Genomic DNA, 69,483 nt, shown 5'->3' with positions numbered 1-69,483 from the left:
CCTAATTCTTTCCCCACTGCAAATAAACAGACGGGGAGCCTGCACCATGCGGCTTGTACTGCCCTATTCATCACAGCATCCCGACTGTAGGTAGCGGTGATTACAGCTAATTATTGGCAATTACCACCGCTGAGCTGGTAGGTGTGTTTCCCCAATAACTTTCAGCAGCTCCCAAACCTCTTTGAGGGCTTCTCCATGCTGGAAGGAGGAAGGAAACGGCTCTCCCCTCTGCTTGGCAGCCAGACCCGCCTCCCAAAGCCTCTCATCATCAGGCATCACGGCGCGATCATTAAAAAAAGAACAGGAAAAAAAAACCCAACCCCGTAAGCCCCCAGCACCAGCGACGCACCGACAGGTTGACGGGGAACCTTTCTGCTTGGAATGACTCTTTCTGCCTTTTGCTCCTCAAAAGCTCCTGCAATCGAGCCCGGATCCCCTTGCCCCTCCTCAAGCATCTAATTCAATCCATACACAAAAAAAAACCCCACACCACAGAAAAGCGCATGTACAGTCGGCGCCTTTCCCGCATATAAAGTACCACGGCAGCGGGTGAGGGATGGACCCTTTGAGAAATTCGTATGCCAGCCTTCCCACTATAGTAATTTCATTCTGTCTTTGTAATTGTCTGATATTACATTGTTCCCTGCCGGAAGATTAATTAGCTAGTCTTACCCTCCAACATACCATCCCTCTGCAACCCTCAAGGAAGCTGGAGTGGTGCCAAGTCGCGCGGATTTGCTATTCTGGCTGGCAGCTGCTACTGTCGCTGCAAAAAAGCCTCCTTTTGTCCCCGAGCAGCAGTTGCTGTGCCAACTGACCCCCGCGGCCCCGGCCCGCCCGAAGCCACCGCCAAGGAGGTGGCCAAGGTTCAACGCCGCGGGCTGGGGGTGGGAAAAAAGGGCAGAGGGGGGAGAGAAGAGGAACGGGAAGGGGGAGAAAAAAATAGGAGAAAACGCAAAATAACAAAACAACACAGCCAACCCTGACCACCCCCCCACGCCCCAACCCTCCGCCTGGCATAATTACTCACGCTCGTTAAGCATGGCTGCATTGCGTATGCGAGTCACGCGGCACGGGCGCGCGTCGGGCTGCCGGAGCGGCGATGCCGCGGTCCCGTCTGGCGGTGGGCAGGGCGCCGTGGCACCCCGCGGCAGTGTGCGCCCTCAGGGGGGGACACCCGGCACCCCGTGCCCCCGGGGAGGGGGACACACGGCACCCCGAAGCCCTGGCACCGAGCCCGGCCCGGCGTCGCGGTGGGTTTGCAGCTTTTGTTCCCCCTCCGCCTTCACTCCCCGGGCACGGGTTGGGGAGTTCGGGCTTATGGTGCCCGGTGGATGGGATTTGTACGGGTATCTGTTCAAAGATGGGGGGAAACCCTAAAAAATAAGGTGTCCCTCTAACATCTAACACTACAAAGTGATGCTGACAAGCATGTCGGCTGTTGTTCCAGACCGCTCCAGAAGTGGTATTTGTTCTGTGCTCCACAGAGCGCACCCAGCCCCGTGTGCGCCTCCTGAAAGCGCCACGGCAGCTCATATTGCCGGATTGCTGCCTGGTTTGCCCCAGCCGTGCTGTGCAGCTGCCCCCGCTGGCTTTGCAGCCATCAAGGCCATGGGGCAAGGTCGGAAAGAGGCAGCAGGAGCGCCTACAGCTCATGGTTAAGGGAAAAATATAAAGGGAAGGGCAGCCCGGCAGTGGCAGCTATGAGCAGAGAAGGTTGGACCGGATCCTTCACACCCCGGCACGCAGCCTGCCCATCCCCTGCACCGACACCCCAAGGGCAACCCCACAGTGGCAGCACCTTGTGCTCTGCTTCCCTTCCATCACCACACAAAAATGACCGATTTGGGATGTTTTATCCCAGGCAGCCACAGATCACCTTTCCCCAAACGCTCACAGACCAGCCCCACAGGGACAGGGGCACATCTAAGCACAAGCTCTCCACCAGTGTGCACGAAACCAGTTTGAAACTGGGTTTTACAGGGCTGCAGAAAAACAACCCCACGCCATCCCAGGGGCTAATTAAGCTCCTTGACGAGGCCAGCAGCTCTGGACCACCTCAGCGCCCGCCTGCACCGCCAGCCCCCCTCCCCGGGTGCTACGGAAACAGGAATTAAGCGGTGATGAATGCGGCGTTAATTAATTAAGAGAAGACGCGCACGAAGGGGGGGCGGGAGGCGGGGGTCCTGGTGCCGCAGGCATCACCCGAGGAGGGGCCGCCACACGTTTGTTCCTCGCCAGAAGGCACCGTGGCGCCCGGCCGTCCGCCGGGACACAGGGAGCGGGAGCAGCGCCCGCGGCTCCACGCCGCCATCTTCTCTTGCCACGCAGGCCGAACACCACATGGAGTCCGCACAGCCCAAAATGGCCGCTCGGGAGGGGTTAGTGGTGGAGCTCGGAGTGGGTGATGCCAGGGGACCGGAGCGTTCTGCTTTGTGTGTGGAGGTTGTTGGCAGATAATTAGTTAAAAATGTGAAGCTTCTGAAGGAAAGGCAGCAAAGGGCGCTGCTGAGGTTTGGTTTGCATTCTGCACCCCCGTTCACCACACAGCACCCGGAGAAAAAGGACCTGGTCATTGTTACAGACAGCTGGGTCTCGGAAAAGGGGAAAAAATGGTTAAAACCCACAAGCGACAGTGGTAGTTGGTGCTATTTGTCACACGCAGCCTCCACACAAGGCTATCAGATCACACACCGGCTACAGCACCCCCACACAGCTCAGACATGAGCTCTGGGACCATGCTCAGCAGACCCAGTTGGCCAGACCCTGACCTGGGACATGATCTCGGTGAGGATCCCAATTTGCTAGGCCTTGCTCGGGTGGCAGCAGAGCCCACGTGTGATGGGGAGCACTCAGCCACGGCTCTCCCCACCGTAGGCCAGTCCCAAATGCCCCACACCAGAGATGCTCCGGGCATCACCAGGGCACCCTGCCAGGTATCTGGGAGCTGACTGCTTTCTTCCTCCTCCCATTTTACACACCTGGGGCTGTGACCCAAAGGTATGGCCATGCCTAAAGCCACTCCACGGATTCATCACTGGTTTTGGCACACTGCCTCCAAGTGTCTCTGGCCCCAGCTATGCCGTGCTGGTGTTCAGCTTCACCACCCTCTGGGCTTTGCTCAGAGCTTCTGCTCCAGACAGACTCCACCTGAGGGAGCTTAGTCCTGAGCCCAGCAGGGTCTCAGGGGTGACTTATGGGTTTATAGGATCCCCATTCAATACTGGGCTGCACATGTAGTACCTCAAGCTATTTCTCCAACCCAGAGTCTCCACTGCAGACTCCAGTCCTACATCACCTTCACAGGCCAGCTTTTTGAGATCCTCCAGAGACATAACTTCCCTGTGCATTTCCTAATATGCCAGCAAAAGCCTTTCAACTCCCACCACCCTTCCCTATGCCATGGTTTTAAAGCCACTCTTTCCTGTTATAGAAATAACCCCACCAGGGCACTGCTGCACCAGCAACCTGGTTGCTACTCCTCCTCCTGACTCTCACCCAGAGCACGTTATTTATATAACATCTTTTAACACTGACATTTTCAGCACACTTTTTCTTTAACCACTTGCATTTAAAGTAAAAATGCCAACTTATGAGTGACTGCCCTCATTACAGTTCCAGTCCTCCAGCTAATTAATGCCTGTTAGCTTTGGCTTATACGCCAGGATGCCTAATTCCAAAATACACAAGACTGCCAAGTTACTTTGCAAACAAATGCTTGCCTTGAAGAAAGAACCCAGCATTACTCACCTCGCTTCTGTGACCTTACAATAACCCTTACTTGCAAGGTGTCTTAGTCTGCAGAGAAGGAAAGCTACAGCTTGTCCTCCTCAAAAGGAGATTGTTAGCAAATCAAAGATAAAACGAGGAGGAAAGCAAAGAGAAAGACAGATCTCCAGAAGAAAGAGAAACAGCCAGAAGTCCCAGGACTGCTTATTTAGCAAGGTCACAAAGGGGACCAAGGGTGCTCAAAAGAAACAGCAGGATACGAAGGTGGGAGCGGTCCTCCCACCAGCCCTCCTGACAGCACCAGCACATCTGAAGGCAGCAGGTTTAAAACTGATTAAAAAAGGAAAAGCCTTATGCAAACTTAATGCATAATTAACCTGACACACGCACTCACAGAAGATATTATTGAGGTCATGACAGCATTAGAGCCACAAAAACAACTCCATAGTTATATGAAGAATGAGAACATCCACTGTTAAATTATTTGAATACTCATCTAATGAAAAGGATAAAACCTGCCGCATCCTAACCATGACAAGGCTCCTCTCCAGGAGGATTATAGATCTCTTACATCTTCCGCCACAGCATCTGATGGTCAGAAAGGAGAACGTGGCCTGGATGAGCCCCTCTCTAACCCCTGCAGTTTCCTCTGCCCCTTCCTTCAACACCACCCTCAAGGCCTCAGAATGCAAGCACCCTTCAGACCCACCCAGCCCTCCAGGCTGGCATTTGGGATCCCTGGCATTTGGGATCCAAGGCCCCAGAGATCTTCCTGATGCCAATTAAAAAGAAAAGTCTCCTGTTAGCCAACATCTGCAAGTGAAACACCCGCAGGCCTTGCCCTCCTCTCAGCTCCTGGCTGGCTTACAACCAGAGCAGCTGTTTCACATTCCCCAGTTTTAAAACCTCATGCTAAATCAGGGTCTCTCTTGCCAGAAATCCAGCAAGAGACAGACTTTGTGAAACATTTCTGTGACAAGAGCTGCCTCTCCCTAGATCTCTCTCAGGGGGATCATGACCCAAATGCCTGAGGCTCCCTTGGGAGAAAGCCAAGGACAGTCTCTGGTGGTCCCCAAAACCCAGTTCTGCTTTCACTGTACCCTGACACCTCAGGGCCCACCCTCCCAACCACCCCAACACCTCACCTCAGGGGCTGTGATGGACTCACCAAGGCTGAGCCTTCATGTCCTGCCTGCCCCCAGGCCACAGCTCTGGTATTTCCCCTGCACACAGGCCTGAGGCACTGCCAGCAGCCCTGAGGGGCCTGGCAGGGCAGTGCCAGGCTCTGCCTTGCTGCTCCAAGCACTCTGAAAACAAATAGTGTTTCCAAATACTTAATTTTACAGCTAATTTTATGGTATTTTGCTATTATAAGCTTGGGATACTGGTTACTTGCAGAAACAAATACCTTTGGGGGGCCTAGGCTCCACCCCCCCAAGGAGGGAGGCAGCCTCCCTGACTCTCCTCAAAGTCCCCAGAGGCAGGAACGTTTCAGCTATTGGTGTGCCTGAACCCCGGCTCCCACAGTAAGGCAAGCATGTAGGCAGTACTTACTATATATTATATAATATTATATATTACAGCCTTTTATATTTAAAGTAGGGAGGCAGCTGTCATTCATGTAGCATGGAAGAGCCCAGAGACAAACACAACATCCGACATTGGTCCATGTTACTGAAAGGGAAAACTGCTGGTGGTAGCCCCGTGCCTCTGAGATGCAGTTCCCCCATCTATTAGAAAACAAATTCAACCCTTCCTTAGCTCACAGAAGCATTTTAATTCACACAGAACCCCCGGCAAAGCCATTAGTGCTGGAGAGGATGAGGCCACTCTGCCCCCTTGTCCTGCCCCCTTGCAGTGAGTTACCGCCACCAGCTCCTCAAGGTGAGAGGCAAAAGAAGGTAGCTTGGGTTGGCATTATACTGCTTTTGAAGTGGCTTCTCACACGCATGCAGGACAGGGCAAACAATGCCATCACCAGGTCAGATCTAATTCCCTAGGGGAATGTGGAGCTTGTCCATCTTCTGTAGGCAATTCCCCAGAATCTGTTAATTCCTCACCTCAGTCAGAATTAAAACCTCACCTTATTCAAGCTGGAGGCATGACTAAATGCCAGTGACTGCCTGTATCGACAGCAGATCATTTGTGCTAAGTAATCCTGTAACACCAGCCCTACACCAAACTTCCTTCCAGTGCCAGCTCAGCACAGAAAATTCACAGCACATGGCTGCTAATCTTCCACAGGCATTTTACTACTGACTTTTGGCAAACTCCCCTGCTCAGTGCATCTTCCCTGGCTGTACCCCTTATCCAGCCACACAGCCAAGCATCCAGCAGGGAATGGGAAGGAGAACACGGCCAGGCTTTCTGTGCATCCAAGCACCACTAACACAGCCTCCCATCAAACCGGGATCTGCCAACACGACGCTCCTTGCCCCCTCATCAGAGGGACTTGAACTCACCAACATCAAGGTCCCTTTCCTGACTTGCTCGCAAGAGCCAGGAGGAAGCCGCAGATATACTGTGAGCACTTAGGAGGAAAAACATTACAGCATCTAAAGGCACTTTAAATGATTTAGATACAAACTTGCCTGTAATAAGACATCTATTTTGGTTAATCTCTTAGTTGCAAATCTTGAAACTCTTGAACCTGCCTCAGGCTACTGTCAGCAGCACTTCATTTAACACTGCTTATTGGGAATAACTGCTATTTCCCACTGTAACCTCCAAACCTCTTAAAGTCTTATTGCTTTGCCCAAATATACTTGCCTTGAGGATACAGCGGGTTTTTCTCACTAAGAACTGTTAAGATGATTTGAACACGCTGAATCAGAAGAGACCGTTTCCCAGGCAAAGCAGCCAAGGCTCAGAACACCTTTCCTACGACATTTAGGGAGCAATGCTTCTTTGAGTGCTTGCTGAGGTTACGAAGCTGAGTGTCTGCGGTTTGATCACTCATCACAAGCAGAGGATCACAGGAGACAGGCACATGTTTGATGACAGCTCCCTGCCCTCTCCATCCCACCCAAAGCACATTGTGGAGACACAGGGGCGCTTGGTGCCACCAGCTGGTGGCAGCTCAGCCACGTTCCTGCAGAGGATGCGGTGCTGCTCCCCTCCACCAGCCCTGCTGCTCACCTGGCCCAGCTTGGATCTGCTCAGCAGGCTTAGTTTAAGCACAACCATTCACACTGCAGGCAGCTGGACCCCAGAATAACTAGCAGGGACTATATGGGTAGACCACCACAGCTCCAACCCCAAGTAACTGATGGGAGACACAGGAACCCTGCAGCAGGGGTGGTGGCCATGCTGCCTGAAGACACAGGGAGCATTAAGTGACCAATTTGTCCCCAGCAGCAGTGTGCCACAGGCAAGAGTGACAGCAAACAGAGGTACAAGAGCCCTCCAAGCACATCATTTCAATACAGTACCTACATCTGTAATACAGGATTTTCCAGACCCATGCCCAGGGCATCCAGGCACCTCTGCAGATTTGCAGGCCCCCAGACACAGCGCTGCAGCCACAACTTCCCCCTCGCCCAGCAGGAAAGGCCTGGCCACTGCTGTTTTGGCCCACTCGGTGGAGGATGTGGGGACCACGGCCCCCCAGAAAAGAAAGGGCTCACACCATGCACATGGCCAATATGGGACCAGCTTCTGGTCCCAGCAACACACTCAGAAGTACAGGCTCACAGCTTGCATGACCCGAAGCACTTTATGACATCTCAGCGCCGCTCATCCCGCCAAAGGTCACGGCGCAGATACTCCACAGCTGACATTCATGCTCCAGCACCCTAGCTTCGCTGATGATAGGGAAAAACAAACTAACAAACTGTTTTAATCAGCTCTCTCCTGCAGCGAGGAGCAAAAAGCGTGTGCTGCACCCTGCTAAAAATAGAAGAGAAGCCGCACTGGGGCAGGTTGGTGGCAGGACCAGAGCCCCCAGAGCAGTGGGACGTGGGGCAGCACCTGCCCTCTGCTCCTGCGCTGCAGAGGTGCTCAGAAAAGGCACAGAGCATCCATCACCCGTCCCACATGTGATGGGGAAAGGAGCAGAGGAGATGTGCTTAAATAAAAGCGCTCATCCAGCTCCTCCTGTGCTCCGACTGCAGCCCCCTTGCTGGGAACGCTCCCCAGCACCCCTCACCCATGGGTGGGTGTCCCTGGGCAGCCCTGCTCAGTGTCCTGAAGGCATCGGAGCAGGGAGGAACACCATCAACGATGCCAGTTCCACCTCCTTCCCAGTGCTCCGCACCTTCATCCATCAGATGGCTTTCTCCTCTGCTAGCTGAGCTCCCTTCCCTTTTGGGGAGCTTCAGGAGTCATTTGCAGACATCTCAGCTTTCTCAGTGATTCTTTTCCTTATTAAATATTGCTAATGGAAGGTTTTTAGACTCTCTGCCATACATCCACTTTCTGTTCTAGTGTAAATCTTCATCAATCTTCCCTCTTCCTTCTGTTTGAGTCTTAAAAAAAAAAATAAATTACTGGAATAAAAAGAAAAGCACAAAATAATTGAAAGGAGCAGCTAAAAACAGAAGGGTAGGGAAGCCGAAGAAAGTTAACGTGATGGAAAGGTTCAATAAAATCAGAGGAAAGACGGAAAAATCCTGTTTTCTAACAAAATGGATGATGAAGAGGGCCTTTTTTCAGCTAAGTATTTTTACCATGAAAAATGTCACCGGGCTGTAACTGCCGTGCAGGCCCGGTGCAGTGCCCCACTCGGTTTCTGCTCTGTGCAGACACATTGGCAGCGCTGAGCACGGCGCACGTGAAGCCCCCGCAGTGGGGCTTCTCAGGGGGACATCACCTGTCCCTTCAGCCTTATCCGAAAGCTTTTCTGCTGCTGTTTTCCAAATGTAACCGGTAAAATCTTGGCAGATTGCTTGTGGGAAAAATGTTCCAGCTGAAGGCAGCCTGAAGGCTGGTGGCTTCAGAGAGCGCTGTGCAGAGACAGGGAGGTGGGTGTGCAGCCGGGGCTCTTACAGCCTGTTCTCGGCATCATTATGAGCACATACATGATTAATGAAAATGTTTATCCCTGTGACCTGCCGTAGTGAGCTAATATTTAATCCAAAGCCCATGTGAAACCCCAACCTGGCTCCTCATCTACCTCCTCGTCTTGCTGGAGCTCTCCGCGCTGCGAGCTGCCCTGAGGTTGGGCTCTCCGGGGCTGACCTGGGAGCCACCTGGGCTTTGTCTGGCTTCCCGCATAAGTCCCACACCTTTTGATCCTGTAACCGCTGCCACTCGGGACCTACAAGGTTCCTCAGATAATCCCGGAGAGCCGGTGCTTTGTAACTCCTCTCACTTTGATATTCAAGGCGAAGCCGGACAGCCCACACATGAAAAGGCAGGCTTCCCTTTCTTCCCAGCCTTAATTTCATCTGCAAATTAAACATATTGAGACAGTTATTTATAGAGGAGTGCCCTGATCCTCCCAAGAGGGCCGTGGAGCCTCCGGTGTGTAATTTGGCTTTAGGAACATGGTTTTAATCTGGGTTTTCTGCTGCAGCGGAGAGAAGGGCAGGGAGGGGCCAAGGGCTGAGCTGGTGCCTGGCGGGGCCAGAGCACATGAGGGGATGAAGGCTCCTTGAGCCCCCCGTCCTTGCCCTCAGCAAGGCTATTTCAGGTTGTAGTTCATCCAGGTACAGGTTTTACATCTAAAATAAGCTCCGCCAACTTTGTTAGCGAGGGTTTCCAGCTGTGATGGACAAAACGAAGCCACAAGAGTCCTGCTTGCTGTCGGTGCCACAGGCACGTACCCTGCTCCTGTGCAGGGGGGAGCTGCTGGGGGCTATGGGGGTGGTGCAGGGGAGTAAAACCCACAGGAAAAAAAATGACTCCAGTGGTTATCCGAAGGGGGAATTTGGTACACTACCATGTGCTGCGGGGTATGGCTTTAAGTTTCAGTAAAGTTTTGGAGTCTCTGGGAAGCTCATAATGTGCCTCTGATGGAAGCACCACTTCTGAAATCACAGTTTTTAGCTTAGCTGGGGAGTGTTAATGAGAAAATACTGCAGGCTGCAGGTGGAAGTCTCCCAAATCCCATAAGTTAGAAATAAATTATTCTGTTTTCCTAAATGAAGCAGCGCAGCGCTGCTCCTCCACCGGGCTGCCGGTGAGAATTAGCAATTTGTGCAGGACCAGCCAGAGCTCGGCCAGGTAAACACAGAGCAAAGAGCTACAGACTGGGATTTGCTGGCAGCAAGGAGGAAACCCTTCTGCTCTGGCTTTGAGAAGGAGCAGTGGTGGTGGGGTGGTGCGAGGGGGCAGCGGGGATGGATGGACAGGCAAATCCTTCCCACTGCAGCCAGAGCAGAGATGATCAAAAACTGCTCCCAACTGCAGAGCAGCAGCCTCACGGTAATTAAAGCTGGAGCGAGGCAGCTCTGCCTATGCCTGCTGCAGGCCGGCTTGCACATCAAACGGCGGAGCTTCCCATGAGGACAGGTCCCACGTCGCTGCGGTGGGGTTTTGATGAGCACCACGATCGGCGTGGAAGTTACCGGCCAGGAGAGCCCCTTGGCAGCAGCTCAGGCTGTGCGGGCGATGTGCAGCCGTGGGCAAAGGTGCCCGGCCTCTCAGGTACCAAAGGCTCATCCGAAAGGGCCTTGAGCACTGCTGGACTCCTTCCCAGAGAGGGTTTGTCCATCCCTGGGCAGGTCTCCAATGAGGATACTAACGAGGGAGATGGGTGAGTACAACGCCGGGTATTGAGTGCTGCGGGTGGGCGATAAATCTGGGTGCCGATGCCTGGGATCAGTCAGGAGCAGGTGAGAGCGAGGCAGGGCAGCACTGTGGTAAATCCATGCGCTTCTGGAGGTGATTACCCTCCGAGTAATTAGTTTTTAAATCAGGCAGGCATTTTGGGGAGTACTGGCTACGAGCTGCTTTAATTATTTATGCTCCCTTTCACTCTTTCACTCTGCAGGCAGCCTCTGCATGAGATACTCGCGGGGCTGGCTGGACAAGGAGCCCCCTGGCCATGTCCCTGTCCCCCCGGTGCCACCCGGCCATGCTCAGGTTCCCCCAGCTCTGCAAAGCAAATGGGAGCAAGCGCCCATCACTGCGGAAAGCCCTGCTCTGCTCAGTAATTAAAGCCTCACTCATCTTCACTTCCCTCGTTTGCTGAAGCGAGGCCACTCCACGAGGTGTTAGTGCAAGGCCCTCTGCCAGCCACGGCATCGTCAGGCGAACGTCCCCCCGGGACAGCCGGGGCCGTGCACGCAGCCCCTTACTGACTGCTCGGCCCCAAACCTCCCCAGCCGCCCCTCCTGGGACACCCTGGGGGAGAGGGGGCAATTTCACAGCAGCGAACCCTTCCCTGAGCTGGGGTTTTGCTGTGGCACCCCACAGCCCCCTGCTCCTGCAGCCCATCGGGGCGTCCTGGCTCTCCCCTGCTCCAGAGCCTCCAAGCACCTGGGAGCCATCCCCACAAACCCACCTCCGACCCCAAGAGCTCTTCCCTTGGGCTACACAAAGCTGCCCCTAGTGCTGAGCAGGGACTTTTGCCCGCCCGCCCCTCGCCATGGTGAGAAACCATTTCTTGGTCCCTAAAAGCGCCCATCCTGGTGCAGCCTCTGCCTCATCATGATTTTTCCCCACTAAGAGTTTTTGCTCAGGGTCTTGCTCTGGTTATAGCACCAAGAACGCCCCAGCCCCATCCCCATCCCGGAGGAGCAGGGGCTGCGAGGAGCCTGAGCCAAAGCCACCGCAAGCTGCAGGGCTTCACGTGGCAATACTTTAACACGGGCAGCACTTGGGCTAGGCTTAGCACTAGGGCTAGAGGAGCCCATCAACGTTGAACCTCCCTGGATGCCGTCCACGACGGTCCCATCTCCACTGCTCCAAATCCCAGCTGCCAGCAGAAAGAACAGGTCCATAAAGCCGGTCCTGCACCCTACAGCCCCCCAGGGAGCCCAACCCAGCCCAAAGCTGATGGAGATGAGCAATAAATGAAACCTTCCCCCCAAATTGGGCACAGTCCTTTCAGCCTCTGCCCTCACCCCCAGCCCCGCAGGATCCATGCAGGAGCGACCCCATCCTGGCTGGGGACGTCCCCAAAAACCAGACGTTTCCAAACAAGCCTCCTTCTATTTGCATTCGAAACATTTATTTTGGGAAATACATATTAAACACTATTATTTATACAAAAATGGACTAAATTTGTCATAATGCTTATAACCCCCAAAAGGTCATTTTAATAGATCTGGATGAAGTTTTTTTTTTTATTGTATTATTTTCTTTTTTTCTTCAAAAAAAAAAATCAGGTTACAAAGGAGAAAGCGGCGTGTCTTGCTTGGCCCAGCTTGAGATATCGACTAGAGGAAAAAAAAAAGTTGAAGATGACATTTGCAGAAGTGCCTCACACAAGAGATTTTTCTCCCCCTTAAAAGTCTTTTTAACACTTGAAATATATATACTTTTTTTTTTTTTTCAGTTAATACATTTTGTTTTGTTTTTGCTAAAATATAGCAAGTCAGCAAGTACATAACTGTTCCTCCCCAGCAGCCCAGCAGCCCTCCCAGTGCTGCTGCGGAGGGGAAAACACGAGGAGGGGGAGAGCGCAGCCTCCGTGCCATGCGCACCCTGCGCCACCGCCACAGCTTCCCCGGGGCAGCACGGAGCTGGGCACGGCCCGGGGAGAGCCCCGAGCACCCCTCTGGCTGCCCATGGGGGTGAGGTGTGGGGAAAATCTGCAAATCGCCCCCCAGCACAAGGTTTGGGCAGCCTGAGCAGGGCGAGCGCAGCCCCTCTCCTCTCCTCTCCTTCTGGCCACCTGTGATGAAGCCGCTGGGTGGGCTCTGCGGGTGTCCCCCGGTGCTGGGGACACGCTGCCCTCTTAGCACATGCCGAAAAAAGGGTGATTTGGGTAAAGTTTCGTCCCTTGGAGAGGGGAGCGGAGACTGATGGGGCTGACAGCAGAGAGGCAGGCGGGGCAGAAAGGTTGCAGAGCTCTGCGCCGAGCACCTGCTCACATGCCACGCGGTGTTGTTGAACACCCTTGCAGGGTCTTTTTTACTGCAGACCCACGGAAACACAAGGCACACGGGGAGGCAGAGCTGAAGGGAGAGTGCCCCAGGGCTGGGGGGGTCCCAGGAGCCCTCCCCAGGGCCGGGGCCGTGCACGCGGGCATGCGGGGCTCAGTCCGATACGGGCACGGTCTCCTTGCACGAGGGCTAGGCAGATGGAGGAGCGTGTTACGCACATACACATCACACAGGGGATGCAAAAACATCAAAAATAAAATAAAAAAAATACCTAACGGCCTCCTCTGTCTTATGGAAAAGCCTGATAATGACAAGGGTCAGACAGGACAAACTCCCCACCGCCGCTTTGCAGAGATGTTCCGCTCTCAGCCCCCTTCGGACAAAGAAACTTGGAGCCTTCGATGGCATACAACACCCCACCGAATTACAAATAAATATACAAGGCTTCCCAGGAGCTCAGCCACACCTGTGGTCCAAGCGAGAGGGGAAAAGGAGTCTCTGCAAAGCGCCGCAGCTCGGGGAAGCATTTTCCAGGCTGCGAAGACGGCCAGCGCGAGCCCCCCGCCCCCCGGTTCCACCGTTGCAAGGTACCAGTCCCAAAAGGCACTTCTCCCAGAGCGGGCAGCTCTGCCGGGCTGCAGGAAACCCCTAAAGGCTCCCAGGTTATTGCGTGTAGGCAGGGGGGGGTCGGGGTTGGGGCTGGCTGCTTCTGGAGGACTGCAGAGGGCTCGCGAGGAGGAGGAGGAGGAGGAGGAGGAGGCAGGAGACAAGGATGTCACCGTCTTGCTCTCTTCATACCACCGTACCTTGCTTCTGGAGGCTACATTCACACGGAGAAACCCTTGCCTTCAATGGACGGAGAAGAAAAAACGGCAAAGCCACGGGGCAGAGGTCCTCAGCCTTTGGCAAATGCCCCCTGGGGACAGCCACAGAGGGGGCAGGAGACCCCCGCCCGCTGCCCTACCCCTAAACCCCGCGGCTCTGGGGCAGCGGGAGGAGGCTGCCCCATTAGGCTGGAGGACGGCGAGAGCCCGACCCCAACGGGGGGACGGTCCCCAGCCCGGCCATCCCCTCCTGCCTGAACGGGGCCGAGACGGAAAGCCGTGCCACGAGGCGGGGGGACGAGCGGTCACCCCACTGCACGACAGCTGGTTATTTGGTCAGTTAACATGGGCGGGGGGCTGGGGGCAAGGAGGGACAGTGGCAGAGGATTTATATAAAAATAAAGGGTGGGGGGGAGAGGGGAGAAATAGCGAGCGTGAGCGAGCGAGGTCCTGGCTACAGAGCGAGACGGTTACATTTCGTTAGCCACCAGCTCCTTGTCGGTCACGCCGTTGGAGAGCGAGCTCTGGCCCTCGTTCAGCCTCTTCACCCTGTAGGCTTCGAAGTGGATGTTGCTGGTGATGTCCTTTATGTTCTGCATGTGTGTCCTGCACCAACACAGACAGGGGGTGGTTGCAGGGGGCCGGGGGCTCACCCAGCGCCAGCCCCAGCCACCACCTCGCACCCCTCACCCTCTGCTTTCCAGCCCCCTCCCAGCCCAAATGTCCCCAGCCCAAACGTCCCCAGCCCCTTCTCTGGTTCCTGACACATCCTCAGGGTGTGGGGTGGAAGCAAAGGCAACGATGGGAAACTGAGACCCGAAACCTTTGCACGTACTGACAGCCCGTGCTGTGGTACGTGGGGAGCCCTCGCTGCACGACACCCTCTTGGGAAGATCCCGGTCCTACAAATCCCTGGGGTGAGGCTTTGAAGCCCTGCACAGCTCTGCCAGCAGCAGCTCCACGTGCGGGGCAGCCAAATTGAGACCAACGTCCCCTCCAGCCAGCCAAGGGGCTCAGCACCCCGCTCCTCAGCAGGGACACCCAGACCTCACAACAGCACGATGCAAGAGGGTGACGCTTTGGGACTGGGAACGGTGGACCGGGCAGGATCTGGGGCTGGTGTGGGGTCAGCAGGGCAGGAATACCCCTCTGGTGCTCCAGGCAGGTGGGATGGAGGGGAGCAAAGCAGCGGCTGTGTCCCAGGGGGGCTCTCCCCTTTCCCTGGATGCCACCCGCTGAGCGCAGGCTACGGGGAGCAGCACGGCCCTACTGACCTGATGAGGAGGTCCCGCAGGTAGGCGAACTCACAGTGTGTCGTGTTCTCCACTGCGAGGGGGACAAAAGAGAGAGAAAAACCCATCAGCACGCAGCCAGGGCACAGACGGCAACCAGCCAGGGAGGGAGAGCGCGACCGGCTTCACCGGGGCGCAGGGAGCTGAGACAGGGACCCAGCCCCAGCGCCACCCGTGCAGGATGCTCAGGAGTCCTCCTTGCTGCCGTGAGGCCAGCGATTTCTCCACCCGCCCGCCCAGCTCAGCACGACCCCGTGCTAACGGGGCTTAGAGCAAGGAGCAAGGGCTGGGGAGAAAGCAAGGGGTGCTGCTCTGCCGCAAGTAATGACAGCCAGCACTTTGCCAGGCGTTTGAATTTAGAATCTCAGCTCCCCTTTTTGATTTTTTTTCCACCCAAAATGATTTCTGCATTCTGTTCATAAGAGAATAAGTAACATTGTTCTGCAAAGGCTGCCCACGGGCACGCTGGCTCCTTGTGTGGCACCTGCCTTTGGCACGGGGAGACCAACACGGAAGGCGATTCGTGTCTCTTAGCCCTCCCTGAGCCCCACAAACTCAGAACTTCCCAGGACACAGCACAAGAGGGCAGCAGAGATCTAAAATACACTGATTTTCCTGGCAGCTTTGTCAAGCAATCCTTCAACGCGGGATTCCTATAAAAGAGAATCATAAATGAGAGAAAGCTGTCAAATGAAGGGGAGGAAGGCAGGGGGGTGGCACCAGTCAGCCAGCTGCCCACAGCCAGGGACCAGGTAACGTGCTGATGGGCTGCAGCCATAAGCCTTTGCCTAACCTTTAAACTCTGACTTAAAATGGTGGAAGGAGGAGAAAAAAATATTAAAAAAGAAGGAAGACATCGATGGGATGAAGACAGAAGGATGAGATCCCACCAGGGCACCATTAAATGCATGGAGGAGGGTGCGGAGACCTCTGGATGGTGGGGAAGGCTCCAAGCTGGGCTCGAGAAAGAGACCTCAGCACTGAGCTTGTCTGCCCTCAAACCCAGCCGGCAGGCAGGTCACAGTGTGAGAAGCAGGAGCCTGGCCAGAGGGGGAGACAAGACACCGAGAAGTGTCCCCTCACACCCTCAGCTGCCCCCTGAGCTGAAGGACCTCAGCACAGAAGTGGCTGAGTTATTTCCAGTCCCAGAGACGGGGGAGGTGGCTCTCCCGGAGGAGCAGGGAAGCTCTGGGTCCATCTCGATTTCCACTGCTGCTTTTGGAGCTCATCACCTTCTGCCAGGGCAGGGAGTCGGGCTCGGGAGGTGGGGAAACAAGGGCAAGCTACCTTCAATGGTGCCCCACTTGGTCTTCCTTCCAAGGATTCTTCTTCCATTAACCTGGTACTCCTGGTCGCTGCCCACCACTGCAAACGGGATCATTTCCTGAGGAACGAGAAAAACAAGGTCACGTTTTCCTCCCGAGAAACCAGTCAGGAAACCGAGCTGGTGAGCAAAGCCCTGGGCCAGGCTGTTTTCAGAAGAGACCTTCACGGGACGGGCCAGCCTGCCCCTGATGCCAGGGACCTGGGCAGCACCCAGCCAGAGGAAGGCAGCAACCCAGGGCTTGGTCACCCCCTGGCCCCAGGTGCTGTCTTGGTACTTTGGAGTCCCTAATTTTTATTTTTCTTCCTTGATTTTGCCCGATCCAATTTTCCAAGTTAGAAACTCGTTCGCTATTTCCTGCAGCAGGCAATTCACCTCCACAGAAGGAGCAGGCTGCGGGCAGATCCCCTGCAGCCGCCAGGAAGGGGGCTCCCCGTGCTGCAGGGGGCATTCCCTGCACCTGGGGGGGGGGCACGAAGCCCCCAGACCTCCCTGCCTGCTGCTTCCTGAGGGCACGTTAAGATACAGAGCTGGGGGAAGGAGCAGCAACAGAGAGGCAGCCTTCCCCAGCTGCCTTTTTTGTACTCTTTCTGTCCCTGCTCTGAGCTCTGCCATGAGCCCAGGCAGGCTGCTGTGGGGCTCAGCACCTTCAGAAAGAAACCACAGACCCTGGTGAGGACCCTGCGGCATCCCAGGCGCTCGGAGCCGCAGACCCCCCACCCGAGCACATTTAACGGCGACGCCAGGCACTAACCCTGAATTTCTCGTTCACTAGCCGATCTTCAGAGTCTTCATCAAACTCCTTCTGCGGGTACACGTCGATCCCATTGGCGAGAAGATCGGCCGTGATCTGGGAGGGGAGGAGCAGGGGACACGTGAAGATTCGGGCAGAGGAGCTCGCCCCCACCACAGCGCTGCCCCAGCCCCTGCAGGAGGATTCAGGAGCAAGCCCGCAGGGCACAGCAGTGCCCAGGCACCATCACCTTCCCTCTCTCCCCCAAATATCGCCCACCTGGGGGACAGGGACCTATGTTTAGGTGCCACACACCTCCAAGAGCCTGCCCTGTAAGATCTGCAGGAACCTGGTGCCAAGCCAGGCTGAGAGGGAGCTGCAGTTGGATGAGCTGGGCTTTGTGTTGGCATTTAAGAGTACAAAGACACAGGGTGCACCCAGCGATGGGAACACAGCTGCCAGGCACGCGGTGCTGGCCCTCACATTGTTTTTTGGCACTTGCTGCCCTGCCTGGAAAGGTTTCACAGCACTGCCTGCTCTGAGCAGCCAGGGACACAACTGCCTGGAGCGGTCTCCAGGACACTGCCTCTGTGCAGGGCAAAGGGGCACCAAAATCCGAGTCCTGGGAGGTTAGGGTTAGGGTTAGGGTTAGGGTTGGGGTTAGGGTGAGGCTCAGCTCAGGTCAGCACCAGGAGCACACAGGTTCAGCCTTGAGCAAAGCTGCAAACCCAAACCCACACCTGTGCGCCTGCTCCTGTTGCTTGCTATGGCCACCTACGCCCCCACATCAGCCTGCACTGCAGGCTGGCAAAGGAATCAGACCAGAAAAACCCCAAACCAGTCCCCACACACATACCTGCTGGGGATGACCGCTATTTTATGGGAACAACCCAGCAGAGCCAGCTCCACGGGGCACTGGACCCCATTTGACCAACTCAGTGCCATGCAGGCACCAACCTGACGCAGTGCCCGCAGCCCCAGGCAGCTCCTCACCTCCTGCACTCCCCATCCTAAATCCCCGTCCCTAAAGCCGTCCTTTTGGCAAGGCCACGCCGCCCCTTTCCCTTCGCTCCACTCCGTGCCCGGAGGGGAGATGTGCTGCACCCCGGCAAGCACTGAGAAGCGGAGGCTGCTCAGGCTGACCCTGTCCCGTTCTGGGTCTGCGTGTCGGTACCAGGCTGCAGGACCCAATTCCTGCCCATCTCCTCCCTGCCCTACAGCACCCGGTGCCCGAACCATCTGCATTGCAGCGGGGTGTTTGGGGAATGCTGGCTGAGTGACCAGTTTTGGCAAAACCTGGCCGGTTCCTGCTCAAAAATGCAATTCTGGCTCAGAGCAACGAGCCACGCGGTGGCCAGGGGCTCGCTGCTTTGTGCAGTGAGTGCCGGGGCCGGCACGGCCGCAGCCACGCCGCGGCTTTCAGCGTTGTGTGAGCAGCCCCCAGCTCCCAGCAGCACGGGGCCCGCAGGGAGGGAAGCGAGCACACACCAAGCACACACCTTCGGTGGGCTCAGCCGCCGCTCCTCAGCTCCCCACCAACGCGATCAAGGGAATTTCGTGGCTCGCTTCCCCATAAATCTTGCCCGGCTGAGCTCAGCAACCCCTCCAGTTTTTGCCTGGTTACCGTGTGGCACAGGGACGGTTCTCCAGGCTGTGCGTGCAGCGCCGCCCGCCTCCCGAAATAACCCAACCCAGCCCCAAAACAACAACAACAACAACAAAGGAGGCAGGAGGAACAGGCCCCGAGACCACGAGCTCCAAACGTACTCCGCGCTGACAGCGATCCAAGAGAAACACAAGGAAGCGTTTGGAGCGAGGGCCTTCCCTCCTGCCACATGGGATCGCTCAGGGCTGCAGCCCGAGGAATGCGCCGGGCTCCCAGCCAGGCGCTCGGCTTCCCAAAGCTGCCTGGGGAGAGGGGCAGGGGGAGCTGCGGAGCCCCCACAAGCACCCCCAGCCCCTTCCTTACCCTCTGCTTGAAGTAATCCCTCTCCTCCAGCGTTAACGTGTCGGCTTTGGCGATCACCGGGACGATGTTGACCACCTTGCTCAGGCGCTTCATGAACTCGATGTCCAGCGGTCGGAGGCTGCAAAACACGGCAGGAGAAAAAAAAAGGGCTCAGCCTCTTTGCTTTCCGAGAGGAAAAGGAGAGACATTTTCTTAGAAGCTCAGCGGCATGTGGCAGCAAGGTGCCCAAAGCCAAGTGTGTCCTCGGCAAAGCCGGGATGCGAGCACGGCGCCGCAGCCTGCCCGCGGCACACATCAAGCTGGGGAGAGACCACGGTGCAAAACCTCCAGCTGTGCCCACGAGGACACGCTGGCAAGGGCCAGGGCCAGGCCAGCACGATGGGGACGTGGCCACGGGTCCCTGCTCTGATTCACCCTTGCTCTGTCACACGCGAGCCAAGATTTCATCCCTCACCCACTGGCTCGGATGAAAAAAAGGCTCTGCCCATTCTCACGTGGCACAGAAGAGATGCTGCTTGTTCCAGAGGGCAAAAACGTTGGGAAACTTCTACAACCAAAGTCTCGGCAGAGCAAAGCTGCAGCGATTGCACAGCCGAGCCATCAGCCCCTGGGGAAATCCCTCGCTGCTGTGCGCTCCTGCTGACAGCGCGGCCGTGACCCCCGGTGCCACGCTGCGCCTGGCCCTGACCCTTCCCTCTGCCCCTCCGTCCTCTCTGCTCCCTGGAGGTATTTTTATCACCAGAGGATCCCAAGCTGGCCAGATAAAAGCCTGCCTGGGGATGCCTCTGCCCGCTGCAGGTCCCCATCGGTGGCTCTGGAGGTGACGGGGACACAGTGGCCACGTGAGAGCTGAGCAAACGCTGCTCAGCACCTGGGGAGAAACCCAAATAAACGGGGCTGTGGCTTAGGGTGCTCGGGTGCTCCCGGTGTGGGGGAGCACAGAGCAGAGCCCAGTGCCCAGGGAAGCCAAAAACGTGCTTAGAAGCAGGGAGGAGAGGGCCAAGAGAGCACCTGCTGCCAGCATGCTCAAGCCAAACCCCACCGGGGTGGTCCCCTCAGGCCCTACAAAGGGCTCAGAGGCTCCCACAGACCCCACAAAGCTCCCATGAACCTGGTGAGAGCCTTGTGAGCCCAAAGGGAAGGGGCTGATGCTGCTCCTTGGCAGTCCCCAGGTGGCATCTCCACCCCACAAGGAGAGACCCGGCACGGCGCTCCTGCTGATCCTAAAACCGCAGCTCGAGGCTATTCCAGTGCAGACATCAGAGCCCGTCCCTGGCCAAACCCCATCTCCTCCTTGGGGCTGGGCACACCCTGCACCACAAGGACGTGCCCCGAGCCCCCCGTGCTGTTTGCACGCACGGCCCCGGGCGCTGGGCAGGCAGCGTGAGGACAACCAAGTTCCTACCACGAGCTCAGGAGCCACAGCTCACCCTGGGCCCCAGGAAAGAAAAGGAGTTTGGCTATTTAAAAAAATTAAAAAATAAAAAAGACTGAAAAAAGTACAAGGAAACCCCCACGGACACATCTAAGCAGAGTGCTGCTGGCAAGCATTGTTCGGAGCTCTGCAGAATGTATTTCCCAGACCTCCAAGGAAGCCATGCACTCATGTTCCTTTCCCAGCAGATTTCTTTCCCCTCCTTTCTCTTTACCATTTTTCAAACAGTTTTTCCCCTTTAAAAGCCTCTTCCCCACCGAGACTGTGCTGCTGCCTCCTCCTCCAGCTCTCCTTTCGGGATGCCCACGTAGCACAGTTTCAGGCCGGGATGCACCGAGCCCACCCGCCCCGCCACCAAGCCCCCCGCCACCTGCTGAGGACGTGAGGGTGGCGAAGCAGCACCACGAAGCTGCTCCCAGGACACACGAGGACTGGGTGGGACAGGAGGGGATGAGCACAGGAGCCTCGTGAGCCAGCAGCACCAGGGGGCAGCTCCCTACATGTAATTCCTCTGAAATTCCTGCTGCTTGGCACCACCCGGGAGAGCAGGGACAGTTCTGGTGCTCCGCCACCACCGTCCTGCCACCAGGATGCCCCCAGCACCGCCGTCATCCCCTGGGAGCCCAAACCAGGTTCAAAGCATCGACACCAGAGCTCCAAGAGCATCAGCAATGAAATCACTAAATGTACCAACGAGCAAAACAGCAAGAGAAAGTGAGTTATTTCTTTTCAGGTCCGTGAGATCTGCTCTTTTCACAAGCACATCATGAAACAGATGCTCAGGAAGAAGCAGCACGTGTTTTCTTCCCCTTCTCCAGGTGCTCCGTAACTGTGCAAGCTTGCAACTAGACACACGCACGCTTTGGACTGTGCTGGGAGGGGCTGGAGGAACAAAAAGGGAGCAGGCGAGCTGGAGCAGGGGCTGCAGGAGGGGCTCCAGCCCACCCCAGCGGGTGCTGGTTGCTCCCGGGTCCCCTCTCGCTATGGGGCTGGGGAGAGCAGCGCACCCGGGCACGCGTCCCGTTGGCTGGGCACACACCGTGCCTGCACAGCCCGCAGCCACGTGCACAGCACAGGTCCCCTTGAACTGCCATTAGAGGAATAAAAATTCCCCACAAACTGCAGTTATTTCCTTCGGGTTGTGCCAAGGAGCTCAGCAAGACGCTGAGCCGTGCTTCCAGCCGACACCAGCGAGCACCCAGCGGCCACCCAGCCCCGCCAGCACCCTCGGGGCACCCAACCGAGGCTGTGAGAGGAGGAAAGCGGCCGTGAGGTGTCCGTACGTCAGCCAGCACCTCCGGCACACGCAGCAAAGGGGGCTGCCGAGCCCAGGGCAGTATTTCAGAGTCACGTTTCGCAGCCTGGCGGTGCTTCACAGGGGTCAGAGCTGAGAAATTTATTGGGTGGCAAAGAGCTCGGCTTGCGCAGCTACAGCCAAAAGCCCCTGCCAGCAGGTTACTTAGCCTTTGCAAACATGGTTTTACGGGAGTGTTACAAGAAGGACTGGGTGTGTGCAAGCTAGATGGGTTGCAAATCCTACCCTGACCTCCCTGCGAGGGGAGAGACAGCGGCAGCAGAGAGGAAATCTCTCCCTGGATTAACCCTTGAGCAGCACGGCGGGGAGGCACCAGCCTGCACTGAACGCTGCAGTACCCCTGTGGAGCTGCAAAAATGAGCACAGAGCCCTGTCCCTGCTGCAGGACGGGCCCCACGGCTCATGGGCAGTGCAGGAGGAGCACGTCAGGGTGATGAGCACCGTAAGGGGGCTTCACAAGGGGCAGAAGGGGAGCCACTGCCTCGAGCTTTCAGAGAAGCACCACTTCCCACGGATTTCTCGCACCCTGTGGGGTTTGCCCCCCTTTCTGCAACCAGCTTCACTCTCACTCTGTTCCCATCCCCTTCCAGGAGGGGATGCGTGAGCCAGCTGCAGGTGGGGACCCCTGGGCAGGGCAGGAGGGTCCCCGAGCAGTGGCCACAGCGAGCGCTGGCCCCAGGCGGGCCACCAGGACCCGCCCGGCCGAGGCTGCAGCAGGGGGAGCAGGGTCTGTGCACGGCTCAGCAACAACGTCCTCCAACCGCCAGGCTAGCTCGGATATTGGAAACACATGTTGAGTGCAGAGAAAGAAAAAAAGCAGCTGAACTTCCCCGCAATTACTGCTAGCCGGCGGGTGAGAGAAACCAGAACGCGCCGCTGGAGAGGCTCCGGCAGGGGACGGGCTCTGCACCGCTGCTCCCCGACCTGCAAACTGCGCCCCGTGGGGGGCTGCACATCCCGGGGGAGCTGAGGGAAGCAGTGCCTGTGCTCCTTCACCACAGCACACCCAAATCTGCCACCTCTGCCTGCTGCAGCACAGCGCTCCGTGCCCGCAGCGCACACGCTGGTAAGGGTTAAACGCCTGAAGCCAGGAGAAAAAGCCAGAGCGTGGCTCCTGCTGCAACACCCCGACCTGCAGGACCTGGTCTGCAGATGGTTTGCAGATCGGTCCCGAGATGAGCAGGACCGGCGAGCCAGACTGGCCCAAAACATTGTCCCCTCTTAAAGGGTTTTTGCTTCACCGGGTTCTCTCACATGTCAGCACGGCCCCCGCTCCTGCTCAGCTGCCCCAAGCAGAGGGGGGCGTAAAGGAAAAGTCCTGACCGGCCCGGTGGTGAGGCTCCTGCTCCCTCCTCGGAGGCTTTCCAGCCTCATCCGCACACGCAAGCCGTGCCTGTTACACAAGCAGAACATAACTGGCCCATGCAGTCATTCTATTCCAGCGAAGAATGCATTTTTGGTCTACCCACTGACAGAAGCAAAACAAAATCTTTTCTATTGGAATAAATCTCTACATGGGGAAGAGGAAAGGGCTGGCATTAATACAGCTCTGGCAGTCCGAATCTAACTTTTGAAAACAGAAAAAAAAAAAATTCCCCGGGCAGACAAAGCCAGAAGTGGAAGGAATTGACACAAATCAAAAGGAAACTTCAGTCTCAGTTCGTGTCGCGGTGCTTTACGTTGCAGCTTTCAAAACACTAAAGTTCCCAAGATTTCCACTAGAGGCTGTGTCTTTAAAAAAAAAAAAAAAAAAAAAAAAAAAAAAAGAGGGGGTGGGGTAACGAAAAGCACCAGGTTTAGCCCTTTGATGCTGTCACTTGAGAAATGCCAGAGCCAGGAAGGCGCTGCGCAGAATAAACGGCATCCCACTCGCAGACTAATCAAACAACCTACAAAATGCCCTAAAAGGGTTAGGGTGTTTGCTCCCTCCGTATGGCAGCACTTCGCCCCTTACACAGGCAGGGGAGCTGGGGAAAAAAAATAAATAAAATTCTCCTGTTTGCAGAGGCAGCCCCAGCAAATCTGAGAGCTCGCTGACTGACTGATGCCCATCGGCTGGGCAGGCAAGGTGGCCAGGGCAAAGCGATCAACTGAAGCCCTGAGAGGCCGTAAGGGCCCTTGGGGAGAAGAGGAAACACCACATTTTTCTTGGCTAAAGCAGCTCTGTGGTGTCGTAAGGAGTGCAGATGCTACAGCCTTAGGAAAAACAGCTTCGTGCGGGCTGCCTGAGGGGCTGCAGCAGCCTCGCACAGGAGCCCTACCTGACCTGCCCCGACTGCCTGCAGCCAGACGCTCGTGAAGGGCCCCGAGCTCCTCCGAGTCCCCTCAGAGATCCCGAGGGACCCGAAGGACGTCCCCGAGCAGCTGAGCTGCGAGACTGGAGGCAGAAAGGGAAAGGCCGAGGGGCTGAGGGCGGGCGGTGGGTACGTACGAGTGGCCGGTGGCGGGGATGAAGTATATACAGCAGTGCACCCGCGTGTCGGGGATCCGCTTCTTGCGGTTGATGTTGATCTCCTCCTGCAGGTATTTCTCGTACTGGTCGTTGATGAACTTCATGATGGGCTGCCAGCTGCAGAGAGCCACAGACACGAGGTTGGGTTCGGGGGAGGGACCGGGACCACCCTCAGCCTCCCCCCCCGGCCTCTGAGCAGGGGATGCCTCGTAGCCCAGGAGCAGGAGCATCCACCCCAGCTCGGTATGGGTAGGAGCTCCTGAAGTTGTCCGGTCCTTTCCAACACCAAAAGGGCCCAGGAAGCCCTAGCAGGCACGGCCACGTCCCCATCTTCCCAATCCCATCCCCGCACCCCACTGTGGGGCCTCCTGGTTTGTGCTTTGGGGCAGCACTGCAGCAGAGCAGGTCCTCGGGGGCGTTTTTGGACAGCCCCCAGTGCCCAGAGCAGGACAAGGCGGCTTCCAGGGCGTCCTGGAAATGCCAGCTACATGGGGAGCGAATATGGGACAGGAGAGGGAAGCTGAATGCAGCCAGGGTCCAAAAACCCCCCGTTCCTCCCTGCCCCGGAGATGTGTGCACACACACAGGGGCTCGTGTTCGGCACATCCTGCAGCCACCCAGCACAGAGAGCCACTGTCCCGGGGCCATGTGGCAGGGCCCAGCCTCGGGGCCACATGAGCGAGGCCCAGGGACGAGCCCTGCTGGCACACAGCTGCTCCCGGCCCCGAACAAAGGGCATCTCACGGCACGGACAGCACGATGTTTGTGGGTCCACAGCAGGGCCAGGGAACGCGGCACCGCGCTGCCACCCGCACCAGCCCTGCTGCTCTGCAGGGACAGCACAGGGACAGCACAGGGACAGCACAGGGACACAGCCCGGCCCCCAGGACCAGCTCTGGGGCAGGGTGTCCCAGGGATCAGACGCTTTCCCCCCAGCCCCTACAGGCACGGCTGCCCAGGCAGCTCACCAGTTCTCGTTGTTGATGTGGTCCCCAAAGCCCGGGGTGTCGATGACGGTCAGCTTCATGCGAACCCCCTTCTCTTCGATCTCTGCAATGAGAAGGAAGCAGCTGTGTGAGGCAGCTCCCGAAAACACCTGGCGGTCCGGACCAGCCCCCCCCAGGGAAGAAAAGCGCCTTTACAGCTTCTCACAGGCACAAATCAGCCCTCCAAGGAGCTCAGCACCACCTCTGCCCTGAAACTCAGCCCCCCACCACCAATCCCCCTTGTTCCCTTCCATCATCATTAGGTCAGTGCTGGATGGTAAAAAGAAGAGAGACGTCTTCCCAGCCCTGTGAGCACCTCTGGATGGCCAAAGCCCCCTCGTGCAGATGGGAGCAGAGGTTTGGGGGGCCCCCAACCCCCCCAGGCCTGCCGGGCCACGAGGCAGAGCAGGACCGAAAGCCAAAGTGCCAGCCGGGCTCTGCGGGGTCTCACCGTGAGTGATGGATTTGATTTCAATGGTCTTGGGGATCCGCTCCTCAGCAGTTGGCTGCACAGATTTCCGGCTGATTTTGGACTTGAAGAGGGTGTTGATTAACGTGGATTTCCCCAGGCCGCTCTGACCTGGAAAGCAGCAGGACAAGGCACAGTCAGCACCGTCCCTTTCATGAACAAACTCGCCTTGTTCATGCTGCCACCCAATTCCCCAGGCTGCAAACAGCCCGCCCGGAGCCTGCCAGGGGAAGAACGAGGTTTTGCAGGCTCTTGGGATCGTTTCTCCCAACAAGGAGCCTCTGCTCAGCAGGGAGGGAGCACGGGGAAGCCTGGAGCTATCGCCCAGGACATTCCTGGAGCAGCAGACAGGTGGGTGGGTGCCTCTTCTGGCAGGGGAGCGGGGGCTCAGCCCTCGGGATCTCGTGTGCAGGCTCTCGGGATCAGTGCTGTGATCCCTCTGCCCTGGGAGTGCTGCTCAACTGGCTGCAAAGAGCATTTTTTACATTAAAAATGTCACGGGAGCCTGCACAAACTGGTCCTGCAGTGAACGGGTTCACAGTGACCTCCCAGCCCACATCCCAGGACGCCCTCCTCTCCCAGACCCATTTCTGTAGGAAAAAAAAAAAACAAAAAGAGGAAATGCTTGGCATCAAAAGAGCCCGCTGGGAAGCTACAGGGCAGCTGCAGGCTTCAGAGAATTAATAAACTCCTTGGGTCAGGCCCTCCTGCATCCCCAGGATGCTCCCCAGGGCTCCTGGAGGAGTTTCCCAGCACATGAGCATCCCTACCCGAGGCTGCAGCCCCACACAGCTCCTCGCAGGAGGAAATGATGGGAAGGCCCCCATCACACCACGGCCACAGCCTTCCCCCTCTCCCAGGAGCCCCCCAAACTCTTTTATCAAGTTTCACACCCCCAGAAGAGCCACCAGCACCCAGCTGTGAGCCGAACAAGCCCAGCCACCCAAACCTCTTCTGGATCTGCACCGCCAAACACCCGCAGCGTTTCCTCCCTGGCTTCCCGAGCCCGTCCTTCCCCTGCCCTGCTGCCCTCCCAGCCCTCTCTCCTTGGGGATGTGCCTACAGGGGACGCACTGCAGGAAGGTGCACGGGACCACAGCCAGCTCCAGGCCGCGTCCCAGCCCTCTGCAAGCAGGATTTGCTGGCTCCTGCAGCAGAGCCACCGCCACGGAGCTGAACTGCTGCGCCCGGGGAGGGCACGGAGAGGACAAACCCTGTCCCAGCAGCAAACAAACAGCTCGCCGAGCACGCGGCCGGCAGCTGGCCCGGGGGGAGCGCTCACCCACGACCATGATGTTGAACTCGAAGCCCTGCTTCATGGCTTTCCGTCTCATCTGCTCCAGGATGGCATCTATCCCCACGTAGCCGAAGTCTGCCGCCGGTTTCTCCGGCCGCGCCGGCGCCGCCTGCTTGGGGCCGGCATCCCGCGGGGCGTCCGTCATGCCGGGTGCGTGGCTGGGAACGGCCTCGGGACCTGGGGAGGCAGAGAGAGAACGGTCAGGGGTGGAAAAGGGCCGAGCACACCGCGGTGCTCCTCCAGGAGGAGATGCCTGCCCTGTGCCAAGAAGGAACGAGGCGCACGCGGCATCTCCGCACCAAGCGGGGATTTGGGGCATCTGGAGGCTGGGAGCAGGCACCCAGCATCGTCCTTCGCCTGTAATTACCTCGAATCTGGGATTTCACTTCTTAACACGTGCACCTTGATCCCTGCCCCCATTACCGAGACTACTGGAGCACAGCAAAAGGACGCGGTCCTGCAGCCGGGTGTGCAGGGGGAGCACCCCGGGGTGCCCCGCTCCCGGCAGCAGGGAAGCCCTCAGCACGAGCCTGGAGTTCATGCCATGAGGGTGACGAGGGCTTTCAGCAGAACAGCCCTGTGCCAGGACACTGCCATTAAAAACTTGCATTCCTACATCATCCTACGGCTGTAATTACAGCAGTACACTGGCTGCCGGCATAAATGCCTCACGGGCACGTTTTGGGGAGCCGGCTGGCTCTCTGTCACACAATGAAGGTCTCCAAGTCCCATGCCCACTCTGAGCTGCCTCTGACACGGTGCCCGCAGGCCCCAGCTCGCCCCTCACCGCCCTACCCCAGCGCACACCGCCGAGAACCAAAAACTAACACATCTGCCCCAAAATGGGCTGCAGCAGAAAGCGCCCACGCAGTAATGGAGCCGTCACGATGCTGCCCCAGTTCTGCCGCCACCCGTCAGGGGGAAAGCAAAAAGCCTTCAGCTTCCTGGAGAAACGGGGCGCTTGTCCCACCCGCAGGGTGGCTACGGGGCATGCAGCTCACCAACGTGCTTTGGGGCTCCGGCTATAAAGGAGGCAGAGGTCTCTGGAGGATGAGAGAGAAAAACGTGCACCGATCTGCTGCCTCCTTTCATCTCCTCGCCAGAAAAGGTGGTGGCACCATCCTCTCCCGCGGGCAGGACCACCACTGGCAGGCAGGCAGGCGGCCGTGGGGGTCACAAGGCGACGCACTCTGCTCGCAGCCCAAGCACGGAGCGTGCACAAGCTTGGCCCCGACATTTGCAGGCTCCTGGTGGAGCCGTGAGCCACGGTGAGGATGCTCCTGGAACGCAGGCGTGGAGAGGGAAGCAGCCGAGGGGTCAGGAGACACAGCGAGAACCTCCCCTAGCCCGGGCTGCTGCTGCTCGATGCCCAGCTCCCTGCATGGCCAGCCAAAGCCTTTCATTTCCTTGTAGCTTTTTGCCAAGCTCTCTGTTCTTGTATCCTAAAGCACCACTACGGACTTCAGCTCTTCTCCCAGCTTGTTGGCCTCAGATGAGGCGCTGCGTGCCCTCCTCTCCCTGCCTCCCAAGGGATCTGAGCGCAGGGTGCAGGCGGTGCCGAGGGGCTCCCTCCTGGCACAACTCCCCCCGTCCCTTCCCCCTCCGGTGACCGGCACAGCCCGGGGCCCAGCACCAGCCCAGAGCCAGCTGCGAGGCAGAAGCCCTCACATCCTGCGAGCACAGCGCGCTTTGAGTCAAGCAGGAAAAAAACAAACCAAACCAGAACTGATCACCCAGACCGATACGGGTGGCTCTGAGTGCTTTTTTCCACCCCCCAGCCCCGGGCTGTGCAGAGCAGCGTTACTCACGGGGCCGCTGGGGAGCAAACACGCAGGTCTGGCCCACGCAGCAGCAATCTGCTCCTCCCGGCTCTGCACCAGGCGCACACACACAGATTTGGGCTGTAGCACAGCTGGCAGCACGCTGCCGGCTGCTCCCTGAACAGATCACAGGCCTGGCACGCCAGAGGCCCTTCCACAGGCCCTGGGTTAGCGCTGCTTCAAAGTGGCAAGGCCAGAAGTGGAAAAAAACACCAACATACCGCTAGAAAAATGATAAATCACGTGGGAAGTGTGCTGCCACCAGAAGCACAAGGTTATGAAACGCTTCAGCTGCTGCCAGCAGCGGGAGGGCTGCAGGTAGGGCACCCACGTGTGAGAGCCCGAAGCACGCTGGCCCTGTAGGACAGGGCAACGGCTACAGGTGAGGAAAATTAAACAAATGGAGTGGGAAATCAGCCTCTGGCGGTGGGGCCAAAAGCCACGGGAGGCGAGGGGTTCCCACGCACCACGGTTTGTGGCCGCGGAGCGCGCAGGCGCACGGCCCCCAAGGTGCACCCGCGCGGCACGGCCAGCAGCACGGCCCCCGCTGCTGCAGCTGGCCCGCAGGAAGAAGGGAGTTAAAGGACAAAGAGTCCCAGCATCTGGCCGCGGCTTGGGGAAATAATAAATAAATATGTCACAACGAGGAGGGATCTGCGGGCCAACAGGGATGCACAGACACCAACTGCCCGGCAGGCTCCCCAAGGAAATGTTGCAACCCACACATTCGCTCTTCCCTTTGAGCTTCCCATCGAGGCAGCAGCCAGGAAGGAGCCGAGCCTCTGCTAGCAAGCACGGACCCGAGCATCCCGCTCGGCTGCAAGAGATTTGTGCCAGCTTTAGAGGCAGGATGCGGCCGAGCCACGGGACCTCTGCGGCACACGGCACAGGCACAGGGGGCTGCGCTGATGGGTGCCAGGGAGCGCTCTCGGAAGGCGTTTGGCTGAAGTAAGAAGATCCCGGAATGAAACTGGAGCAGAAGTGGTGGCTGCCCACTCGTCTGAAGTAGAAAGACCCCGGAATGAAGTTGGAACAGGAGCAGTGGCTGCCCCAGAGAGCTGGATCCAACCCTCGTGTTCTCCACGGGGACGGCGCCAAAACGGCGGCACTCGGTGTGCCAGCACCGCCCGCCTGGCCACAGCGCAGTGGGAAGGGATGGATTAACACACACAGCGCTGTGAGAAACGGCCTGCTTGGTGCTGAGCCCTGGCAGCAGCAGGATCAGGCCTCAAACAGCGCTGCCTTTCCGTGCCACCAGGACCCCGCTGCTCCGGGCCTCCCCCGCGGGGGCAGCCGGGAAGCGCGGGGGCTGCTCGGGTCGCCCATGGGACTGGGAGCCCTGCGCTCCCTCCAGCTCCCCTGCACGTGTCCCTGGACAAACAGGAGCTGTGCAGCAACTTGTGCACAGCCGTTCCCAGGTGTCCTCAGCCAGGGAAAGCCCTCCACGCAGGCACTGGAGACCGCAGGGCAGCACCGAGCACAAGGAAACGCGCGGCTGCGGCATGGGCTGCGGGGTGACTTCGGCCAGCTGCTCCCCAGTTTGTTTTGCCAAGGGCTCGGGGCTGTTGCACTGTAATTAATACACGTGAGATGGGAGCCAAGGCCAACAGCCGCCAAAAGGCACCCCCAGAGCGGGGAGCCCCAAGGGGACACAGCGAGAGGGTCCCCGTGGGGTGGGTTTCATAAAAAGACTTTGGGGAACCGCTGCACCGACAACAGGCTGCAGGCAGGGTTGCAAACACCAGGGTGGGCTCCCTGCTCCCCCAAAACAGCCCACCTCGTGGAATCCTCACGGAAAATTTGGGAGAGGGGCCAGTGGGAGACCAGAACTTGCATTGCGGGCACACAAAGCTGGACAACCTTCGCAGAGGCTGAAGCAGGAACGTCTCGGGCAGCCCCACGACCAGCCCGCAGAAGACGAGGATGCTGCACAGAGCTTTCTGGGGTGGGGATAACTCGCCTCAGTGCTAGACTGGGAACACATCAGGCTTCCAGGTCTGCTGGACGGGTTTGTGCTATCACGGAGAGCAGATTCCTAGCAGGGAACAACAGCGTGTATCAGTCAGCTGAGGGCAGGAAAACATAACAGCTTCCCAGGCAGCTGAGCATCCACAGATGTTTTCAAGAGAGCAGCGCAGACCAACTAACCTTCCAGTGATTGGGAGAAACAACCCTCCAAAATTATGACTGTTGGGTGTAACGGAGACATTTTTAGAAGCAAAGAGTGAATTTATAGCTCCCAGCTAGCTCAGAGCAGACTGGCAGGGCTGCAGAGCACGCCGCTTCCAGGGCTTTTCTACCTTGCACGCCAAACTCGCAAGCTGTCGGCTCTGAAGGCTTTGGCACCGTTTGAGCATCGGGGAAGGGCTGTTCTCCAGGAGCCCCGGAGAAGGGCACAACTTTCCCCTGATCTTCCAAATCAGCACCAAGCTCTCTCGAGCTGAGCACAGCTGCTCGGCCATGCCCCAAGTGATGATGATGAGGATGGAGGGGAAGGCTGAGCCCTTGTGGGCAGCCCCTCTGCGGGTCCCCCCTCTGCTTCCCCAGCACGAGCTGCAGAAACGGATCCAGCCCACGCAGCAGGTTGCAAAGCCACAGCTCTCCCCTCCGAGAGGACGGCAGGAGGCAGGCAGCAGAGCCAGGGCTGGATGCAAACCCTGCGTGGCCCAGGAGCTGCCCGCAGCTCACCCTCGGAGCCATTGCGGGGTCCCCCAGCCCCAACTGCAGCCCACCCGTGCTGGCCCCGATACGGGGGTGCAGGAGCACGAGGCAGCCCCCCGAAATGTCAGTGTCCTGGCAGAGGGCCCAGCCTGGTGTCCCGAAGCCAGGCAGCAGCAGCCGAGGGTACCTAAGGGACGTTGCTGTTGTGTGCGTGCAGTCAGCCGAGCCCAGCTGGCACAGCCAGGCCCCGAGCTGGAGCCGTCTGCTCCCGTCCCTGGGCACCAGGCTACGGTTTTGGGCTGGCCGCCAGCCCGGGCCCATCTACCCACTGGTTACGCTTCCTCCTCGGCTTGCATTTCCAGCGGGCTGACAACAGCCGTGACCCAGAAATAGCAGGGGACGCTCAGCTACACCTCACCAGACCAAATCCTCCCGAGAGCCGGCGGAGCGGCGGCCAGGTGGCCTGCAAGATAAGAGCAAACCCCTTCCCTTTACACCCTCGTGGGGCAGCCTGGGTGGAAACAGAGGCACAGCCAGGTCCTGCTCTCCCCATTGGGGCAGGGGGGGCGGTCAGCCCGCAGTGTGAATTCATCCGAAGCAGATGAATTCAGGAGGCAGAACCCCCCCCGCAGCATTAACACTGCCCTACAAAACACGGCTGCACGGGATGCTCTGGAGCAGCTCTGGGTGCAAAGCCTTCTGACTCACGTGAGGGGGAAATACATTTTCATAGCGAACTCTGGGGAAAAAAATAAAACAAAACAAAACAAAGCAAAGCAAAGCAAAGCAAAGCAAGCAGTGATTCCTGCTTTGGGACAAGCACCCCCAGGGGGACGTGGTGCCGAGCCCTGGGCACACGCCATGTGCGTGCACAGAGGCGCAGCCGTCCCCATGGGTGCGCTTCCCCCTTTTGGGCTCCGAAAGCAGCCCCCCACAGCCCAGCCCCACTTTTTCCCCATTTTACACCAGACTGGGACCCCGCAGCGCCGCTTCCCTTTCAGGATTAACCCTCCGGCTGCCGCAGGGGCTGCAGGGCTGGGAAGCAGAGCGCTGGTGCCGGGACCCACCGCGCGGTGCCAGCGCCGGCCACGTGCTCGCCCTCCCTCCCGCCGCAGACAGCGGCCGCACGGCCTCGTTTCTGCGACCACGTGAGGCCAACGCTGGGCTGACAGACAGGAAACCGCTCACCGAGACCTGCAAGGAGGAGTTGTTGTTGCTGTCGGCCTTTTCCGTTTGCTGGGAGAAACTTGAAAGAGAAGAGGAGGTCAGAGCCGACCGCCAGGCTCGCCACACCGGCTGAGCACCGAGCGCTGCGCACGCACGTGGGGGTCTCCGGGCACCCAGCCCAAACAAATGCCCTGCTCCATCAGAGAGCCCCCCCCTCTTGCTGGGGGCTCTCCTGTACTCCTGTACCCACACCGTGCAACCCCACGCAGTGAAACACCCAAGCCCGTGAAGCCCGGTATAATTTCTGCCCCGCTTTCTGCCCCGCTGCAGGAGGGGACGCGGTGCCAGCCCCCCGCTGGGTGAGGATGCTCGGCACGGGAGGGACAGCGAGGCCCCGGGGGAGGGAGGGGGGGCAGAAAGCACCTCTGCCCCCGCTGCTGCTCATCTGCAGAGCTTTGTGCTTTTGTGCAAGGGGAACACAAAGCTGCTGAAGCGCTGCGGGATGCTCCCACTGCACGCACCCGGGGCTGGGGCTCCCTGCCTGCGCCCCCCCCCCCAGCTGCAGCCCCAGGCGAGGAGGGGGCACCCCGGGACCGAGTTGTGCAGGAGCAATGTACGCCCAGGGCTGCTTCTTTTTTTTTATTTTTTTTCCTTGCCTTTTTCCTTCTCCTGTTCACAAAGGCCAATTGTGTCCGGGTGCCCCGGAACACCACGCTGCAGGGCCAGGCTCAGGCCGGGGGGGGGGCTCCCCAGATGCAGGCTCCCCAGCATCTCGCCCCCTTGCTCCAAGCCCCCATCCCCGCCCCCCCAGCCCCAAACAGTCCCAGCATCCCCCCGGGGGGCCGGGGGAACAGCAGTCCCCCCTTGGGGAGCCCACAGCCCGCAAGGAAGGTCCGGGGGGGGGGGTCAGCAGGGGGGGGTAAGAGTGGAGAGCACCCAGCCCAAGCCGGGGTGCCCCCCTTCCCTTCCAGGCGAACTCGGGGAGTTTGCACCCCCGCCGGCAGCAGCGAGCCCCTTTGGGGTGCCCCAGAGCATGGCACCCCAAATGCGCCCCCCCCAAAAAAAATCCCCCCAACCCCCCCCGCCCTCTCCTCCTGCCCCGGGCACCGGCGACTCACCCGCGGTGGCGGCGGCTCCGGCAGCTCCCCGCCTCCTGCTGCTGCCCTGCCTCCTCCTCCTCCTCCTCCTCCCCCTGCCCTCCTGCTGCCTCCTCCTCCCCCATCACCCCTCCTCCTCCTCCTCCCCCTCCATCACCCTTCCTCCTCCCCCTCCTCTCACCCCATCACCCTCCTCTTCCCCCACCACCCTTCCTCTCCCTCCATCCCCTTCCCTCCCCCACCCCCCTTCCCCTCCCCCAGCTCTGTTCCGCTCCCTTCCCCCCCCCTCCCCAATTCCCCCCCCTCCATCCCGGCCGCTGCAGCCCGGGACAAAGGGGTTGATGCAGGGACACTGCGGGGACAAGGACGCGAGGTGCCCTGCCCTGGGCGCTGCCCACCCCACAAGCTGGCTGCTTCCTAAAATCCAGCCCCTGGAGCTGAATACAGACGTTATGGGGCCCCACATGTCCCCCCTGCCCTACACCCGCACCACCGGGGCTTCTCCTCCTCCTCTGGTTGTGGGGAGAGGGAAGGGGGCGGCTGGAGGGGGGAGGCTGCGAGGTGCACGGAGCCGGACCCCTTCCCTAATCCCCTACCCCAGACCCTACAGTTCTCGGAGGTCCCATTACCAGGAGAGGGCCTGAGGATGATGGAAGGGTGAAGAAGGATCACATCTGTGGCCCTCCAGACCCCAAAAGGCTCCCTTTCACACGCACAGCCTCTGGGGGGGACATGTACTGCCTGCAGGCACCAGGCACGTCCTTGGCCCTGCAGCTCCCTGCAAAACTGCACGGGACCAGGAGCAGGAGAAGAAGCAGGACGAGGAGAAGCAGGAGCAGGGCACCCAGGAGCAGGGCACCCAGGAGCAGGAGCAGGGCACCCAGGAGCTCCCCACGCTCAGCAGCCGGTGGAGCAGGGCCCCCCCGGTGAGCACCCCGCCGCCAGCAGCAGTGCCGCCCCCCGTCTCCCCTTCCCGACCACTTCCAGCCGCCGCCGTGGCCGAGCCTGCCCCGAAAACGCCGGCTGCAGCCCGTGGGCGAGCCTGGCGCTCCCCCACTTCAGCAAGTGCCACAAATTGCAGTTTCTGAGAAACCTCCACCCCAGCGCCGAGGCAGGAAATCCAGCCTCGGTCTGCTTACGCTGCAGCTGTGCGCAGCTTTCTGCTAGATTACGCCGCGTTTTATGACTTAAAAAAAAAAAAGCCTTAACCCCTATCAATGGGCATTAGTGCTTTAATCTCCCTAATCTCCGGGAAAATCCAGCGCTCGATGCCAGAGCGGGCTTGCCCAAGCAGCAGCGGGGGCTGCTTGCGGGACGCTCCAGCCTTGCGAGAGCTCGGCACGAGGCAGGAGCGGGACGTGGAGCTGGGGAGCGGCGCTGCCCGGCTCCATCGGGAGCTTCCCAGGGGAACCAGGGGAGCGAGAGCCCGGCTGCACCCCGCTTTGCAGCTGGGACCCTCTGCTCCTGCCCACACCGCCGGCTCGCCGCCACGCAGCGGCACGTCTGCAGCTCCACGCAGGTGGAAGCACCCAGACCCAACCTACCGCCTGGGTCCTCCCCGCGGTCGCCGCAGCTCTGCAAAGACATTTTGGGGCAGGAGGCGAGCTGCCGCGGCGCACAGGCTGCTCTCCAAGTCAACTCGTGCAAAATGTTTTGTTTCGACTCAGCGCTTTGCCTCCGCGCGCCTCCTCCTCCCGAGGAGAGCCAGAGGTGGGGGGGGAGCGAGCAGCAGCGAAGGTCAGCGCTGCGGCATCCTTGGGCTCGGAGAAATAAAACCATGGGGCTTTCGTATGCGTGCCTTTCCTCCCGGCGGTTTGGGGGCTGTCTGCATGGAGGAGGAACCCACGCAGGGATGGCAGCAGCCTCCGGGATTTGTTTTCCCCGGGGCATCTCTCTGTTCCCAAAGCAGGAGCCCTGCTGCGCTGCTTCTGCCCGTGCCCATTCCTGGCTCGGAGCTGGGAGCGAGCAGGGGGGAGGGAGGCAGCCTCATCCCTGCCTTAAAGTGAGGAGGAGAAGCATTAAGCGACTTGCCCAAGGTCACACACAACTTACAGCCGCATCCAAACCCCCGGCTCAGAGCTCCTAACCACAAAGTCATTGTTCTCCTCTTAAATAAAATCAAATAGAAGCACAGGGTTAGGAGCAATTCTGGCGAGGCCCTGCTGGTGTTGTAAGCACCAAGGGATTTGAACTGGCTGCAACGAGTTCTGGGGGAGATCCCAGCCATTGTCCTTTATCTTGCACCAGAGAGCTGCCCGGCAGCGGGGCCAGCCCTGGGCACAGCCGCCCGGCTCCACCGCTGCCCGGCGCTGGGGAAGACCCCGAACCTGCAGATGAAGGCAGCTTTACCAGGACTCACCGGCCTGCGAGGGGGACCTGCACCAAATCCCTGCAGCACAGGGAGCAGGGACGGCTTTCCCTGGGTGCACGATGCAATATCGGCGATATTCACCACGCTGCGCCCCGCCGAGCCCTGGCACGAAGTGCAGCGTTCGGGCTTCGCAAACATTTTTTATTTCCTAATGGTGCAGCCGTGCTGACCACCTGCACGGCCCCGCTGACTCCGGTGGATGCGCCAGGCGTTCAGCCACCCTGGCAGTGTATTGATGCATTTACCTTCCCAGCTGTATTTATCATAACCCCGGATCGATAGCAGAAGGAAAAGCACTGCCAGAGACCTGTGGGGAGCACCAGCAGATGCAGTCGAAGCAGCAGGACCGTGGAAAAGGACACGGCCTCGTGGATCAGAGATCCCAAAATTGAACACCAAAAGAAATCGTCCCTGCCAGCAAGAGCAGAACGTTCCTCATTGCCAGCAGCACCTAAAGCAAAGCAGCACTCCCCAGCAGCCCTGCTGCAGACAGGAAGCACTGGGGCTGATAAGCCCTCGGTGCCCTCTGCACACCCCAAGGGCCCCATGGTGCAGAGCCCGGCGCGGCCCCGGTGTCTCCTCCCTCCCACCAACACCCCCTCGTCCTTCCATGTCCCCCCCCGAGGGACACCGGGAGCAAGCGGCTCCTCTGGCCCCAGGAAGGCAGGAGGAGGGCAGGCAGGAATTATTTCGCACGCGTGCAGCTGGCACCGCGTCCTTGGCACGAGTCAGCGCCGCGCGGGGAGGCCGCACCTCAGCACCCTGCCCTCCCACAGCTCCTCGCCATGCTTGAGCAACCCGGCGTTTTCCAGCAGGGAAGGGACTCTGCTGGAAGCTGCTCCAGGGTCACACACGTTTGGAAAAAAAAAAAAAAAGCAGGAAAAAAAAAGTTTATCTCAACATCCTCCCGCTTGCAGGGGTAATATTGCCACCGGTATGACAGTTCAGACAGAGGCAGAGGGCACCTGGGATCTGCTCCCCCAACGTCGCAGATTTGGGCACAGATTTTGCTCGTTGGGGGCTGATCTGTCTTTGTGCATTGATGGCTGTGTCTGAGAGGGACCTGGGACAGACGGCACAGCCCAGAGGGAAGGAAACGCACCTCGCCCTTGTGGCCGGAGCGACGGGTGGGATGGAGACACAGGAGCATGAGAGGCGCGTTGCTCCCTGCCCGCAGCCCCCGGGGATGTCAGCCAGCCCCGCTCGGTCCCAGCTGTGCCGTGGCCGGTGGCCCTTGGGGTTGTGCCGGCCCCGAGGCCTCTCCCAAGCCCTGCGTGGGGCCGGGGTCAGCGGGATAATTGGGTGCAGCTGCGGGGTGCTGCAGAGCACGGCCACGGCCATTTGCCTCGGGGCGATCGCGTCTCTGCGTGTAAGGAGCGGAGGGGCGCGGGAGAATGCAGTGGGCATCCCTCAAAGTCCTAAAGGGCGGCTGTCGGGGGCCCTACCAACTGCTCCTGGTGTCGGTTTGATTCATCTGGGATCCCAGCGGGGAAATCCCTGCCCTGCCCTTACCGGGAGCTGCCCCGATAACCAGCATCGGGCACGGCCACCTTCACTCGTGCTCGGCCACGGCAGGTCAGAGCCAAGCAGCGGGCACCAAAACAAACCCAACCCAACCCAACCAAATCCAACCCAACCAACCCAAACCACCTCCTCGCACCCTGGGCAGGGGAGCTGGGAGCTTCCCAGGAGCCATACAGGCACTTTGGGTTTTTAACAGCCCTGCTACAGGCGGCGATCGAGCCCTCAGCTCCCCTGCCCCAAGGATGCCTCTGCCCCAGCCTGTGCCAGCGCATGGCTGGGCACCAGCCCCGCCTCACTCCTGCTGCCGGCCCCATAAGGGCTGTTTTAGGGTTTCTGGTGCTGGGGAAGGACCCTGAGTCCACCCTGCCCCCTGCTCACCTCCTGCAGCACCACTCGGGGAAGGTCCCGGCGCCCAGCACAGAGCCATTCAGCAGCAGCTCTGTGTCCCCCCCGGTCACAAGGGGTTAACGCGCTGCAGCTGGGCCAGCAATGCTGCAGGACAAAGGGAGGCTTCATGTCCTGCCATCCGCCAGCGCAGAAGAAGGGGCCCTAATCCGATTCCCAAAGAAAATGTGGCTTTTACAGCCCCGCGCAGCCGGCTGGGAACCCACGGCCAGTGGAACCCGCCGGGGGGAGACCAGAAAGCTGGACAGAAATCATTCTGCACCAGGAGGGAGAGCTGGATGAAGGCGACAGCCCCCGAGCAGTGCTAGGGGACAAGGGGGACACGTCCCCAGACCCCAGCATCATTTTTCTGCCATTTCCCCCAGGCTGGAGGCAGCGCTGCCCCCAAACTCCACCTGGGTGCCCCGCACACAGAGCCCCCTGCCAGCCCAGAGCCCCCCCCAGCCACAGCAGCTCCTCCACAGGGGGATTTCCAGCAGATTTGGGGAGAGAGGTTGTGACCCCGGGGCCACCACCCGGCCTGTGAGCTGGGGACAGCACCCACACATGCTATGGGGGCAGCTGGAGCATCCCCACACCCACGGGACACACGGGATTTGTGCCCCTCGTGCTTCTGTTACCCCGAGACACCGCCTGCCGTATGTCTGCTCCCAGCAGGATATGTCTGCTCCCCCAGCAGAACCTCTCTTCTAAAGGCTCTGAGGTTGGGTACATCCCCCTGGAGCTGCCCACGAGCCCCGTGACCCCACAGGTATTCTGCTCTCAGCACACAAAGTCATGCAGCGTAACCACAAAAGCAGCACAGGGGCCCCAGCTCCCCGAGCTCTTGGCTACGCAGCCTTCCACGTGCTCCACGCGTTTGTTTTGTTTCTTTTTTTTTTTTGGTCCCCGACGTCCTGAAGGGCCCTGAAATGGGGCTGTGAGCCGGGCACGCATCCTGGGTGCGTGATGGTGCTGTTCCCTACCACCTGCAGCCACGTCTGGACGGGGAAGCAGTCCGCAGGGGTTCACATGTACCCGCGGCGGAGGCCGAGCCCGACGGAGGCAGCTCGTGCTTTCACAAGGCGGTGCCCAAGTCATCGCTGGGCTCAAAACCACAAACTCCATCAAGCGTTGCCTGCGCATGCAAATCTCTCATCGCCCCACGCACCCTGCGGGGGAATTCAGGCAAACAAACGCCCGGCCCTAGTGCCGGGGAGCCCGGACCCTCCGGCAGCGGCACACGAGCTGGGGCTGCAGCGCCGCTCCCTCTCCGCCCCACGCAGCATCTGCACAGCCCAGCAGTGGGAACGCCAGAAAATAAAGCAGCTCGCTTACCACACGGGACAGTGGCCCCCAAAGGCGCCCGGTGCTGCAGTGAGATGCTCCTGAGCTCCTCTGATCCGTGCGGTCACACAAGTCCACCCCCAAAAGCGGCGAGCGTGAGCCCAGCTCGCGGTGCACGGCACAGAGCAGGCTCCAAAGAGGAGCAGGGACCTGGGATGTGCACGAGGGCAGCCACCACGACACTCCGTCAGTGCCCCCTGGCCCTAAACGATGAAAGCCACAGACAGACAGCTCAGTGTGCTGCAGCACGGCACCAACAATGGCCCTGTTGGCGCCCAGCTGCTCCCCAGCCCCGAGTGGGGCAGGCAGCGCCTTCACGGAGCCGGAGAGCTCTCGGCCCTGAGCGTGTCCAGCCAGACCCACCCCGAATGCTTCTGGTCTGGTTGCACAAGGGGTGGATTTAGCAAGCGAGGACTGAAGCTGTCCAGAACAAGCCCTTCCCAGGCAGGAGCCCCCCGCTGCACGTAAAGGTGCCGGGTGAGGACGCACGCCCCGGGGACAGCAGGGAAAGAAAGAACATTGCCTGCAGGCACGGGCCATGAAGCTTCAGCTGCACGGCTGGCTGGGCTGGCACCCCGCTCTGCCTGCACCCCGAGCTGCCTGCACCCTGCTCTGCCCGCGAGCAAACCCGGGACAAACCGCGCTCAGCACATCCCGAGGGTTCCCGTTGTGCCGCTGAAACACACGAGTTCCCGCTCTCCCACGATCGTTGTGCAAGCAGCCGTCCCGAGTGGCAGGAGAAGAATAAGGAGCTGTTGTTAAATTATTATCCTAAAAAAAAGAAGGAAGAAAAGCCCTCCCCTCCCCAGCTGTGACGGTTCCCACTGATGCACGCTCCTGATGCACAAGCAAGGCGGCCGTGCGCCCCGTGGAGCAGGCAGCGCTCACCGGTCTGTGGCACGGCGCTGGGAGCTGGCAGCAGGATCAGGGCCTGTGCTGCCCACCCCAGCCCCAAAAGCAGCCCAGGAGAGGCTGGATGGGGCCGTTCCGAAAGAGCCAGCTCCAGAGAAAAGCAAAGGGGGATGGGGAGGGCGACACAGGAAGGGCCCCCCTGTGGGGCCAGAGCCCTGGGGCAGGAGCCCAAGCATTTCCCCAGCTGGAAGGAATTAGCCCTGCCCCTCCCCCTGCCTTTTCTTTATTTTTTATTTTATTTTTGGGGGGTTTCCCCAGGCTCAGAGGGGCTCTGAGGTGCCTGCAGCCTGCCCAGCCTGAGCACAGCCCTGGGCACAGCCCTGGACCGGCAGTTCTGCTATGGGGAAATCCGTCCCGTCAGCGACTGTGTCCCCTCCACAGGCAGCAAGTTGGGGTCCCAGGACCCCTCCAGCTTCCTTTAACCCCCCCTCCCTACCCCCCCAAGCCTTATCACCCCCTCTCCACCACCAGCCTCCAGCGCAGAGGCCGCCAGCCCCCCTTACACAGCGTGCAGGCTCCCCGGGGCGCTGCAGGGCCGGGTTTTCCAGCAGTGGCAGCGCAGGAGCCGCGCCAACGCAGACGGCGGGGCCGACACGGGCACGCACGTGCCAGGCAGGCGAGGCTGGGAAAGGAGCCCCCATTGCTCAGAACCAGCCTCTGCGACCCCGTTTTCCTGCTCCCCGGGTGCTCCAGCCCCTCAGGAGGCCGGTCCTGCCTCCCCCTGAGCCATGGGCACAAGCCCGGCGCCCACCCCGGCGCGCAGAGCCACGTGCTCAGAAAATCCTCCCCGTCCCGCAGGCCCTGACAAAGCGTTTCCCTGTGCCGACGCCTGCATCATGCCCCTGGTATTTCTCCCTCGCTTCCTCCCCTGTGCTCAGCCACCGCTCTGCTCCCCCCTCCTGCCCTTTCCCTTCCCGCGTGCGCCCCTCGGGCTCCAACTCGCCTGCACCGAGCCGCGGAGACCCCAGCCCGGCCCTCGCCACGGGGATTTGCTCCCCAGGGTTCGGGGATTGCTCGGGCAGAGACTTACGCAGCCGGGGAGCAGGGGAAGGCCAACGCTCGCCGGAGCTGAGGATGCTGCAGCGCCCGTCCCTGCTGCCCCCCGCCTACAAGCACGTGGGCCCGCTGCGTCCCGGCTCCCCGCCCCGCATCTCCCAAACTTCAGAGGAGTTTTCGCCCAGTTCCCCTCGCACGGGGCTGGCGAACCAAATCCCTCCTGGCTCGCTGCCTGCCTCGCAGCCAGACATGAAAAGCACTCGGGTTTCTCCCAGGGCAGCGCGGGTAAATCCTGCCAACATCAAAGGCAGCACAGAGGAGCTCCCCCCGCCCCGTGCAGCGAGGCCGGGGCTGCCTCCTCGCCAGGCACGGCTCCGTGGTTAAGGTGCCGGCTGCACCAGCACTCGAGACGTGGCTGTGATTTTTTTTTTTTTCTGTCTCTGTTTTAAACTCAGCCACACATTTCCTGGGTAACTTGGGGCAAATCAGAGCCCCACAGCAGCCGGGGAGTGGCTGCTGTGGGTCCGCCCGCTGTCTGCCACCCGGGCACCAACCTTTGTGGCTTGGGGAGGTGCGCAACACCAGGAAATAGCTTCCAGCTCCGCAGGGATTTACAAGAGCCGGAGCGGCACATGGTTTCTTGGCCCACGTCGGAGCGCTGCTCATCCCTCCATCCCACACAGCAGTTGTTCCTGCCAGATCGCCGCTCGCCCGGGCTGCTGGGTTAATTTTATGGCTGGAGCACTGAAAGAGCCTTCGCTTAAAGGGGGAGGTGGGAGGGCTGTGCCATTTAACACTTGGCTGTGTTTGTGCTATGATTAATATCATCCAGCGCACAGATACCAGATGTTCTCGGGGCAGGCTGGAGCGTATCCTAAATTACACCAGGGTGGAATTTTTGGGCAACTTGCAGGGAGTGCTGCGGGCAGGAGCTAAAGGGAGAGCAGAGATTTGCACAGATGCGCACAGGGCTCTGAGAAAAACACCCTGTGGGGTCACTGCCCGGGTCAGCATCCCAGGCTGGCTGTGATGCCACTGGCTGTGCTTTTTCATCATCAATGAGTTGGTATTTTGTTGGCAATTATTCCAAATCCCACTCTGAAGTTCCCAAATCCCACAGCTTGGGCTGTGACCACATGTGAGCTCCACAGCTCGGAGGCTCCCCAGCCGCTCCCCAGAGGTCTGGCTGGAAGAGGGCATCACTTGCCTGGGGCCAGCCTGCTCCCAGCACCTAAGGGGCACTGGGAAGGGGCACGGGGGACCCCAAACACCCTGTGCTGCCTCAGGGATCCTGCAGTGAGTGTACAGCACCCCCACAGCCCCCCGAAGCACCCCGCTCCAGCGGCAGCTCCCCCACGGCTGGCTGCTGCCAGGAGCACCTCGGGGTCACCGACGTGGGCGTCCTGCTAATGAGTTCCAGAGGGGCTGGTCTTTGGAAAAAAGCAGGAGCCAAATCCTGCTGCGTTGGAAATGGCCATCGCAGCTCTTTACAGGCCACACAGTGTCCTGGGATAGAGCTGAGCTCCGTCAGGGCTTCTCCTGGCCGGAGAGACGGGGCATCTGCCCACGCACCGGAGCAGAGGACAGTGCCAGTTCCACCTTTAGGGTTCCCCATACATCGCACCAAACCTACAGAGGTACCCAGGCCCTGGCCCACACACCGGCAGAGCTGGGCACTACTGATTATACGACTGGTGACACTTGCTAGCATCATTGTCACTGAGACAAACAAATAACACCCAGGGCAGAGGGCACCAGCAGGAGCCGTGCCTCCCTGCCGCACAGCAGCCCCGCCTGCTTCTCCCCCTCCTGGAAACCTCAAACCTGGGCACCCCGAGCAGCCCGTACCCAGCTTTGTAGCATTCAGCTCTAAAAACCAGCAAGGAAACAATTCCTCCTCCCCAAAGCACCATCACTCACCGCCGCCGTGCCGAGTCGGGCAGTGCCGCGCTGACCGCAGGCACGAGGAGTCCAAGTCTCACGGCGCTGCCCTTCCGTCCCTGCTGAAACGGCGAGGTCTGCCTGACACCTAAAGCCTGCCCTGGCGGAGTTTGTTTGAGCAGGAAGGAAGAGAAAGCTCTCGGCAGGCCCCCGGAAAGTCCCGGTTACAAAGGAGCCCCGAGTGATGCGCTCGCTCCCGGCTGGGCTCTCCCCCGGCTTTTCTGCCAACAGAATCGTGCCGTGCGTACAAAACCGTCTCTGAATCGTAAATTTACACCCAGAAACCAAAAGTAAAAGACCCCCGTTATTCACTTCTTTGAGCAAAGGTTAAATCCAGCTAAATACATCAGCTCTGGAGGAAAGGAGGAGGGCTTGGCAGCCAGGGGAAGGAACGGGAACGTGGGAATTCCTCCTACGATTTGGCAACGCGCTCTTCCTTCTGCATGCGAGCCCTCTGGGGGCTGCTCAGCCTCCTCTAAGAAAGCCCCCCATTCACGGGCCCCGTAAATCCCACGGGACGTCCTGCGCCCGAGGAGGAGTTTGGAAGAGGTTCAGGATGGAGCCAAGCCCTGCCCTGCCCCTCTCCTGCTGCCTGCAGCTCGGCGCTGCCACGGCGGCGGTGCTGAGCCCTACCGGGAGGGCTGCCTGCCACGGGCTCCATCCTTCACAGCAGGCACCCCACCACCAGGACCAGCCCCGAGGGAAGGGCTGATGGTGGTGTTTAACCCCTGTGGGGCTCGCAGCCCCCCCAGAGCAGCACCCAGCCCCCTCCTCGCCCTTCACCCGGCTCCCCGTCACGGAGCACGCCGTGGAGTTTGGGGCATTTGTTCCTCCAGCTGGGGCAGGGCTGTGCTGGGGGATGCGGAGGGGTTAGGACTGACAGCCAAAGAGGTGCTTGGCCACCTAATCCCAATTTTGATGGCTCTAACAGCCCCCAGGCCATCTCAGTATATACCATGCCCACAGCCATAATTTGAGTGGGAACCGAGTGCCCGGGGCTCGGCATCACCCCGGCACTACGCGCACACAGGACGGGAGCAGCGCTCAGCACCAAGAGCACAGCATCCACACACACGTGGCAGAAGGCAGAAAAGCCTGAGGATGCTGTCTCTGGGCAAGCTGAGGCCCCCCAGTTAGCAGCTGCTGCTGAAGAAGCCCTCCCACAGGATAAATTCGGAGCAGCTCTCCTGGACACAAACCTCTCAGACACCAAGGGTCCCTCCCTGGCCTCCTCCCCCTTTCCTACAAGGACCAGAGCTTGCAGCAGGCTGCAGGACCGGGGCTGGGGATGCTCCACGCAGCAGTCCCCAGGGGCTCGGCACCGCGCTCCCCACCAGCTCGCACAGCCCCATCCCACAAACCCAGCCCCAAGCTGCAGCGAGCCCCATTGCCCCCCCTGCCAGCGCAACCAGACGGGCCCCATGGCAGCCCCAAACCCTCTCAGAGCTGCCTCTGTCCCCAGGAAGCGGCGCCGCAAGCTGCAGATGAAGGCAGATAAGAGCAGTGCCTCGCTCTGCGGCTCTGCAGGGCGCCGTGCTTGCTTCTTGCCCCAGTGCTGCTGACTTCAGCGCTTCCTGGGCCCCAAACCCTGCTGTGCCCCGCGGCACTGATAAGACTCGAGGCACCAGCCCCTGCTCAGACACAAGGCAGAATTGGACCATTTTGGTGCTGAAGGCAAAGCATCGCAGAAGCATCCAAGACCAGACCCTGGATCCGGAGTTTGGGGGCATCCAAGCACAGGCTGAGGTGCAAACCTATCATTTAGGGTATTTTTTTAAGCAAACTCTGAACAAAGCAGGATCTCAGGGCTGCATGAAAACCTGCTGAAACTCACCCCCTGCATCCCCAGTTCCCCTCCATTTTGGATCGAGGCCCCCGTAGGGAGCAGCTTTGGCTCCCCGATAGCCGCAGCTGGGCGCAATGCGCTGACCTCTGCGCAGCGTTTGGCCGAGCCCTTCCAAAGCCTTCCCAGCCGCTTCCCTCAGCACCACAGCCCTGCTCTCCCGTCCCCGCAGAGCCGTGGGAAGGGGGGCACGTCCCACACCAGGTCGAATTGGCCCACGGAAGGGCTCGGAGGGGACCCCGGAGGTCAGCCAGAAAGAAGAGGAATAAATCAGCCGCCCGGCGATTCGCACAAAATTCCCCCTTCCCGCAGAGCCACGGCTTCGCCACAGCTGCTCAGCAGAAAGCAGCAAGGCTCAAAATGCCTCAGCGGCCCCAAGAAGGACATTTCCTCTCCCGTTGAATTCCCCGAGGGTGCCCACGGCCCCAGGAACCCGTGTGGGGAATTGCTTCACCGACTTCTTCCTCGAGGTTTTGCTCTGAGACGGGCGAGCAGGGCAGCTGCTGCCCTCCAGCCCCTGGCGTGTGGCCGCCCTCCTGCTCCTTGCACCACATACAGGGAACGGGGACAGCTCTTCCCCCGCACCCCCTGAAACCATCCTGCACGGGGAAAGAAGGGACCGAGGACAAAACCCCCAGAGGAGGCCGCTCTGTGCACGGCTCCGTGCACCCACCCAGCAGGGCACCGCAGGCGCTGCTTCGGCTCCTGCCACCGGAACGAGACGTCCCAGCGCAGACACAACAGCCTTCGTTTGTCTTCCATTATGGGCAATTTTGGGGATTATCAGTGACTACCAGGGGAAAGGCAGCACGAGTGAGATCAGAGTTGCCCAAGGCGCTGTAGGGCACAGCCTCAGAGGCGTTGGGGTTCCAGCTCCCACCTCAGTGCTCTCCTTTAACCCACATTACTTAGGTCCTTTTCAGACTCCTGCTTGCAATTTGATTAAATTTGACTAAAATTACCTAAATTTCCATGCTCCAACCAACAAGCTGGGGTTTGGAGCAGCCTTCCCTAGCGGTGCGGCGATCCCCTGTGAGCTGTGTCACATCTGGAGGCACACAACCTTCCCCAAAGCTCCCCAAACCTCCCGTTTCTCTTCCATTTCTGTGCATCCCCGTCCGGCACGGACAGGCAGGGAGCTGCTATTCCCTGCCTGGCCAGGTAGATGGTGCTCAGCCAGCACGAAGTGCAAAACTGCTTTGGGAGACAGTTTTCTGGCCCTGCCTGAGGCCGTCATTCAGCATTGTTCCTGCTGACAGATGCAGGAGGTCCCGCTCCTGGCCCCAACCGCGCGAGGCTGACTCAGATCCTCGTCATTCCTCTCTTCCAGACTTTCCCCCGTCACTGGGGGATGGCAGGGGCCCTCTCGGTGGCAGATAAAACCGCAGCAAACGCTGCACCAAAACTCAGCGCCTCTCCATGCACCGCCTCCACCCTGACCCAACCTCCCTCATTTTCCGGATGCAAAAAGCCCTCCCGCTGCCACGCTGCCCCCACCTTTGCCCAGCTCTCCCCACAAAGCCCAAACCCCGAGCCCAGAGCAGCAGGGGACCGTTTGCCCATTTTTCAGGCTGCCCTGGCTCACCCCTGGCTCACCCCTTGCCGGGTGCAGGACGCCCAGGATCGCTCCGGAGCCGCGCTGACACCACGGGAGCAGGAAGCTTCAGCCATTTCCTGCAGGCACCGCTTTGCCCTTCCAATATTTGCGCCTCTGCAAATCGTTTGGGGAAGCAAGCCTGGCAGCTGGGGCTGTGAGAGCAGAGGAGGGGCTCTCCTGGGGAAAATCCGTGCAACCCGTCCAGTCCCTGCTTCCCCAGAGCAGGCAATAAAAGAGAAAAACCCAACTTTGCGTGTCTAAAAATGAGAAGGCCTCAGTTTGCTCCCTGTTCTAGCAACCACCCCACAAACCACTTAAGAGGCTGAGATGAGGCCAGAGTGATGATTCCTGCTCCCCCAGGGCTCTGCAGAGCAGTTTTGGGGCACAGGCGGATGCCTACACTGCTCCCATCGCCTCCTCGTGCTCCTTCCCCAGGTAACACGTGGGGGCACCGCCTTGCTGCTGGGGGACAAAGGCTCCCTGGGTCCACAGAGAGGCATCTGATTCACCGAGCTCATCCTTTGCGAGGCTTTTTCTGCCCAGGAAACGAAGCCAGGGAGCAGAGAGGAAATCCCAGAGCTCCTTCGGGGCCGGGCAGGAACCCTTCACCTCCCAACCTCGGGGCGTGCGCTCCCGAGCTGTAAGGGAACTTCTGTGTCCTACTCGAAGTAGGGCAGGGAGGACGGTGTCCCCAAGGGATGGCAGGAGCTCAGATTTCATCCCGCTCCCCCATAAAACAATCCCTGGAGACAGCAGGGGCCACGCAGGGCACCGGCACCACCACGGCCTCATCCCAGCCAGGTGTCCCCAGCCCATCACGGGTGTCCTCTTGTCTCCTCCGAGGCCACAAGAAGGGGCAGTTGGGGGAGCTCGGGGGTGGCACGACCCCAGGGAAGGGCTCAGCAGCCAGTGAACTCGGCCTCCCGCTTCCCCCCCCCCCCATTTATCAGTGCGTTGGGCTGCAGGAGGAAGTGAGTTCAGCCAGAGTTTGTCTAAACAATTCAGTTTTATCAGAAACGCTGCTCACATCTACTCCTTCTTTTCCCAGGACAAATCTGGACAACTCCAAGGTAATCTCCATTCTCCTTCCTATCTGCACAAGATGGAAACAGGGGAGGACACGAGGCAGAGAGCATCCCAAACTCCCCGCCCGCGCCTGCTCCACCCCTCCCAGCATCAGGAATCTCCATCACCGTAAATCAGGAGGCAGCATCCATCCATCCATCCATCCATCCATCCATCCATCCATCCATCCATCCATCCATCCTTCCATCCATCCTTCCATCCATCCTTTGCTCCCTCCCATTCACACGCATCCAGAGGTTACCTTCCCTGGGCTGCACGACCCATAAATGACTTCACTGCAGCCCCAAACAGCCCCTTGTCATCTAACCACCCAAGAAAATCCAAGAGAGAAAGGCAAACAGATCACCAAACACATGGGTTTCTGGAGACCACCCGCTGATTTTCAAATTTAGGAGAAAGCAGACAGAAGGGCGGAGCAGCCTGGAGACGGCTTGATGCAGAAACAGGCGGACATCCTCCCTCTCCCCCAGGCCAGCTGCAGGACCCCCCCTGGATGAAGGAAACAGTCCATGCAAGGATCAAACCCCAGACCTCTTGCCACATCCACCAGCTCGTTATTAGGACAGAAACTGGAAGGGGTGAAGGGCAGAGGGATTCACTCGAGGTGATGAGCAACTGAACACCAAGAGCAGCTCCTGGCCAGGCTCTCCTGCCTCCCAACCTTGAGTCATCTTCTCAGTGTTTTCCAGGCTCCCAGTCCCTGAATTTATTTCCGCTACAGATGGCAGTGAACCTCCAAAACACGTTGTGTGTGTGATGGAGCACAGCACCCTCCGTGCCGTAGCGGCAGGAGCTGCACAGCAGGCTGTAACTGGGGACTCATCCTGCACTCCCACGTACCAGCAGAAGGCTGCAGAGGACACCAGCACCTTGGTGCATGGGTTAAAAGCAGCACAGCCTCCTGGATCAGAGAGAACGGCACACAGGGTAAACACAAACTCCATCCAGAGCCAAAACGTGCAAGGGAAGCGAGCAGGCAGGGTCCCAGCCCAAGCCGGGTGGGCAGTACCCGCAGGCCCCTCCAGAGCTCCCTGTCACACATGGAATACACCCAGCTGCACTCGTGCTGGAGTTAAAAGGAGTTAAAAAAGCCCCACAATTTAAGAGAAGTGAGCTAACAACTGAGAAAGCTCCTTAAAGACCTTACGTATCATTAACTTTTATCACTGCCCTCTGCTAGGCACCATTTGGGATTCCCACCTAACCTCCGTTGGCTGAGAGCTCCCCAAAGGGAGCTTTAATGTGGGAGGGGAGGAGCGTGCGTCCTGCTCCACGCACAGCAAGGGAGGAGGCAAGGGCAGGAGGCAGAGCCACCATAAAACCTTACAGTACTGTCGATAAGCATCAAAGCCAGTCTGATCCCCGAACCTAAGTGAATGATAGCCCACAGCAACCCGCTGGCAGAACAACCCGACCCAAGGGCAGCAGCTTTGCAGGGGGGCTGTGAAGGACCGTGGATAACCAGGACCAGCAGCTCGCACAGGTCTGTCCTGCTGCAGCACCCTCACCCACCTCTGTCTCTGGGAATAACGGCCAAGGGGAAAATGTGCCTCGCCAAAATGGATGTGTCTCCAGCTGAACTGAGTGCCCAGGGTCTCTCTCTTCACACTCAGCAGAGAAAAAGCCTTTTGGAGACCCAGATGGACACGCTCAAGCACAGACCTCTCCGCTGAGATGGGGAGAACACCACACAGCACACACACACGGAGCCACTGGGAGCCTTCCCTGCACAGGTCTCTCTCGCTCACAAAGAGGCAAAAGGAGGCAGGTGCTCGGCTCCCACTAAATATTTCCGTGCCCCCTGTGAACACCAGCCAGAGGCTGTGCTGGAGGTGCACCATGGAGCCCCTGCAGCTCCAGACCTCACAAGGGCCAGGGCTGCCAGGACCCCACAGCTCGCACACAGCCTGGACGCGCTCTCTGGGGCTGACAAGCTAGAACATAAATCCAAGGTTATGCTCATTTTTGCTGAAGCATCAACAGTCTTTGGAGCTCAAGATGTTGAAAGATGCTTTCAGTCATTTATAATCCCCATTAAACAAATTGCCTGCGCTATGCAAAGACCGACCTGCTGCTTCTACCGACCAAACTGCAGGCAATAAAACCAAGGAGGAGCCAAGCGAGTGAGAACCCCGTGTCAGCACGGCTGAGCTGGCACAGCGACCTTGCACAGTTTGTTAAAATTATGTGCTTTTCATAAATTCATAAACACGCCAACTTCTGCTGTTTGTACAACACTTTGGAGCAGTCCCTTCAGTCCGGCCTTGTCTCTCCGAATGTCCTCTGCTGCCTTCATGCCAAGACAAGAAGAAACAATCGAGGAGGGAAACGTTTGTGTGATCCTACAGCAATCCAGGTTGCTTCTGCTCTGAGACCCGTCCAGAAGATGGACAAAACAAAAGCCCCACACTGAACTAAGCCGGAGGAGAGCAGCCCTCTGCCCAAGCCCCCTGCACGAGCAGCTGGGAGGCGAGCAGAGGCAGCCACCCGCGCGGAGCCGCTGCTTCCATTTATAGCCACGCTCCCCTCGCCTCCACAACGTCTTGGACAAGACAAGAGCGTCTGTGGGGCTGTTTGTTTGCTGGGGGAGCAAGGAACATGACTGGCCAGCTGTCAAGTTATCTGCTTCGGTCACAACAACGTTTGATCTTCCCCAAACAAGTTTATCTCCGACCCATCTCCACGCGGTTCCTCCGTCACGGTTTATGGCGTTGGCACCGTACCCAGCCCGTGGTGTCCTCTCAGCTGCCGGCCAACAGAAACATCTCAGGCAGGGACAGAGCTCTAGAAATAGTTCAGAAGAAAACTATTTCTTCGCGGCAGAAGGTTCATCACCATTGCCATCACTTCCCTCCCCCGGCCAAGACACAAAACGAGCGGCCGGGCCTTACTGCAAGAGATCAAAGCAAACCCTTTGTTTTTATCTCGGTCAAGATAACGGGTTTTATTTGCCTTATCAGCCTGCAGGATGATTAACCTAAATGTGAGAAAGCTTCACGATGCCAGAGGAGCTCAAGGGTGGGGAGCATGTCCCGGAGCACAACTGCTGCAGGCTTCAGACGAGGCACAGAGCGGGCCCTCGCCCCGGCCTGCACGCGATGCCCGGCCATGGCTGCGGGTCCTGTGGCCACAGGCCGTGGTGCTCACCCACGGGCTTGGGTGCAGCTCAGGAAGGCCCCTGCAGCCGCACGAGGCTCCAAGGCCACCATGAGGAGCCCCACGGGACCCCACGGGCCTGCAGGGCCAACACCCCGGCCTGGTGCCCCTGGGGTACCGCCGGTCACCTTCTGCCTGCACCGGGAGGTTTTGACCTCTGCGTGGACACGCTCAGCCTTACACGCTCCCTGCAGGTTTCTGGGAGCACTGATGTCGATGCAGAACCTTGTCCTTGATGCACAATCCCATCCCCAGGCCCAAACCAGACTTGGAGGAGCCCTGCCAGGTCGCTGCATGGGGCCACGAGCACCCCGCGGCTCAGCACCCAGGGCTTCGTCCCGTTCCCCCCTCAGACAGGGCAGGGCAGTGGGAGCTGTCACATCTCTGATGGGAACCTCCTGCTTCACATAATGAATCTGGCTGCTGAGATCGCTGCTTTGACTACAGGCCCTCGGGGACCTGCAGTGGGGCAGATGAACTCCCTGCTTGTATTTGTCTCCGAGGCACAGCCCGCGTCTCCTGCAGGTCTTGCACGGTGCAGGAGGCGGCAGCAGCAGCTCGGAGATTGCCCTAGCTCCCCTCTAGGTCACCCTGAAGGTGTGCAGAGGAAACACAGCAATGGGCACACAAATGCTCATGCTCACCCCAATGACCACAGCTGGACACAACAGCAGCCCACGCACTGTGAGTCTGGGAGCAGTGCTCACGGTGGGTGAGGACGTGCAGCAGAGTGCCGGCACATCCACATCCCCTGGCCTCTATCCCACCCCAAATACACCCCAAAACGAGCTGAGCTGTTCCCTGCACAGCCAAGGGGAAGAGAGCAGGGTGGGAAGGAACAACCAGAAAGCTGCCAGCCCCCCGCTGCCCTCCCCGCGCAGGCACACGGCCGTGCACGTGGCCTCGCGTGGCTGCCGGCGTCCCCGCGAGGGGACACGAGCATCTCCCACGCATCGGGCTCCTCGCACGCCCTCCTTCCAAGTGGCTGGCGCGGCAGGGCTCCGTTTTTCCAGATTATCTCATTTCTGGCGCCTGCCCCGAGCACGCGGATTTGGGACTCTCTGCGTTTCTCATTCAGAGCCTCCCCGTTTGGGATCTTGGGCTGGAGGCACTTTCCTGTTAAAAATAATAACAACAGAAAGAAAAAAAAAAGGCTACCCGTAACGTAGCCCAAATGTGTCAGCTGGTTTTAAGGAAACGTTTCCCTACAGCTTTAATCTCTCCGTACAGTTAAATTGCTGTGCAGCTCAGGGAGCTGGAAATGATTACTCACTGTTTATGCACACAGGCCTGGCCTCTTTATTGTGGGCAGAGCCATGCTCGTTGTCTCTGGATCTCTCCAAACCCCTTGCTCCAGCCCTGCTCTCATCCCTACAGAAGGGCACCAAAGGAAAGGTGCCCGAGGCTCTGCTACGAGCTGGGGGCTCGAGGCTCACTGCAGGGTCTCCAGTTTTTGGCTACGTCCTCCCCAAGGAGAGCTGCGCATAGCTAAGTCCTCTCCCTCTCTGCTCACTCTCACGGAGCCTCCAAGTGAAAAACAGCAAGTTCTGAGGACAAGGCTCACCACAGGGGTCCAGGGCTGGAAAAAAGAGTGGAAAAGTTGAGCTGCTTCGTTCTTCTGAAGTTGTCACGCTCTCTCTGCTGAAGAAGAGGAGCGGGGACCTCACTGCTATTTCAGGGACCCTGGCCCCCACGTGGCTGTCCCAAAGGGACCGGGGGGACAGCGGTGGGACAAGGCTCCAAAAAGCTGGAACCTCGGGCTCTTTGCAGCCAGTTTTACCCACAGACCACCACGGATCAGCAGAGCTGTGCTTTGTTCAGACTGACGGCTGGACAAACTCACTGCAGAAGATGGTCAGGCTCCTGTTTTGGGTGAAGGTTCCCGTTACTCACCACATTTACCTCAATTCACCAACCCAAGCTGCAGAGCCTCCCTGCAAGGAAGGATCCCAGGGGGAACCACCACGGCCTTCCTGGTGTGCAGGAGCAGGGAGAGGGGCAAGGGGAGGCTCTGGCAGCAAAGCCACGGGCAGGGACAAAAAGGATCACATCAAATCATCAGGTCAAAGCGGCTTCCATTTCTCATCTGGGCTCACTTCTCATCTGTCACCAGCCTCAACCCCAAACACAAACAGGTCCAGATCTGGGGGCAGCGCAGATAGAAGATAAAGCTGACATGAAAAACACGAACCTTGCTGGGCCCAGCGATGCCCTTCCCCTCCCAACCATCACCAGTTTGCAAGGCACAAAGAACAGCAAACGAGATCTCCTCCTGGACGAGTAAGCCACCGGAGCGATGCTTCACAAGCCCTCAAGCAACAACCCCAAACTTGTGAATCCTTCAACATGCCTCTGAAAACACGTTTCTAAGCCTGGCATTTACCCAACCTCTGGCACCCTGGCCAGGATTTCCAGGCCCCCTTCCCGAGGGACAGGCTGTGCTGCTCAGCGCCCCGCTGGGGCACGCGGCAGCTGAACAGGGGGCCCCTCTCCTGGTGCCCCCCCAAGGAGGGACACGGCTCTGGACAGCTCTGCAGCTCCCCCCTGAGCACAGGCACGGCTCTGGGTAGGCTGGAGAGAGCACACGTACCCGGGCACAGAGTTACGGGGTATTTTTAGAGCTCTCACATCCTCAGCTCAGTGACGGGAGGCACCAGTGGAAGGGGAGCTTCATCCAGACAGCAAAAGCATCTCCACCACCCAGCCCTGAGCAGGAGGAAGGTCCCATAACAGAGAGCCCTCGGGGAAGCCGGGTGCCTCCAGCTGAAGGGAGGTCACGCTCAGCGTCCTTGGGCTTCACAAGAAGCATTGGGAAGGCCGGGTGGAGGCAAGCACCCCACAACAAAGCCTGGGCATTTCTAAGCACGGAAACCCAAAGCTGTTCATGCCTCTTTTTCCCCCTTGGCACGTTCTCCCCTTGTGTTTGCCCGGTGCAAAACCTTGCCCCAGCTTCTCTGACCCACTCTGAGCCCAGTCACCTCCTCACCCAGTGCATCTTGTTCCTGCACCCCACCGAGGCCCCACCTGAGCTGTTCCCCAGCGGTCTCAGCCCCACACTTAACGAGGCTCAGCTCTGATTGAGCCTCTGGCAGCAGCTGGGGGAGATGGAGAGATGCCGCCCCCTGCCCAGCATCACCCCCCGGGTGGGCTCCTGTGACCAGTGGGGTGAGAAGCAGCCAGGGCCCTTCCTGCTCCTGCAGCTCTGCTTCTGGCTCTTCTCGGCCGGATTTAGACTGAAAGCCCCTTTTGTGGCAGTGCCAGGCCGTCCTGCTCTGTAAGGCAGGCCCCAGACAGCTGGGCTCTTTGGTAAAACTCATCCCCAGCAGCTGCCCTGGGTTTCTGGAGTCCTTTTTGATGCAAAGAGCCCTCCCTTTCCCCCCTGGGCAGCTGGGGCATTCAGCAGCTGAGATGATCTCCTGCTCTTAAAGCGCCCAACTGCCTGCAGCCCTGAGCCCAGAGAGCTCCCCGCAGCCCAAACCCAGCAGGATGAGGCCAAGCACGGGGAAAAAAAACAGGTCCTGGGCATCATCCACACTGCTGCTGGGGACAGGGCGCCTGGCAGGGCGGCCCAGGCTGAGCCACCACTGAAGTTGTGCTCAGACCTCAGCTGGAGCCCGAGGGATGCTCCGATCCCTGACGTTATCAGGCTTTGGCTCCAGTGGCCAGGTTTCTGCCCGCAACCCCAAGCAACAAGATGAACAAAAACCATCCCAGAGACACCTCCAAAGCCACCTCCGAAGGGACACCTCAGTCCCCATCCCACCAGAAGCTGCTCTGGGCGCTGCACAGGCGCTGGCTCTGCGGGCAGAGCTGGCCCGAGCGCCCTTTTCTGCGAGCAGTGCGCTTTTGGCACTCTCTCATTTTATTTCTCCGGGGCTCGATAGCATCTCTTATTCAAACTGACAGCTCTTTCAGCCCGAATAAAACCAAGCTAACAGCCGTGTATTCAGACACGTGTGAGCCCAGAGCCGAGCCCAGCCCCGAAAACCATCGCCGCCTGGGCTGGAGGAGCAGCACCCCGGGCTCAGCACCCTGCGCAGGTGTTGAACCCGCAACGAGGAGCGAGGGCAGCTGTGAACCTGCCTCCCACCCCCGTCCGCAGCTGTACTCACCCTCTTCTCTCTTTGGTGGGCTCTCGACCAGCGCCGGCTGTGGTTTTGGCTCTGCCTGGGGTGGCTGCGGGGCCGGGGCAGGCTCCAACCCCTCCACCTGCCGCGCCGGCGGGGCCGGGAGCTCGGTGGCCTTGGCTACCTGGATTTCCACTCGCTTGGTGGCCACGTCGGGCAGGGCGGTGTTGGCCAGCTCGGCTCGGCGCTGGGGCATCTCGGGGATCTTTGAGGCCGGCGCCTCCGCCCTGCGGAGCCCGGGCTCCTGGGGCTTGCCGAGCGTGATCTCAGTCCTCCGCGGGGTGGGCTCCGGGGGTTTGTGCCCCAGCACATCTGCTCGTTTGAGGCCGAACCTCGACAAGGCCGAGGTGGAGTTCTCCACCTGCTTGGACGAGATGTCAATGGAGATTTCTGTTCTTCTGGACACCGGCTCGGGCAGTTTGGGTCCGGAGAGCTCCACTCTCCTCAGAGAGGATTTGGGGGATCGCTGGCCCGTGGGGTCTGCATGCCGGGCAGGCGGCTCCGAGTTCCTGGCACCGAGTTCCTGAAACTTCTGCGTGGAGCTGGACACCGTGGACCTGAGGAGGGGGTTCGGGGTCCGTCTCTGTGGGGTGGAGGAATTTGAAGACTGATCTACCTCCTCGACCTCAAAAGATCTTTTCAGAGCTGAAAGACATTAAGGGGAAGGCAGAATTTAGTTACCAGCCACCAGCGTGCCTCAAGGGACACTTACAGGAACTGTCTGAGAGTCGTGGCCCTATTGCTGCCACGCGAGGATTCACAGCCCCACTGACTGCCTCTGGGGACCGAGGGCCAGGCTTGGCCTCTTCAGAGAAGCTCCAGACCCAGAGACAAAGCTGGCACTTGGACCAGGAAATTCAACCCCAGAAGCATAACCTGGAGTGCCAGCCTCCCCTACACCGCCCCACAGCCCACCCGGCCCCGCTCCCCACCACGGCACAGCCCCGGGCCCCGCTCCGAGCCCTTTCCTTTGCCTCTCGCGCCCAGAGGATGCGCAGATAAACACCGGCTTCCCGGTGACCCCTGCCAGCAAAATCCTCGTCCGGAACGTGCAAACAATCTCCGAAGAGCCCTGAACCCAAATAACGCAGCTACAAAAACAAAGGTGGCAGCCCCAGGAGCGCATATCCTTAAAAACAACCCCAGAGACCGTCGGAGCCAAAGGCTGCAGTGCTTCACAAACAACAGCACGAGACCCCCAGTGCAGGAAGGGGCAAACCGGGAGGTGTGAGGGACATCCACAATCTCAACAGCATCACCCCTGTTTTAACCAACGGGGAAATTAAGAGGCAGAGAGAGAGAGAGATGCAACACCAGTGAGCGGTGAGATTTAAGAGCCAATTTCCCACGTAACATGTCCAGAGGCAGCACAGCCCCACTTTCAGCTCCAGGCAGGGTCTGACACCGCTCCCACCACCACCCGAGCCACGAGCTGCCCTGACGTGGACGCCCAGGTCTGCAGCAGGCAGCACAGACACCCGCCTTTAAAAGAAAAAGAAATCGCCTTTAAAATCCACCCCGAGATCCCCCGGGATGCCAGGGATGGGGGGAGAGCCTCGCACATGGCTTTCCCTCACCCCTTGCCGCCCGGCCACCCCTGGTCCCCCCTTGTCCTGCACCCCGGGAGGAGCTGCAGCACCTGGAGGTGTCTGCGTGCCGCGGAGCAGCCCCGGGCTGGGCCACGGGAGGCGGCTGCCGGCTGCGAGCAGGGGCAGGGAAGCGTCCACGTGGCAGCCGCTCGGCTCCGCTCCGCCAGCAGATCGCAATCGCAGCTGCTGACACGCACGGCTTTGGGCTGTTCTCCTTTTAGGGGGAATACCCAAAGAACTGGGAAATGCGAACGCCAGGCTTTAAAATCCATTCTGAAAGTGTGCTGGCTGGGGGCAGGAGCCTCCCCGGGATGCTCGGTGTGAGTGACCCCGCAAACACGGCTCCTGGGAGCCCTCCACACCCAGCAGCAAGCACAAAGGGACATACGGATGTGGGCAAACATCTCCGTCCCCCCTCTGCAGCCCAAAATCCCACACGGGAAATGCTGGAAAGCAACAGCGTGCATGGGACGGGCTCCTGCCCCACGTGCAGAGAGGCTGCCCAAGCCTGGAAACCCTGCGGTGCCATTTGGGTACGGCATCCAAGCTGCTCATTTGTACCCCCCGGTAATGAACAGTAATGACAGGAGGGGCCCCGGGGGGCCAACTAGCAGTGACAAACCCTGCACCTCAAAATATTCAGGGGCAGAGGGCAGGAGGCAAGGTGGAGGATGGGGAATTGTCCTGCCCCACGGAGAGGGGCTGTTCCCCGTGGCACAGCCAGAGCCACGCGGGGGCTGCCACCTGCGGAGCCACCGCACCTGCGGGGAGGAAATGGAGAAGCTGGCAAGGAAACTTGCATTTTCCTCCATTTTATCTGCTCTGCTTCCTGAATCCCCGAAAAGGCTGCATGGCAGGCCCAGCAGAGCTGCATCCAACCCTGTTATCAGCACCCAAGAACAAGCGACCGATTCACAGCAGCCTCAGCCTGAGAGCTGCTCTGACGGGTCCAAAGCTCTCCAAAACCGAGCGGGAGCGCAGACATCACCACTCCCACTCCCCGTCACGTCCCCTACTCACATTTCAGCCCCCTGCCCCAAACCCCAGGTTTCAAACACCGCAGAGAAGCCCAGGCTGCACTTTGCAGGGAGCCAAAGGAGCAGCAGGGACGTCCCAAGAGCAGCCCCTCCTGTCCCCAGGCAGAGCCACGCGGGGAAGGGGACACGGGCAGAGGACACGGCCACGAGCTGCCAGCTCCCCGATGGATGGGATCAGGGTTTTGTCCACACCAGGCTTTTGGAACCTGCTCGCCACTCCTCCTGCCAGCAAACTCGGTCGCGTTTTATTCCCCTCAACAAAGCAGCCTGACAGCCTGGTGACAGACGTGTCTGGAGGAGCTGACGCCTGAAGCAAATGCTCTCAAGGAACCCGATAGCAAAGGAAATGCTGGCGAGTTTCTCCCCTTTGTGAACGTCCCTCTGGAAATGTCTCTGCAGCCAGCGGCTCGGGGATTTCCTCATGAGCTGGCAGTGAGTTTTGGGTATGAAGATCCCCGCTGACCTCCGGGGTTTGTGGTGTGAGCCTCCCATCATCCCAGCTCCCTTCAGCCCCCGTGGGATTTGCCAGCGCCGAAAGAAACGAGGGCAGCAGCGACCTGGTGGTGAGGAACGCGGTGGCACTGCAGGAGCCGCTGCCTGCAGCCCTTCCTGCTGACCCCAAGCCTCTCCAAGCGCCCTAAGCCCGAGGCAAACCCGCACCCGCAGCACGGCCCCTGGAGCGCTGCCACCCCCTGTCCTTATCTCAGGGCTGGCCTGGGTACAACACCCACAAATGGCTTTTCTCCAGGTCTTTCTGGGCAAAATAAATGAGGAAAAGGTCAAAGCCCAGACACAAAGGGGGTTCCCAAAGTCTGAGGAAGAGCTGCAAAGCCGTGATTAGGGGCACAAAGGACTGGACCCAGCCAAAGATCGCTGCCCATGCCCACGCTGCGCCCATGAGCAGCAGCGAGGGGGTCCCCAGGGGGGTCCTCAGGGATGCCACCTCCGGTGACACCGGTCCCCAGCACAGCTGGAGCTGCCCTGCACATCATCACCACGCTCCTGATCCTCGAGCAGAAAAGAGAAAGAGCTTGGGAAGCAAAACAACGGCCAAAAAAATTAAAAAAAAAAAAAAAAAGGAGAAAAGCTTAAAAATAGCCTGTCCTGTCCAGAGCCAAGAAAGGAAAGCAAACAGCCTCTGCTCCGCAGGACCCTCCCCCGGCTTCCTGCGGGGAAGCTGGCGTATTAATTAAAACAACAGGAGCCCGAGGCCCCGCTGGCAGCCGTGGGCAGTGCCCGGGGTCCCTGCAGGCTCCAGGGCCACGTCCCTGATGTCCCAGGCCGAGCAGGGAGCGGGACGGCCCCGCTGCGGGGTTATATCCCCGCTGTGACGTTTTCCTGGGGCTGTTTGGTGTTAGCAGGGCTTCCCCTGCCCCGGCAGCAGCATCCCTCCCGCTGGGGGTGGTGGCGGAGCGTCGCCCTTCCTCCTCTGCCCTTCCTCCTCTTCCTCTCGAGGTGCCTGCGCCGCGGGGCGTGAGCGCCAAGCGGGGTTGTCACTTACACGCCTTTCCTTTTAACCGATTCCGACCCAATTCAGGCAGCCACTGCCTCAATCCGTGCCGCGGGAAGGCAGCGGCTCCCATCCCATAGCACAACAAGCTGGAAATCCCCTAAAGCCAGGTTCCCAAGCGCTCCCTTTCGGTGCCAACCCAACCCAGGCAGCACCACCCTCAGCCCCTCATGCCTGTGCTGCGGATCTCTTGCTCGGCCCCTTCCCAAAGCCCTGGAGGCAGGGACAGCCGGGCAGCCCCCGCACTAATCCTGGCACGTGGGGCTCCGTGTGGCAGCACCTGCTGCCTGCTGCCTGCACACAACTGCGGCTCCTGCCAGCCCCCGGCCTCGACCCCCCGGCTTGGCAGCCCGGCTGGAGCAAATGCCAGCGTGCGCGGGGGCCGCCGCCGCTCTGGGAAGTAATTTTATCCTCCGAAAATGTTTTGACACATGGAAGAAAGCAAATCTGCACTTCAAGTTTCACGATTTCCTTCTGCTGCCGATGGTTTCCCCCCTGCTTCAAGCCCCGGTCTGGAAACGCCGCTTCCCCCCTGCGCCCCTCCTGGCACGGCCGCGTCCCGTCCCGGTGCCTCCGTCCCCTCTGCCCTGCCTCTGCCACCCCGGGGGCTCGAGCCAAGTGGCTGCAATGCCCGTGGGCTGCTCCCCGCCAGCCTGGTGCTGGGGACAAGACACAAACGCCTTCATCCTGGGCTCGAGCACTGCCAGAGAAGCAGCAAAACGCTCGTGCCCCCGGCTGCTGCGTGCTGGGGATGCTCGCACGGTGCGGCTGCTGCGCCCTGGTTGCGTCAAGGTCAGGCCCCAGTGGGTCCTGGAGGTGGTTAAAGCTGCTCTTTGGGGGATCCTGCAAACTGGGAAGAGGGGGCAGAGGTCTGGTTCAGATCCCAGAAGCACGTACGACAACAGCCAAGTTTCCAGAGAAGCCACAGCCACGCTGTGCTGGGGGCTGGGGGTCGCGTCTCATCGCTCCCCTCCCTGCAGTCCAGTCCCCCGCCACGTCCCAAGCCCTGGGATTGAGGCAAAGGCACCCCGGGGACACGGAGGGCTGGGTGGCTCCTGCCCCAAGGCCCTGAGCATCCCTGTGGGTGCTGGGAACCCGGGGGCGCCGCGGCTCGCCCTGCCCCGGGCAGCACGTGGGAAGGGGCTGTCAGCGCAGCAACATCTGCTCCTTCTTTCTTTCCTTTTCCTTTTCAACACAACACCCCACGTAACAGCCGAGGGGATGCTTTACACAAGGAAACCTCTATGCCCAGAGCTCCGGAGGAGACCAAAATAAACAGCGAGGGACGCTGGCTCCTCCCGGACCTGCGCTAGCTGCTTTGCAACTCGAGCCCCGGGCTGTGCCGCGGTGCTGAGCTGCTTCCCATTAAACATCCTCTGCCCCTCGCGTGGTTTCTGTAACCCAGGGGTTACGTTTGCTTGCTTGCTTAAGCACTGAAAGCTTTCCTTGCGCTTTCAGACACATAAGAGCCTTATGGGAACGGGGCAGCCAGTCGCCCCGGTGTTTCACACGATACAATGGGCTCGTTTCAGAGCGCTGACTTTCTCTAAACTGCTACCAGATGGCGACCTCCTGTTCCCGGGGAGGAAAAAGGGGGAGGCAGCGGCCGCAGGTGTCCTCTTTCAGCGGCCCCCCCCGGACCCCATGCCAGTAACTGTTCCTGGCTGTTTGTGGCCATCTGAGCTGCCCGGAGCCCTGTCCCCCGGCAGCAGGAAGCTCCCTGCCTCGACTGGCCCCGCTGGCACCCTCCCCGTGTCACCGTGGGGACACCCAGGTTTGGTTTTTAGCGGTGCTTACCCGAAATCATCGCCCGGGGTGCTGACAGGGAGCTGCTGATGGATAGCTGCCAGCATCCAGGACGCCTTTAGGAGCGAGACGCCTTGGCTATGGGAACAACACGATGCTCTTCACCTGCCTGCAGGCCACGTGTATGGTGTGCTCCAGCCCTAAAGCTCCTGCAGCAGGGCACGCGCCCACCCGTCCCCACAGCAGGGGGCTCCTGGCGGTGCCAGGACCCAAGAGCCCCCAAATCCACCTGTATAATGAGAGCTGCTGCTGTGAATGGTTTGTGCAAACACAAAAACCCTTCCTTGGACTCCAAAACCAGGGTCAACAAGAAGCTCCCACACGTTTTATGGCCTGACACGGGGAGACATCAGCGTCACCGCGCTGTCACCGTGCAGTGCTTCGTGAGCTGTGCAAACCGTAACACGAACTGAATTACGGGGGAAATGTGGGGATAAATGCAAGCTCGGAGCTCTGCCGTTAAGCGAGGCCATCCGAGCAGCATTTCACTCCGGCGCAGCAAATTACACAGACAGCCTCTGGGAGCGGTGCAGCAGACCCAGCCATTTGTCAGCACGCAAGAGCAAAGTTGGAACTAAGAATAGAAAAAAAAAAAAATAATCCACACTCAGATTAAGTCAAAATCCCAGATTTCCAGTCCCTATAAGGGAGCTCTAGAGAGGTTTTAGCTGCGATTCTCCGTTGCACTTTGTTTCATATCACCACTAACCCTCAGCAAAACACTTCCAGATCACAGCAGCTATTTGACTTCCCTTATGAAATGAATATTTGGGCTTCGCACACACAACCCCGCGCCGTGCAGGGCACCCAGCCCCACAGATTGTGTTACTGGCTCTCCGCACAGCTTTTGCCTCCGCTCTGTGCTCCACTTTCCTTTCAGGAGGGGAGAGGGAAATAAATCCTCCCTGCCTCCCAGGGGACTGCAGCTTTGTTTTGACCCACCGGGGTTTCCCAAACACTTCGCAATTATCGCCCAGAGGGCCGAACTGTGATGCAGATGGTCCTGCAGCCCCACACCACCGCCAGTTTTGGTGCTGGCTTGCAGGGCACTGGTGCTGCAAAGGGTTACGAGCAGGCAGGGCCCTGCATGGCCGGCCTGAGAGAGCCCAAAGCACTGAGTGGCGTCAGAGGCGCTGCCAGATGCAGCCGGGGCTGAGTCACATCCCCAGGCACACAGAGGGGACATCAGGAGTGACTCAGGTGGGCGACAAGCCCCGGGGATGGGGCACTGGGTGATTAAGCTGATTCAATCATTCGGTGATTACATCTCAGCTCCATAATGTGCTCCAGCGGGAGGAGTTGCAACACGGCTGGTTAAAATGCTACAGAAAAGGATAAATCAGCACAAGGGGTTAGAGGAGGGGGGCACCTCCACCAGCAGTAACTCCAGACACAGCTCCCTGCCCGCTGACCCCAAGGAACCAAACCCCAAAAGCAGGTACCCCCAAACTACCGATCCGAGGGAGCTTCACCCCAATGAGAGCTGAGAACTCCCCGGTGCTGGTGCTGCCGACACCGAGAGCACCCCTGGGTGCCTGTCAGCTGCAGGGCCACCCGAGGAGCAGCAGCACCTCGTGGAGATGTCCCCAGGCCAGCGTGACCTCAACTCAGGTGCCAACACCGGGGCCTCTGGCCTGGGGGACGCAGGGGATGGGCGGCACTGCCACCAGCCCTGCCACCAGCCGAGGTGTCCCTGGCAGCCCCGAGGGCTGAGCGCCATCCAGCAGCCTCGCAGAAGCAATCACAGTAAAAGCCTGAGTCACGGCGTCGGGAGCTGAGAGCCCTCCTTCATCGGGGGCCAGCTTTTTGGGACAAGCCAAGGACAAGGTGGCACATCGCCACCACCCCAGGGCTGCTCCCCACCGCTGCCTTTCGGGGCAGGGAGGGCTCAGTGGCACAGTGGGTGGGTGCCGTGCCCCCACGAGCAAAAAGAGGGGTGCCAGCACCGAAGGGCACCCTGTAAATGTGGAACAAGAGGTGGCCAGGACACAACCCCAACCCTGTGCCAAAGGGCACGACGATGCAACCCGGCCCTGCCCCATAAAGGGGCCCCTGATGGATGCTGCCCCCACCAAAAAGACACGTCCCCATCAGCAAGCAGCCTCAGACCCATCGGCTCGCTTTGCAGGCTTCAAAGGAGCTGAACCAGGGCTCAGCATCACTGCTGCCTCCCCGGCCCAGCTCTGATGGCCAGGAGGTGCCCTGCAGGGGCTGCAGCACGACAAGGGAGGAAGGGGAAGGGGAAGAGCCTACGTAATGGCACTGCAGAACAACAGCGCCTTAAATATCAAATATCAGAGCTAGAAACATGAATATCTGGGGTGATTATGGGCTCTGAAGCCTCCATTATTGCCTTTGGATTTCTGACAAGTCCCAGCGCAGGCTCTCGCGGCTGCTGTCTGGGGTCTGGCTCCTGGGAAAAGGGGCTGAGCGAGGAAGGGCTGCAAAGCAGAAACGGAACCAGCAACAGGCAGCGGGGCCGCAGGGCACCCGGAGGTGTCAGGACGCTCGCTCAGCAGCAGGTTTGCTGGCGTTTGTTAGCCAAGAGACATAGGCACGGTCCCTCGGACACAACAGCGCGACCCTGAGCGCTCCAGGAGCGCTTCCCCTCACTGCTGCCATAAACTAACAAGAGGCACCAAGGAGCAGAGTGGCACGACTCCAGTTTGGGTGATAGCTCAGGAAAAGATGCTACCAAGACCCCAGAGAGCGGCGAGCACTTGGCAGACGTGCTCCAAAGCTTGACTTCCCTCCAGGCACCAGCCGTGCCGTGCAGCCAAAGCACTCAGCCTGGCCCTGGTGCACAGACCCGGCCACCCTCCGTCCCTTCCCTGCAGCCCCTTTGCCAGGTTCCTGTCTAATTACTGCAGCACCGTGCTCGCTTGGCCCAAGAGGGATCTCAGACGGGCACCAGAGCTCGCCCTCCCCGCTGACACAGCTCCTGCCAAGGACGCTCTGCTCCACGCTGCGGTGGTTTGCCCGTCCCCGAGGGCACGCGGCCCAGCCCTCGTTGCATAAGATGGCCATAAACAACAACCTCTGGCCGATCCTACATCCTAGCCGGGGCCAGAGGCTATCCCCAGAGCCCCGCTCACGTGGATGGAGAGATCCACGTCCTGTTCTTCCCGTTCCCACTCCCTCACAGCCTCTCTATTCCCAAGAAACCAAATATACACGGGGAAAAAAAAAAAAAAAGAAAACAAGCCACAACTGCAGGTCTCCGCTGCTGTATCCAGGCAGATGCAGTTTTTCCACTTGGCACGTGAAAGGCCAGTTCCTCCGGAGGAGACGTGGCTCCTGCCTTCCCAGCGGCACCTTCCCCAGCTCCTGCCTCTCCCCACAAGGGCAGATTCGGCAGAAAGCTCCCCACCAGCCCGTCCTTTTGTCTCGGGCTCAGAAGTGTCTGTGAAGCTCATCTCTGGGCCTGCTGGAGGCGGTGGCTGTCTCGGAGCAGGACACAACTGATCAACCAGCTGGGAGAGCGCTGCCAGCCCGTCCCGCACCACCCTGGTGGTAAGGAGCATCGGATGCCCCAGCTGCAGGATTAAGTTTTTTTGGGGATGGCCCAGGAAACCCAACAAGTGGAGTCCAGGAGCTTCGCCTCGCTCTCCGGGTTGTGATGATCCTCGATGTAATCTCCAAGATCTTTTTGCATTTCCTTTTCCAGGCATTGAGCCTCCGCACACCCGGGGCCGTGAGTCACGCAGCCCGGCCCCCTGAGCTGAGCCTACAAAACCCCCCGCGGGAGGGACGGAGGGGCCTGGATCCAGGGAGGCGCTTAGGGAAAGGCGAGACAGCCCCGCTGTCACTGCAGGGCCTTTCCCTGTATTGAATTCGAGGCACACCACCCACATAACACCGCGACCATCCCTCTGCGGGCTGCTGCTAAGATTAGCACGGGGCTGAGCCCTCCACGGGCAGCAGCTGCCGCCTGGTGCAGCAGAGACGCCAGCCCCGAGCCAGCCCCACCGGCACGTGTAGCCCCGGGCACCCCCGTCTCTGCTCAGGACAGCCCTGAGGACGAGCCCGTGAGATTCACGGGCATAGAAAAGGCGATTTCTGCAAGCCACCTGGCCGCCTCTTTTCGTCTTGAATGACCCCAAAAAACACAACATCACTTGGCCCAACTCATTGAGACAGAGCCTGTGGCTGAAATCCTACAACTAGCGCTCACCGGGCAGCGCGAGAGGTACCTACCCGAGGGGAAGGTGCCGACAGGGGAGAAGGAAAAACAGAAGTGATGATGAGAAACCCTTCCAGCAGCACCGAGGGGTGCTGGCGGGCTGGGTGCCCCGCACCCTCGGCCCCACAATGCCAAGGTTTGGGCACCAGCGAGCCCATCACTCGGCGGCAGCCGGGGGTTCGGCTTCTTAACGTTGTCCCAGATTTCCCAAGAGTTGGGCCAGGGGAATGAGTAAGGCAGGGAAAGCTCCCCAGGGGCTCAGCCGCTGTGGATGAAGGCTGGCTGCTGGTTTCTGCCGGAGCGGAGCTGCGAGCCCAGGCTCTGGCGTCTGACCCCGCCACGCTGCCCTGTGATTTCTGCAGTGACAGCCCCGCTCGGCACCGCTCGCAGCTTGCATCTCCTGGGATCTTTGTGCTTCGGCATCAGCACGTGGCGAGGGGCCTGGCGCTGACCCGCAGCACTGGCAGAGCGCTCGGTGTCACCGCTGCCAGCGCCATCAGCACCTTCCAGCACGCCAGAGCCTCGGCTGCAGCCACGCTCCCAAGGGAGCAGCTCGTCTCTGCTCCCCCTTTCAGCAGGCCACGCGCTGCTTTTAGCTTGGTGGCAGCGAGCAGGAGGCCTGCACCGTGGGGTTATCTCCCTGCATCACCACCAGCAACCACGAGCAGCGAGAGGAGCATCCTCCTCTCTCCAGTCCTACAACGAGGGCCTGCAGCTGAACGCCGAGGACACCGACGCTGCAGCAGGGCTCACCCTGAGCAGGATCAGGATGGTTTGGGCTTCACACGATGCTCACCCTGCCCCTCGTCCCACCACCCAGCTTGACCCCCTGCGGCAGGTTCCTGCAGCCCCAGCAGAGGCGAGCTTGGGAAGTCCTGGCACAACCACGGCTGAGCCAGCGGTGCTGCCGAAGGCCTGCCAGAATCTATAAAGCCCTAACTCACGTCCTGCAAAGCTTGGCAAACCGCAGACCCGACGCTGCTCTCCCCCAGCTGAAGGTGGGGAAGCCCTTGCCAGAGGAATGAGCGGGGTTAGGGCTCCCCTGAGGTGCTGCTGGCTCGGCGTGAGGTGGGCGCGCTGCTGCTGCCTGGACGTGGCCATCCCCTCCGCAGCGCCGGGCACACAGCCTGCTAAGCTATGAGTATTTGGTACTCTTTCCTTCTCCAAAAAGGCCCCTGCATCGCCCACAGAGCTGGGGGTGATGGCAGTCATGGATGCTGCCCCTGCTGCCCTACAGGCCAGAAATTAATTGCTCTGTACTTGGTACGCTGCTGAGCAGCCCAGAGAGCGAACTGAACCGTGAACCAGTCCCCGGATCCCTGCTCAAGGGCAAGGGCAGGCCTTTTTTTGGCTGCAGCTACACAGAGCTTTCCTCAGCCTCTCCCTGCCACGAGGCACCGCGCATGGCTCAGCCTCACCAAGGAACACGCCTGGCTCAGAGCAAGCAGCCCCAGGGCTCCCCGCAGAGCCTTTACCGTACCCGAGCTGAGAATTACTCCTTCCTCGGGGATTTAAACACAAGAGGGGCAGGCAGGAGACCTGATATACACAGCTATAACCACAGATACAACCACACATGCAGCGCGGAGCCCTGCGTGGGGACGCTCCCCAGCCCCCAAAGAGGGGTCACGACCATCCTCATGAGCCCTGGGGCAACAACCCCACGGACATTTGGGCTGCTCCCTGTCCCCGTTCCCCTTGGCCCCGGCCTTCCTACAGGATGTGGCTTCCCTCGGCCTCCCGCTAACCCTCCGCCCCCACCCCGGCGCTGCGGCGGAGCTGGGGGCAGCACAAAGGGGTGTCAGATGGGGCTGCGTTTTAGGACGAGGGCACCCCAGAGCCCCGGAGCAGCCCGCTGACACCCCAGCCCTGCCACCCGTTTCCTGCCCAACCTGGAAGAGGAACCGCGGGGCTTTCAGCTTCCTCGTCTGCCCAGCAGGAAAAACAACACTTCGCTCCTCCACGGAAGGCAAGAAGGAGCGAGGCAGGAGGCGGTGAAGCTGCCTCAGCCTATGGCAACGCACACGGCCCCTGGACAAGCTTTCATCGCGGCCCCCCGATCCCTACGACTTTTTTTTTTTGTTTTTTTTTTTCTTTTCTAAAAGCCGCTGCACGGAGCTCGCCTTGGGTCGCTGCCAGGACGCGGGAGTGCATGCGTGCAGGGACGCTGCTGCTTTTCCACAACTCCGCTCTGGAAGATGAGCTCCCCCCAAACCACCCCCTCGCTGCCTGCTCCAGGCAAATCCCCCTCTCTCCTCTCGCCTGCCTCTCCCCAGCTGGCAGCAGCACCCTCTCCACAAACCCATTTTCTCGTCCCTTCCCCAAAAACCCAGGCCAAGAGCCGCAGCCGCCCGGGTTGCCGGCATCATCCCCTGCAGCTCGCCGGGGACTGCAAGGAGATACCCCAGCGGGGAGCGGTGCAGCGCTAGCAGGCAGCTGGAGCCGTGCCACAGGACAAACCCAAAGCTTTCTGCCGCAGGCAGCTCCCGCTACGGCCGTTGTTGTAGCTCAGACTCGGTACCCACGGCGCAGCTTGCATCCAAAAATCAGGGAACCGACAGAAAGGCCAGCGCCGGGGGATCCACAAACTTTTCACTGCGTCACGCGCGCGTCCTCGGCTGAAAACCCACCGAAAGCAAGGGGGAAAGGCAGGAAAGCGAAGCGTCCCGCAGGACCTGCGTTAGCAGCCGGCAGCGGGGCGCAGTGCTGCTCCAGACAAAGCCACGGAGCCGAGGCAGAGCCGAGCACGAGCCCGTCCCCGTTCCCCCTTCCCAGCCCTGCCGAGCCCCACGGCTGGACCCGCACAGCTGGACCCACACAGCTGGAAACGCACAGCTGGGATCACACAGCTGGAAGCTCCGGGGGGCTGCAGGGGATGGGATGGGGACAGGAAGGGCTGTGGGACCCCAATAGGGCTGTGGGACCCCAGGGAGAGCTGTGGGACCCCGATAGGGCTGTAGGGTCCCGGAGATGGCTGGGGGGTCCTGGGTAGGGCTGTGGGACCCCAATAGGACTGTAGGGTCCTGGGGAGGGCTGTGGGATCCTGGTAAGGTTGTGGGACCCCAATAGGACTGTAGGATCCCGGGGATAGCTGTGGGGCTCCAGCAGGGCTGTGGGGTCCCGGGTAGGGCTGTAAGACCCCAACAGAACTGCATGGTCCCAGTAGGGCTGTGGAACCCCAGGAGGGCTGTGGGGTCCGGGGAAAAACTAAAGGCTCCCTGTAGGGCTGTGGAGTCCCGGCCAAAACCGTAGGACCCCAGGCAAATCTCGGAAGTCCCCCCCGACCACGACCAGTCCAAAACCCTACAAAAACCCCGCTGACCCCCAACTTTTCCCCATTCCACCCCCTCTAACCCCCCCTCCCCCAATTCCTTTACCTTCAAAGTCGGAGATGATGCCCTCGAGCTGGGCGTTGACGGCCGGGTCTCCCATCCCTGCCCGCTGCCTCCCGCGGCCGAATGAATGGCGGAGACCGAGCGGCAGCCGCCGCCTCCCCCTCCCCGACCCCCCCCCCCCAAGCCACCCCCAGCCCCGGGCCCGCTGCCACGGCCCGGCCCGGCCCGGCCCGGCCCGCCCCACACCGCCCACTGGCTGCTCGCACAGCCCGTCAGCACGGCCCGCCCCAAAACGGGGGGGGTCTCCGAGGGGTTGTCCCATAGACAGTGGGGCTGGGGGAGACGGGTTTGGGGGCCTTAGGGGGCTGGGGAAGTGGGGCGGGGGTCTTGGGGTCTCGGGGCTGCCCCACACGCACGCAGCCCCCGTGGGGAGGGGGGGTGCTGGTGGGGTGGGTGAAGGGGGGGGTTGGCTGCTGGAGGTGACTTCGGGGGTCCTGAGTAGGGCTTTGGAGGGCCCTTTGCTGGCCCCAAACTGGGCTTCAGAGGTCCCTTTGCTGGCCCGAAGCAGGGCTCCTCCTGAGGTCCTTTCTCTGGCCATAAACAGGAGTCCAGAGGTCCCTTTGCTGGCCCTAAACAGGACTCTGGAGGTCCCTTTGCTGGCCCTAAGCAGGACACTGCTAGAGGACCCTTCACTGGCCCCCAGCAGGGCTCCTCCCAGGATCCCTTCACTGGCCATAAACAGGACTCCAGATACACCCCTTCACTGGCCCTAAACAGGGCTCCTCCCGAGGTCCCTTCACTGGCCATAAAGGGGAGTCCAGAGGTCTCTTCACTGGCCCTAAGCAGAGCTCCTCACAAGGTCCCTTCACTGGCCATAAACAGGACCCCAGAGGTCCCTTCACTGGCCCTAAGCAGGGCTCCAGATGCCCCTCTTCTGGCCCTAAGCAGGGCTCCTCCCGAGGTCCCTCCCAGCCCGCAGTGGCTGCCACCAGCAGTGGCACCCTCACCAAGCCACCCCCAGCTGCTGGGTCACACCAGGGATGCTCTCAAGCACCCCCTAAATCCTTCTTAATCCCACAGCCCTGCAGCTCCCCCAGTCCTCCTCTTTGTTCTCAAACCCGAAGCAGGGCGCTAAGTGGCAGCAGGCACCCAACACTACCGACCCCAGGCCGCCTC

At 59.8% G+C, this 69,483-nt stretch overlaps 1 protein-coding gene across 1 annotated transcript; it reads right to left on the bottom strand.

Annotated features, from left to right (window-relative positions):
- Positions 1 to 11,902: 11,902 nt before the first annotated feature.
- Positions 11,903 to 68,431, bottom strand: SEPTIN9 (septin 9). The gene is made up of 12 exons (XM_084298592.1): positions 68,350 to 68,431; positions 54,833 to 55,492; positions 26,804 to 26,995; positions 25,504 to 25,632; positions 25,035 to 25,116; positions 24,046 to 24,183; positions 18,865 to 18,982; positions 16,917 to 17,012; positions 16,126 to 16,222; positions 14,821 to 14,872; positions 14,021 to 14,152; positions 11,903 to 13,542 (listed from the first exon to the last, which is right to left on the bottom strand). The coding sequence occupies exons 1-12, from the start codon at positions 68,402 to 68,404 to the stop codon at positions 13,515 to 13,517; spliced, it is 1,779 nt and encodes a 592-aa protein (XP_084154718.1). The 5' UTR covers positions 68,405 to 68,431; the 3' UTR covers positions 11,903 to 13,514.
- Between the last annotated feature and the right edge of the window lie 1,052 nt (positions 68,432 to 69,483).

This window comes from Netta rufina, assembly GCF_964035555.1.
Source record: "Netta rufina genome assembly, chromosome: 19".
Lineage (NCBI taxonomy): Eukaryota > Metazoa > Chordata > Aves > Anseriformes > Anatidae > Netta > Netta rufina.
The sequence above is the reverse complement of the archived record's forward strand: the minus strand, read 5'-3'. Positions and strand labels throughout refer to the sequence as shown.

Excerpts from the sequence above, each read along its gene's own strand:
- SEPTIN9 (XM_084298592.1), bottom strand. The coding sequence starts at position 68,404 with ATGGGAGACCCGGCCGTCAACGCCCAGCTCGAGGGCATCATCTCCGAC. Across the intron at positions 26,996-54,832 it reads CCCACCAAAGAGAGAAGAGG|GTCCCGAGGCCGTTCCCAGC; the intron begins GTGAGTACAGCT and ends CTGCCTCCCCAG. Across the intron at positions 25,633-26,803 it reads GTTCAACATCATGGTCGTGG|GTCAGAGCGGCCTGGGGAAA; the intron begins GTGAGCGCTCCC and ends GCTGCTTTCCAG.